Source organism: Nuphar pumila, chromosome 12 (genome assembly GCF_984573655.1).
Source record: "Nuphar pumila chromosome 12, dmNupPumi1.hap1.1, whole genome shotgun sequence".
NCBI lineage: Eukaryota > Viridiplantae > Streptophyta > Magnoliopsida > Nymphaeales > Nymphaeaceae > Nuphar > Nuphar pumila.
The window spans coordinates 28249074-28321162 of NC_143260.1; the positions used below are offsets into that span (position 1 = coordinate 28249074).

General features: G+C 36.2%; 1 protein-coding gene across 2 annotated transcripts; it reads right to left on the reverse strand.

Annotated features, from left to right (window-relative positions):
- Positions 1 to 1656: 1656 nt before the first annotated feature.
- Positions 1657 to 20120, reverse strand: LOC149820434 (transcriptional corepressor LEUNIG-like). Of its 2 annotated transcripts, none has more exons than XM_089983317.1 (18): positions 19662 to 20120; positions 19470 to 19567; positions 19261 to 19370; positions 18545 to 18904; positions 18353 to 18441; positions 17860 to 17947; positions 17711 to 17786; positions 17334 to 17383; positions 10478 to 10789; positions 4970 to 5155; positions 4539 to 4784; positions 4270 to 4414; positions 3763 to 3872; positions 3443 to 3592; positions 2819 to 2974; positions 2608 to 2724; positions 2257 to 2463; positions 1657 to 2179 (listed from the first exon to the last, which is right to left on the reverse strand). In XM_089983317.1, the coding sequence occupies exons 1-18, from the start codon at positions 19691 to 19693 to the stop codon at positions 2036 to 2038; spliced, it is 2676 nt and encodes an 891-aa protein (XP_089839443.1). In that variant the 5' UTR covers positions 19694 to 20120; the 3' UTR covers positions 1657 to 2035. The 2 variants fall into 2 exon arrangements, with proteins under 2 accessions (XP_089839443.1, XP_089839444.1); XM_089983318.1 differs by having other exon boundaries at positions 4270 to 4387; positions 19662 to 20119.
- Between the last annotated feature and the right edge of the window lie 51969 nt (positions 20121 to 72089).

Below are 72089 nucleotides of genomic sequence, written 5' to 3' on the forward strand. Positions count from 1 at the left end.
TTCATCCCAAAGTTCCATCACGATTTTCTCATTTTTTGTTATCCAGTTATATCATTTTTTAGGATTTTGTCTTCCCAAAGTCATTCAGGATAAGGTTTTAAGCCTAAGAATAATGATTTCAAAATAATTCTTCCACACTTAGTTCAAGAACTGTAGCATTTTCAAAATTTGGAGTGTTTTCTTTGCTACTAAACTCGGCTTTCAACTGGCTTATTAGCAAAGAGGGGCATATGTGAGCACCCTAAATTTTTCAAAAATTATAAAAAAATTCCTTTTTGCCCCTGACTCCCATTTTTTGAATAATTGAGTCAGTTTTTTATCAAAATTCTATTTATTTCTTGGATTCACAGGAATCCAAATCTATTTTCTATATCTGACCTAATTTCAAATATGGATCTCATATCAAAATCCAAATTTGAGCCTCGTTATCCAATTTTTAAATCGAATTTATAAAAATCCAAAAATAATTTCTGAATGGCTCAAACAATTCATCCAATATCCATTTGAATCCACTGCTCTGTATTCCTTGATTTGAGATTTAAAACTCAAATATTTTCTCAAAAACTCTAGATCCAGACCCGTTTTCTGAAAAAATTTCCAAACATTAACCCTGTATTTTCAAAAAACCCTTCTTTTTATAAATATTTTTTATAAAATATTTCAGAAACCCTATTTTTTCCATAGTTTTATAAAAAAGTTTTATTTCAAAAACACAAAAAAAGAACAAAAAAAAAATATGAAAAAATAGCCTAAAAAACCCTGTTTTAAAAATACTTTCGTGGTTAGAAGCTTCTTTTTGAGATTTTTTTGAAAAGGACCACTCTTTTGAAAACTTTCAAAAAACTTTTTGGACTCGATTGATAAAACCCCTAACGGCTTCTTGTTCTCCACTTGTCAGGTAGGAGCAGCTAGTCTACATCACCTTGTGTTAGAAGGTTGCAAAGTTCAAATCCCAAATCCCAATGGTATCGTTGTATAACTGGTAGCTAAACCCAGCTTGCCTTTCAACAAAAGAAAAGTGCACCCTGATTATTGAGCTACATCATTGAACTTCGATGCCTTGAGCCAAACCCACCTAACCAGGTATATTGAGCCTTTGTAGGCTTATAACTTCACTATAATAACTACCACAGTAAACAAATATCTCGGAACAACATTTTAGGTAGAATTACAGACCAAAAACTATAATTCAAAGTTGATTGTCTACACTTATCCGGTAAGGGTGACTTGTGAATGCCACCAAGTTGACCGGACATCACAAGTTTGAAACCCACAGGTGGCATCCCTTGCCGCAAGGTTGAAGCTTGGTGTATTCCTCGGTAGGCAAGTAGACCACAAGGGTTTTTTTCCTTTGATTATCCAAAAAAAAAATTGTCAACGTAAAGCAATCACTAGATATTATATTGGGAACCATGACTCAAACCAATATCCATTAAAATAAACAGAGCACAGGCAACTCATCTTTGGAAATGAGATGGATGGTTGTCACACTCGGGTTCGAATCTAGTGGAGGTTATCCCCCAGCTGGTCTTATCACAAAGAAAAGCTTAGCCCCTCAACATGCACAGAGTGGAGTGGCATTTTGAGGGGTAATGACCCTGTAACAACTCCTGCCACTCTGTTCAGCAATAGCCAATAGACATAACACGATACACATACAAGCACTACACCACATATGCATTACTGCAATGTTTAAGCTAACACTAGAAATCAGCAACACTTAATACTGCATAGGAGTTTGCCAGAGTTAAATAGGTTCTGCCTCTATCAGGAGAATTCCACCACACCAGCATATCAATGGCAGAAGTTGAATGATTACTGGAACCCGATACAATGATGCATGCTTGATGTTGAAACGAAAATACCATAATTATGACATACGAACTAAAATGAAACTAGCACTGACAAACAATTATGGACTGCTTCCATCTGTTAAAAGTCAAGCAACAAGCTCTTAGCAAACTTCCTGCTAGTAGCTATGCAATCAGAACAGCAACTAAGAGGTTAGGCACTGTACATATACATGTGAAAGTCATCACTTCCAGAGTCTCACAAACTTGTCATGACTTCCAGAAGCGACAACCCCTGTGACATTTGACACTGCCAAGGCCGAAATCAAGCCTTCATGAGCAGCAAGGGTCATGCGCCTGTTCTCAACCATGTTCCATAGCTCCAGGGACTGAAGAAAGAGAAGCACGTCAGCTGCAACCTTACAGACAATAAAAATGGAAGTAGGCTGGAGATAGCATGACTTGCCTGATAACATCCAATCACTAGCAATGACGGGTAGCTGGGATGGAAGACGCAAGATTGAAATTTATTACCAGTACAGTTCAGTTCATGAATGCATTCACCTTCGCTTCCAGAACTAAGACTCCAGACCCTAACAGAGTCCTCGCTCACAGATGCCAGTAAGTCACCTGTTGTGTCCCAACACACGGAATGGATGGTCTTTGTGTGTGCCTACCATCATGATCCCAGAAAAAAGAACCATTTGTTTAAGAAAATTACCATGGCAGCTGCTTTATAGAAATTAATCGTTGTAGCTGAACAAATATATAAAACCAAATCTAACCGCCAAGAAAAATACAAGTTTAGATAGTCAACCTGTAGAGTCTGGCGGCAGGCTTGTGTCTCAACATCAAGAATGGACACAACATTCTCAGAAGCCGCTGCAAGGTATTTCCCAACACGGGGTTGAAATCTTAATTGGTTTGAGCCACCCTGCAGGGAAACACAAGGATTAACACATACAAGTAAGCAATACAATATCATGAGAGAAGTAAACAAGGTCCTAACACTAGAATATAAATCAGACCTTGAATACTCTTGTACAGCTGCCATTGTTGATGCTCCAATACCGGATTTCACAGTCTCCATCACAGGAGCAGATTAGATCCTCTCTATTTGGATGGAAATCCAGCGACGAGACAGTCATAGAATGGCCCGTGAAAGTTCGGAGTGAGTAGGAAGGCTGCAGAAGGGGGGAAAATACAGTTAATTGAAGCATCAATAACCTGCAAAGGGTGATTACAGAAAACCATAAAATGGGTGTATCTTTGGTTAAAACAGACTGCATAAGCAAGTACATTTTCTTCATCTAGGTACCCAAAATAACCAATGAACAGAAAACCATAAAATGGGTGTATCTTTGGTTAAAACAGACTGCATAAGCAAGTACATTTTCTTCATCTAGGTACCCAAAATAACCAATGAACACACAGCCTTGCTACATGTGTGTGTGTGTGCGCGCGTGCATGAGACGTTGAACACCTATGTAGGACTTTGAAGTCTATAATCTACTACAACATTATTTCATGAAAATCATCTTGACATGATTTATCTCATTAGTAATAACCTGGTCAAATAGTGCTGATAGTTGAATAATCAACCAAAATAGATAAAAGATTAAAAAAAAAACAACAAAAGATAGCATAAACACCTTGTCAGCATCCCAGACCCTGACGGTTTTATCGAAAGATGAGGTAGCCAAACGTGGAATGCTTGGACTAAAACGAACATCAGTGATTAACAAGGAATGCTCCTCCAATGAACTCTTTTGCTTTAAAGTATCCGCGTACCACAGCACAGCCTGGATGTCAAGTTACCCAGATAACAAGTAAATTGGTAAATAGTGCCACTTTCTATATTCTAAAGTTAAAGATTTCCATTCTTGTTCATCTCAAAATTTTCCTAATCAATTAAAAAACTAACTTATTTTTAGTATTCTCGTTACAACTGAATACAAGTTTTACATCTCACCTTTTTCTCGTGGCCAGCACTGGCTAGCAGTTTTCCATCTGATGAAAAATGGCAACAAGTGATTTTGCTTGAACTTGCCCGAACATGATTAATCTCTCTAAATGTAAACCCTGACAGGATAAGTTTGTCCAAATTAAGAAAAGATTGTTACAAATAAACTCATCAATAACCAATAATGAACAGAGATGCTTAAGGGGTCATTTGTGTGCCAAGAAAGAGGGCTCTGTGGCACCTCTTCCACAGAGTCATCTTTTGCTGAAAAGGAATCAGACCCCCCCCCCCCCCCCGCAACGGGAAACGTTTCAGCTGAAAGTGGGGATCCAGCATTGATTTTGGGCTCCCTTTCCTCACAGAAAGGGAACCAGACGTATGTGTTGCTGCTGTGGGCCCTGAGAAAATACATCGACGGGCATGTGTTTCCGCGGAAAGCCCCAGCTTTCCACGGTACACAAATGGACCCTAAGTGAAACTAGGTAAAAATGAATAAAAATAGAAACATCGACTTACCTTTGGTGCCTTCCATACAATGCCCAACTGTGTCTCTCTGATCTGCATCATCGTGAGACAGGAATGACTCTACATTATCGTCCAATGAACCATCATCCACAAATCTTTCCATCTCAGCCTGCAATTCAATATCTTTGTCATCCCACTGCCAAAATGGAGTGCTAATGAGAATGTATACGAGCATCCATGCCATGATCATCATAGGAAAATGTTCCCTATCTATAACAAACAATACAAGCTAAAATTGTTTGGGCAAAGAAGTTACTTACAAGTTGATTTGATGGTGACGTGAGTGTTCCAGTTCCATCTGAACCAAACATCATTAAAGCTTTAGATGAGTTAGCAGTATGCTGCAATGGCATTGACATTATGTCGCCTGGTGTATGAGTTGATGGGGTAGAAGGTGCAGAGCTTGGCGATGGTCCTGTAGTGTTTGCCGTTCCTGAGCTATTAGCAGGACCTGAAGATGACACTGGCTGCTTCCTTTTTCTTCCACTCTGATTCTTGGAAGTCATCTTAATCCACAAAAAAGGTGAAAAGAAGACATTTGAATCACTCAGATCAAGGTTGACAGGAACTAACAGAACTAACATAGGGCCAGGAAAAAATCTAGGGACATAAAAATTTCAAATCATAACAGAATCCAATCTGCCAACATAAATGCAGAAGTATGTATCATAGTGAAAAGAAAGTACAAGACCTGATCAGCTCCCCTAAAGGAATTCGACATGCTGCCATCCATAGCAACACCACCACTGACTGCTTTATCTTGCTGATGAAGATGATGATTGCTGCTCTGAGACTGCTGACTTGAGAGCATGTGCTGCTGCTGCTGGAGCTGTTGCTGATTGTTGTTTTGTTGTTGTTGTAACTGTGCAAGCTTCAGCTACAAAAAATATGACAATTAGTATAAATGTTGAAAATAAAATTTAAATAACAGCCATCAGAAGCCATCCTTAACAGATTTCAGGAGAAATTTCATTTAATGAAGATGCTTCAATATGCAAGTAATGAACCATCTGAGTTGACTTGATTACTGAAATACAGACATCCACATTAATTTCTGAAACTAGGATTGCAACTAAGGTTGGTTCAAATTCAAAATCAACATAATGTGCATGACATCCAACTTTTCATATACTTGAGCCCTTAATTTAACCAAAGCAAAAGGACACTTTATAACAAATAGAACCAGTATTGTGATATGCAAAGAGACTCTAAGCAACAAATCCTACAAAATAATGAAGTAATGAGGCCATGAAAGGAAAGGAACTTCCAAAAGAATTGGAGGGAAGAATAAGATGGAACACCTCTAGACAGCTAACACGTAGCAAATACACGATCAGTAGATATAATGAAAGACTATTTTGAATACAAATGATCAATGGACAAATCAAGGATGATATTGAAATATCACTGTCACAAAAGTGAATATGGACGATCCTGAAAAGCGCATTAAAATTTTGCATTACAACCATGCTTGGAGACATGTTATCCTTATGGCCAACAAATTCCTCAAAAGTACCACAGAAACCTCTTAGAATTGAACTTCTAGGAATATTACTTAGAACTTGCACATTTCTTCTTTTCTGCCATGAATGGTACGACAAATATTTGACAGCCGATAAGCATATGATTCCACAGACCAACCCAAATATATGTAAAATTGAATAATATATCAAGCTGGAACAATGCACCGACACCTAAGTCACAGGGACTCGGCAAAGCAGGTGCCGCACCTGCGTTGATGCGACGCAACACGGGTGCGCGTGCGGGTTCAGTCAACACGACCCTGGGTGCAGTCAACGCACCCAAGGTCATTTTCATCCAATTTTTTAACGTAAAAAAAAATTCTGATGCCTGATCAAAAGGGGCTGCGAAAAAGGATTAGGGCAAAAAAAATTGCCCTAATCCTCTCCTCCTCTCCTCTCCTCTCCCGCGTAGCTCTGCTCTCTCGCTCGCCTCCTCTCCTCCGAACGTCTCGCAGGGGAGCCCGACGCCACCTCCTCCTCTCCCCCGTCGCAGGTACCATCTCGCTCCCTCTCGCTCTCTTGTTGGGTCGGCAGGGGAGGGGCCGAGCCCCCTCCCAACTCCCTCTGATTTCAGGGGAGAGGCCGAGCCCCTCCCTGTTTTCGCCAGGGAAGGGGCCGAGCCCCCCTCCCTGCTCCCTCTGATTTCAGGGGAGGGGTCGAGCCCCTCCCTGTTTTCGGCAGTGGAGGGGTCGAGCCCCTCCTTGTTTTCGGCAAGGGAGGGGTCAAGCCCCCCACCCTGCTCCCTCTGAATTCAGGGTAGGGGCCGAGCCCCTCCCAAGAAAAAATTTCTTTCGAGGGGCGCTGCCCCCCTACGACCCCCCGCCAGGGGCGGCCCCCCTGGATCCCCGCTCGCTGAACGCGCAGCGAGACCCGCGCGGGGGGGGGGGGGGGCAGGGGAGCCCCCGAACCCCCAGTAAGGGCAAAAACTTTTTTTACATATATGTATATATATATTACATTTTTGCCCTGCCGCACCCCCGCATCCAAGGTTTTTGAAAGTGTCGCACCCGCACCCATGTAACATAGACCGACACTAATAATAAAGATGAAGGTTCAGAAGAGAGGAAGTTGAAACAAGAAATTAGTATCCCCGCTTAAAGAAAATAATCATATTCCTAAAACCGAACCCTAACAGAAAGAAATGTTTGATAGGATACCACTAAAAGAACTACCTTAGGTAGAGTAATAAATGGAATACAACTACAGAAAGGAAAGACTACTTTCAAGCACAATCTACAAATGGTGCCGGTGGTACATACATCCACAGGCAGGAACTAAAAATCATATAGGCTTCACAAACCCAAGCGACAAAACCAATGCCACATACTTCTCATCTTACTCTCTAAAATCTGAAGTGAAAATCTATAGTTGAACATCATACAGTTCCAAGTCCCATACTCAACTGTGCATTTCTCATTTATTTCCACTTATTTCCATTCTTCATATTTCCCACTCTTGTGTCAAACAATCATGTGTTGTGTACCAATCAGTCCCTTCCTCTCCCATCCTTCAGTCCAACGAGCTTGGGTGAAATGAGCACTTTTATGCAGCTTCTATTCAGCAATAGTCATCTCTGCACCAAACCACTGGAAAGCCTACTTGTGACACTTGCTTTATAAGCAAAAGCTTCATACAGAATCCAGTGATTCATGGATAGCCTCAATGCATCATTACACACCCGACAAAATCCAGGGCAATCATTTTACTGGAATTCAGAAATGACTTTTACATGACATTCTTCTGGAAGATATATAAAAGTTCAAATTTCTCCTCACTCAATCTTTCTATCATGTTCAAACACATTTTTATATTCATTGAAACAGTAAGCTCCTTTCAGAGTTCTGGCAACCCTGTAATTCTATTAATCCTAAGATTGGGAACCCTCAAGCTTCATTTATATCTTGTTCAATCATTTCCATAATATTTTGTTAAACAAGCAGTAAGTTATAGAACAACAAAATCAGTACCAAACAAGTACAGTGAAGCAAACCTTTCCCAAGAAAGGGGATGGATCCTTTTTCCATTGAGACATGCTCCATGAACATCAAACTCTTGCACAAAACATGTATGAGTGATTGTAAGCCCTTGGTGACTCTTGTTCCAATACATCAGCATCTTAATGTAACTGATGGAGATTTATGTGAGGATCCCATAAAGTATCAAGGTATAGTGGGGATATTGCAGTACCTTACATTTACACGGCCAGATGTGACATGTTGTAAATCAAGTTTCTCAGTTTATGCATCAGCCAAGATTTGTGGAAGGTGTAAAAAGAATCTTATGCTATTTGAAAGGAACATTGGCAATGGATTGTTCTACAAGATATCACAGGGAGAGGACATTCTTACGATTAGGACGTTTTCATATGCTGATTGGGCAGAAGATCCGGATGAAAGGAGATTGATTTTATGCTATAGTGTTTTCGTTGGAAATAATAATCTTGTCTTTTGGTCTAGTCGCAAGCAAAGAGCGGTAGCCCGGCCGAGTACTGAGGCAGAATACCAAGCCATGGTAGCTACTGCCTTAGAATTGACGTGGATAAGAAATTTGTTGCATGATCTTAATGAGAAGGTTCCAAAATCAATTTTGTTTTGTGACAATCAGAGTGTCATAAAAATTTCACTGAATGCAATTCATCATGGTAAGACAAAACACAGAGATTGATCATCACTTTATAAGGAGCAAGATTGAAGATGGAGAGCTTGAAGCAAAATTTGTTGGCACTAAAAATCAAGTGGCAATTTTTTTCACAAAAGGGGTGACTAAGCAAAGATTTTGGTTTTTGAAGTCTAAGTTGTCCATGGTGAAAGACCATGTACAACTTGAGGGAGGCTATTGAGACGTGATTTGGATTTGGATTTGGATTGGGTTTCTTAGTTGGATATCCTATTGTATGTGTAACTGTTTATATCTGTATTTTTTGTTCCATTATTACCCCTATTTGTATTTGATTGTATGTTGTTTAATACAGGGGTAACTCTGTAATTATAACATGATGTAACAGTTTGGAAATATATAGAGCCATACCCTATGACTTCCCACATTTGGAATCATGTGCTTTCAACCCCTTCTCTGCGTATTCTCATCTTCTATTGCATAGGAGTTTTGGAACAAACAACTGTGTGTTCTTACATCTGCAACCAGCAAATGCTTAAAGATACACTTAGATGCTGCAAATCAACTGACAGGAGTTGTGGATTTATATTCTAAAATTGGTCCCTTGTTTAAGTAAAAGGAAAATAAAAAATGGAGATGTCAACACTCATGCTATAACCCGCACAGATAAAGCTTATGTTGACACATCTTGTGGTTTCTCAAGCCTTCCTAATACCTTTATATTCAAGAACCAGGCGTAATTGCATCTCCTTTTCATAGCTTATTCATAAATCTGCGGAAACATATGTTTCAGTTAAAATTCTATCCAGGAGCAATGCAAAACATGTAACCGTTGAAGGAGGTTTGGATCACTTCAGCATCAATTTTCGCTTCTTAGCCTGCATTTCTAATACCAGTTCACCAAATCATATTGTGACTGACCTAGTATCCTCCGCTACCAAATCATATTGTGACTGACCTAGTATCCTCCGCTTGGTTGCTGTGATAGGGAATTTATTAATAGTCTTTGCAGTCAAGGTCTTTTGCCAGTTATGCTTGTCCATGTCAAGTCCCAACTCATGGTTGAGCACAAATTGTTGAAGGCTACAAGTTACACGATGCCTTATATTAATTACAGTAAAAGAACCACTTTTTCTTTTGAACCCGTGCATCTTGATCTATGAAGCCCATTCCTAAAAAAACATATTTGTTCATGTTTATATGTTTATTGATGACTGCCATAGATAAACATGCTCTTTTAGTTATTCAACTAAGACAGATTGGTACAAGTAAACAAATATATGCAGCTACACATGTACCTGAATCTGAAGATCATCAAAATCTATGCTTCATGATGGTAAAAGAAATAAAGGGAGTACTCCTTCATTGTAATTGTTAAGAAGAGGATTTATCACATACTGGAAAAGAGATCATTAAATATAATCATCCGCGTTTATTGTTCGTTAAGGAATAGAACAAAAATCATTGAACTGAATGAACTCAAATTTTACTTCTGGTCCAGCTGGCTTTTTATTGTAGCCTAAATGAATAATTATCTAACACAAAAGACTTAAGAGAACCTTCAGCATGAATGGCTGGCACTCTTTAAGCAGTAAGAACAAAGGAACAAACTTTTGAAGATAAAAGTGAAAATTCATAAATAATAATGAATATCATCTTCACAAGCAGGTAAAGCCAAAATTATAAAGTTCTATAAGATGTGGAAAGTAAATGGGTTCAGAAGCATAGGATTCACCAGGTGATCTGACAAATGTGCAGAGAACTCAACTACACAATATGGCAATTTCATGACAAACTTAAAAGATGAAGTTATATAAGAAGATGATACTTAGGAAAGAAAAGATAATCATAGTGTTTTGAGTGTATATTATAGGTTACCTATCATCAAGATAGAAGAAATTCTAAAAAATACTTGATGTTGAATAAGCATTAGGGAAAGAAACAAAATCTACATAAAGAAAAGTACGAAGAGTATAAGATTGATAAAGGAAGATCCAAACTACAAAACAGATTGCATGTTAATTAATGAGGGGCAAGGAGAGAGAGAGAGAGAGGTGCACCTTAATCAAGATATCTGTATCTCCCCGTTGCAAGGGAGATGCAGCTTGCATTGGAGATCCAACACCCTGAACCACATCACCAACAGAATTTGACTGACCATCCTTTCCCATAGGTATATTCCTGTTGTTCAGAAGCATTCGTAGTCTTCTGCTATCAATATCAGCTGCCGAAGTTGAAGTTATATTCTGTTGTGCCTGAGCTTGCATCAGAAAGTGCTGCTGCTGAGTCAGCATCTGAAGCTGATGATATTGTTGAGATGACTGTATAAATGGCTTCTGTGGTTGAAGGCCTGGTCGAAGCTGATCAAGGCCCTGTTCATACAATAGAGCAAGCAATTTGGAATTAGAAGATATAAATCACCAAACTTAGAAAATTTGGAAGATAGAAAATTCTTAAACTTGCCATCATAAACAACATTGCAACAGACAAGCTTAAACTTCAACCAACATAAAAGTTCACATTAAGTCAAAGTCAAGTTCTTTCATCCCAAAAAAATGAAGTCAGGTTCTTCTATTTGACATTTTAAAGCATGATAGGAACCAATTTTGGTTCATCAAAAATTATAATGAGTAAAAAATTGGCATATCAGACCTGCATATGTGATCTACAAGGTTTGTTTAGTAGGAAACATGTTTTAGATCATGTGATTACAATGTGTAAGTGGGTTTTCAGACAAAGTAAAAAAACAACGGCCCCCAATGCTCGCAATTCATGACTAAAAAAAAACATGTTTCTATGTTGTAAAAAACACGATCCATTCACATAGCTCTGTCAGCCCTATCCTACCTTTGTTCAAGTTCCAGTTAGCTGGTAAGAATTGACTGGCTTTTAGAGCAGAAATAATAAAAGCAAATCTCAACTTGATACCACATTACCATGAAATCCTTATACCCCAGATTTCTAGGAACCCTAATTAAATGAGTTTCCATTCTTACCAACAATCCACCTCTTAACCAGACACAACACTAGAGCCAGCTAAGTGTTGCTGAGTGCTGTGTAGACAAATAGACACGTTAAAAGCACAACTGCCAAAAAGTGTTGCATAACTTAAAAGGTACCTTTCAGCACTTTTATACTGTCATAAACATCCCTGATATACATGTCACTATCTGAGTCTGTACATGTGAAATAAACAACTGCAACAGATCTGAGAGGAATTCTGAAAATTCCTCATTCAGTGGTCACTTTATGATTTAGTTACATAAAATAACTCCAATAAAATTCTTTGGACAATTAGGCATGCAATGCATCAAAATGGCAGCTATGAACAAAAGCAGGAATCCTCCAAATACTAACTTTAGTTTTTCATCACCTGCAATTGTTTATGCATTAAATATTTCTGTATGAGGCTTCTCTTGAAAAATGAATGATATGTGGCAGAAATAGTTCGTTCCCACACCATATGAATGGCAAGAGAAAATGAGTGATCCATTAACCTCTTCCACAATCCTTGAACCCAACTTATGTCAGGAAACGACAGACAAACAGATACTACCAACTAAATTTAGCAATTCCTTTCAATTATGTTACAATATTTCTCCTTAAGTTCAAAATTGATTTGACTCACCAGTTCAGCAAGATTTGTGAATGTACTTGGTAGTAAAGATAGGAGCAACCTTGCCAAGTATTTCATGAAGTACTCATCCCACATGAGATAGAACTCTTTGCCAAAGTGTATTCCTTGACTTTATTCTATAGCCTTGAAGCTAAAATTGCAATTGGAGGTACAGATGGCCAGACCAAGATTCACTGGAGTTGCAGCAGACTGTGAACTAATTTGTACAAAGTGGACCTCATGTTGTTAGCAACCCAGTTAGTTGAAATTAGTGAACCCACACACACGCCCATGTGCATGCAGACATGCATGCCATGCCCATGACCACGAATGCATACACACACATGCACATGCCAAAATCCTGCACACATGTATGCACACGCACGCACACAAGACATGCAAGCACATGCACGTGCACACACACACGCACATGCACGTGCACACATAGTCTGGTGAAATCAGAGGAAAGTATATACGGTTGGTCCAAGAAGCATCCCAAGATTCAAGCAATTGCAAATGATATAACTAGTAAATATATTGCTAATCTAACCAAACTCATTCATCAAAGAAGTTAAAACGATTCCTATTTTATCGTCTAGCCTGGACCTTCGGCTTTGAATAGATCCAAGCTATCTCACAAGGATATGCCATTTTTGGTCTTTTGTCTAGTGACATGACACAACATGAGGACACGGCACGTGACACACCCATGACACATGGAAATAATTTGTAATTTGTTAATATTTTCAATAATATTTTTAATAATATTTTTAATAATATTTTCAATAATAAATATATTTTCATGTATTAAAATATCAAAAAATATTTCTTAATCAATTAAATAATGAAAACCTTTTACGATTCATGTGCTATTGTTGAAAAAAATTACGAACTGACATCTCTAATTACTAGCTCATTCATACCGCCATTTGTTAGGGGTGGACATTGACCGGGCCCAATTCAAGGCTCGTAAGGGCCTGACAACCCAACCCAGGCCTGCCAAGAGCCCAACCTGACTTTTATTGGGCTCGGGCTCCAATAACGAGGCCCTGCAAGTACCCCTTTGTTAGGCTCGCATCAGGCTGGTTGGACGGGCTATGAAGATAAAGGCAATAGGGTTGCAAAGTTGAAAATCCGAACACGGTTTTGACCCAGATTTGAGAAATATAATATAATTTTCAAATACATTTCAGAAATCACGCAAGCTTTTATCAGAAAAAGCTGGATCCAGATGGTTTAAATCGGTGCTACATCATACAACATTAGGAAGGAAGGCTTCAGCTTTTGTAGAGAACCATTTCTCTGCATGAATGATATAGGACTAAGCACTCACCATGCCCATCCTTCTATGCATAAAACTCTCACCAACCTTCTATGCATTGAAGCACACCTTTTCTATGCATGGAGGCACACCTCATAACTTTCCAGCTACAACTTTTGGTAACAACATTTAATAAAGAAGACAAATAATGAAGTTAGGAAACTGACAAAGGTTTTGCATCAAATAGTGTGAAACTTTTAGTCCTATATCGAGTCCTAACTCACTCTCCTCTATAAAATATTTGCAACCATCCCTTGTGTAAGGCCACTTTTATAGCTGACTAGGCCTTAACCCCAGTCAGGTTCTGGGGTGGGTGTATATTCTTTAGACTTTAGCATATATTTAATGGGTATAAGGGCTCGACTCAGGCTCGCATTAATACCCAAGCCCAATCTGATGGCATATCAGTCAGGGCTTGGCTTGATTTGTTTTGAAGCTAGGTTTTCAAATGCCAGCCCAAGCCCAGCGTGTGGTGGGCTGGGGGTACCCAAAACCCAACAGATACCCAATCCGATGCCCATTCCTAATTATCTCCTAGTTTGAAGAGACTCACCCTCGAGCCAGCTTTAATCGCTTGCACCTTTCTTCAACTTTTCTTTGGAAATGTTGAAAATCACTCATACCCACTTGCTCTCATTTCCTTTCCTTTTAAGAAATGCTAAATTGTACATGTCCAATGACTTAACATGCTAAGATTGACTCGATCACACTGAGCTTGTACCTAGTTATCTTGGCCACCCATACTGAAGCTACTAACCAACTGAAATAAATGCCAGTTTTGCTATTGTCAACCTACACCTAGCTTGTCTAAAACTTGTTCCATTTGCTGTTCAAATCCCACTTCCATCCAACCAACCCAAGTAACTTTCATCAAACCGGATTGACATGAATATATACTATGCCACCACTTATGACAACATGATTTGAGCATAGTGATAAATATTGGCAACATTTAAAAAAATATGTATAAAATATGCACTATTTTGCCAGTGATTTAAAATGGTAAATATTAGCCAAAATTAATTTATTCTCATTTTGGTCTTACTCTGTCAGGTGTTTGTTTTTTCTATTTTTAATTCTTTTCTGTTGATATTTTGCCGATAAAACACAAGAAAAATAAAAAATAAAATTCTCATGAGAAAATAGTGGTTGTCATTTTCCTGTTTTCAACTTTTGCAACTACGAATTCAGTACAGAAGCCTCCATCAATTCCATGTCAATCACAACATACTATGCTAAATTTTCCCCTCCATGTCCATTAGTTGAATAAAGCTATTGCGCAGCCACTGATGTGGAGTTTTATAACCACCTGTCTCAAATCTCTTGGCCTCCACATGATCGACTAAAGACAAGAGCAGCCTATTGTTCACTATCCTACATGCACCAAGGCTTGTACTACGGCCCATGTTGTTTGACTAATTAACATGCACATTTAGGTGTGCATGAACGATGCACTGGTCTAAATGTCAGTCCAAAACCCTCTAGGACTGCAGGATGGAAGATTGTGTCAAACAGACACCCAACCAACTTTGACTAGGTTGCACGCAGAATATGCTACTGCCAATAACATCTACAGTCAAAAGCAAGGTTATCTTGACAATTTGAACCACTGACCTAACTATTTTTGGTTTGACATGATTGCCTTTTGCAATTTATTTAATCCAGATGTCATACTCTCATAGGGTGTAAAAACCCTGAGATGCATGTGTTATCAAAATTTGACCCCATCCACATGCACATGGGGCTCCAAGTTGAGTTAGCTACCATATAGGGAAAATCGGGCAAGTGATGCACACCATCCAAGCACCCAGTAAAGGTCGCAAGCACCTCATGTGCACTGTCTTTTACACTATTAAGATCCATTTAGAGTGGTAATAGTACTTAAAGCGTTTGCATTATGTTTAACCTAAACAATCTTGGAATTAGATCACCTCTCATGGTTATTGGGTGAAACAATTTGCTCCTACCCAATAACAGATGGTGCCTACTAGGGCGGCTCCAAGTGAAGAGAGAGAAACACCCAACCTAAGCTACACTTGCAAAAGCACCCAATTCTACCTTTCTAAAATTAGGCTAGGGTTTAGTTGTGAAGACCACCCAAATAGCACCCCCGCAAGATTGAATCATGGATTAAGCATCTTGAACATGATGTTAATAACTTTATAACCATGAGAAATCTTCATGGTATAGCCCAGTTAGACTTCACTTTCATGGTATGGCCCGTGAGAAATTTTTGTTAGGCTTGAAAATTTAGTTCTTATGATGCCACTTCTCCACAACTAACATTTCTGCTCCTAACTTAATATGAACTTATGGACTTACCCAAGCTCGTTGTTGATTTGCATTGCAACTAGGCTTGACCAGACTGCACTTGAGCCTATTTCACAACCTGGCCAATGTTGGCATTTTCACAGCGCTTGGAGTTTGTGGGTCAATTCTCATAAAATCCATGCCATGCAAATTCATCAGCCATAACTTGTACATCAGCTCAGTCGTCAATTTCTTCTTTTGATATAACATGTTCACATATATACTTTTGGTCATCAGGACTCATCATAAATCGGCCCTTGTTCGCATTTTCTATGAGAATCATTGGGTTGCATGTGCTTATCTCTTGAATTTTCATGAATCCATTTTTTTCCAAATATTTGAATGTTGACTTTCAATTTGGAATTTCTTACTTGATTGTCAATTTCCCTTTCATGTTGCTCATCACCGAAGCATGATGAAACAGAGAACTTTTAGGTATCTCTTGAGTGGCAATCACCCTAGAGGACCTAGACACATTTTTGGTAGCTAAATGCACAAAGTTTCCTTTATTCATCAGAGTTACTTTTTGAGACCATTAGAGGACCTAGACACATTTTTGGTAGCTAAATGCACAAAGTTTCCTTTATTCATCAGAGTTGCTTTTTGAGACCATTCATCATCTCGATTCTAATATGAAATACATGAATGCAGCTTCCTTGTTCTTTGATGTGCAACCATGGGGTTGACACAGGAAGAAGAATAAACTTGAAAGATAATAATGACAATACACCAAATGATGTAGATAACGCCCACAACAAGAAGATTAACCATCTTCTCATGCAGACCCTTGACACCTCAAGGTCAAAATATAAGAAAAGTTGAATAATAGCAAAAAATTAACTTGTTTTGGTAAGAAAGTCCATAGCATATTTGTATTTCAAAGTATTCAGCTTAAGAAAAAAGGAACTCTGAATACAAACTAATCTTCCTATGAAAATTTCCTAAAGAATTCGCCATAAAATATGTATCCTAATAAATATGAAATAACTAAAAAACTACTATTCCTATTTTAATCCATAACATATTTATCCTAATAAATACAACTAAAAGACTCAATCCTTAAAGACACTTGTCAAAGAAGAAAATAGGTTTCTTATTTTTTCTCTTTGGATCTAAAGTCTGAACCATTTAATTTGAATAAATCCAAAGTATAATTATTGGTTCCATCAATCCATCCACAAAAGTGCAACATATTAGATTATTGTTAATCAATAACAAATTAGATGTTTGTCAGAAGAAGCATATGCGACAAGAAGGCACGCATGGGAAAAGAAAGATCAACAGCTGGCAGACAAAGCATAAACCAACAAAACAATGATTCAATGCCCAGCCAGCAATCATCCTCATGAGGCCACATCAGCTCCATGCACTACCTGATTTCCTTTTGAATGTGAGAGAGGATAGTCGAAAGATTGGACAGTTTAACCACAAATTATCAAATAAATTCCCAACCAAATTATTTGACCAAAGAATTAGATCTCTTAGAACCACTGACTGTTTTCCTTTTTTAAAATATAACAGCCAATGTTACACGCATACTTCAAGAAAGAGGGTATAAACTAAAGAATATGGTGTTGATGTTACATGACACATAGCATATCACTAATTGCAACAGGGGCATGTACAAGAACAACTACTAATAAGTGATTCCACACTATGGAAGACTAACCGTGAGTGGCCACCCTTTCAAAGTCAGATTGTTACCGCCCTGGTTGGCTCCTGTCATAATAGGCCTTTGTTAGATACATATGTATAATTAAAATGGAATTAACCTCCAATGAGTTTGAAATTGCATAAAATTCCAAAGTACAAGCAAGTCTGTACAATGAGGAACTAAACAGGAAAATGTAAATATGGTACAGCAAAAGTAAAGCCGATTTGGTATAATATAAGAGCTAGATCTACAGAATGGTACTATGTGAGTGAAAGGGTCTCAGATTAAAATGCTATCAGGGTTATTTCACCAAATTGAATAACAAAAACTGTGAGAAAAAATTTAAATAAATAAAAGAAACCATAGAAAAATCTTATTTAAATAATCATTACCAGGAACTCCAATTAATGACCCATCAGGACCTGCGGCTCTTGAGTTCAGTACGGCATTTATTTCACCTTTTATGTCCTGTTTCACCATGTCATTTAGAAAAAGGTGAAAGTAAAAGAGAAAAAAAAATGTTTCACCATATCTTACACACCTGTGTGGGTACTGGAAGTTGCTGGTTCCGCGCTTGGACTTGCTGAAGAGAAGCTGACATGCCTCCAGCGGTGCCATGTAGAACTTGCCTAAAAATTATTGCAATTTTGCAACAGAAATTCAGTGACATCATTACGGTCAATGGCATTGCAATTATCACATTTATATCCAGAAACCCAAAAGAGACATAGAACAAAAGAAACATGGACCAAGAAAGAAACATCACAAGAAAAATTAACAAAGAACAGAAGGAAAATATGTAGTCAAATATTCTAAGGACATGCAGTTTATACCAAAGACGAGGCCAAAATGGCTTTAAAAATATGGAATGGTGAAGACAGCTTTTAGGCATGCATGCAATGTAACTGAATCCTTATTCACTGAAAACACGGGCATGCAAAACTGAATATATACTTCCATACTGGAACATTTTAACATTAATGAGAAGGTTAACAAGTCGACAATATAAGTGCCCGAAATGAGAAATGGCGTACCCTGTAGGTTGCGAAGGTGCCCCTGTTGGCTTCAACATTGAAGCATGATTTTGATCTGACAATTGACCCACATTATCGCCAAACCGTTGCTGTGGCACATAACAATGATATTATCAACTAAAACTGACACACAAAAGTTCAAAGCAAGCACCAAAGAATGGAAGAAAAAGAGGAAACAGTTCAGGCAAAAACCTTCATGGATGGATCATCAGGGGAGTCTCTTTGCATCGGCAACTTCAATCGTTCTTCATACATCTTCGTGGCCAGAGCATTTGCACCCTGAGCTTGCCTCAAGAGAGGTTCACCGCCAACAAGACCGTTTGGAGTACCATTGAGAAGATGGGCACCTTCTCTCCTCTGCTGCTGTTGCTGCTGCTGCTGTTGTTGATGCACTGCATGCCTCTGCATTATGAGTTGCTGCATTTGCAGCTGCTGTTGCTGTTGTTGCTGTTGTTGCTGCTGTTGCTGCTGTTGCTGCTGTTGCAGCTGAGGCTGAGGTTGCTGATGTGTCTGCTGTTGCTGCTGCTGCTCCCGCGCCTTTATTAGCTGAGTCTGCATTAACACCAAACCTTACACCACTACCCGCAAAAAGGGGTCCTTTTTGTTTATACACATACAGCTTATCACCAACATGATAAATGGAAAACGTTATCAAAGATGGTAATCTCAATTTCAGAAAGGGGGCATCTTTGGTAGCATAGGAGAATCAACTATACATTCAATCTTGTTAACAACCACGATACAATAACTTCCTATATTGAGTCCGAACTCGATGCTTCCATCTAACTCCTAATGACCGCCACTAAAATAAGCGACTGTAAATGCATTAAAACATAGTGAATAGATGATGATGATGATGAAGAAAAAGAAGAGGAAGACTAAGACAACGATGAAGAGGAAAGGATTACCTCTATGTACGAAGCCGCGACATCGGAATGCTTTTCGTTCGTCCGGGCAATGAAGATGTCCCAAAAAACCGACCACCATTCGAAAAGGAAGCCTCCAGGCGCATCAATGGCTGAAACAAGAAAACCCCAAAATTTTGCATCAGAGAAACACCAAAAAAAAAAAAACAATTTTTGCTCTGGATGCAATTGGGTATCCTGATTCTGCTTACCAACTGGGTCGGAGGAGACCTTGCCCTCAGCCTGGAAAGCCTTGGCTGATGCTTGCAAATTCCTCTTCACCAAATAGTCATAGATATACACATCCAACCTATTCAACAACCAACATCAGCAAAGAAGAAAAATGAACCGAAGAAACCCCAAACAAGAAAAACCCCTGATGAGAGAGAGAGAGAGAGAGAGACATTTTATCTGCTTCCCAGTTGGTCTGAGACATGGTGACAAATCAAAGAGGAACACAGAAAGAGGAAAGAGAGAAAAAAGAGACCAAAGAATGATCCTAGGAGGGAGAGTACAAAAGGGAAGCCATGGGTTTGAGTTTGGGTGCCCTCTTTTCAAGGTGTTGCATGGGAGAAGACATTTCCAGTGAAGGGGGAGCAGGAAAAGGCTTGTTTTTGGGCATTGGGTAGAGCTAAAAATTGGACCTTGCTCAGTGGGGATGTGGGTTTTCCCTCCCCCTCTTCTTTTTCTCTGTCTTTTCTTTGGCTTTAGGTAATAAAGAATACGATGCTGATGATTGAGGAATTTGGGCTTTGGTGGGTGTGGCTGATAGGATTTCTCACAACTTACAGAATACAGAGAGAGAGAGAGAGAGAGAGAGCTGCAGCGCCACAATCCCAAATTTTCTTTCAATTTCTCTTCCTTTCTTTTTTTTTTTCTTGTCTTTTTTGTTGTCTAATTGGGTTTGTCATCAGTGGGATGATATCTCCAATATCTACCTCTCTATTGAGTCAATGACCAAGGGATCCATTTAATAAAAAGACATTGTTAGTCCGTTATGATGAAAATGTACTTACCCTCCTGCTGCTACCCTCAATAGCTCAAGAAAGACTTGTGCCTTGCGGGATGACTTGGTCACTAGATTAGACCATAGTTACCAGAGGCGGCCCTAAGAATGATAAGTGTGTTTTTTTTAAGGCAAGCTGGGTTAGGCAGATCCCTACCAGTACAACTATACCATTGGGTTTTGAACCTGCAACCTCCCAACACAAGCTGACGTGGATTCGCTGTTCCAACTTGGTACGATAAGTGTGTTTTTTGAAATAGAAAGTATCATGCTTCCCCAAGATGAGAAAATAGTGATGAAACTCAATTCTCAATACTTTGAAAGTGTGTTTCCACCTTGTTTCTCAACTAGATTTTCTCTTGTTTCCTAGTTATTTCCTACTGGCTTCTCTCTCATTTTCCACTAATTTTCTCTTTACTTCTTGTTTTTTTAATAATATTTACTTTTGCATTTTAATAAACTTGTTTATTTTATAATGGTTTTAATTTATCCTCATGGTGTTTCCTATTAGCTTCCTGCATTTTTTCCTTACACGCTTCTACAATCACTTCACAAATATATCATACTTTGCACTTTGCATACCTGTAGTTGTAATTTAGACCATCAGACTAGTAAAAACATGTGGATGCATATGGTTTGCAGATGACCGTATAATTTAAACTATAATGAACATGATATACGATGGTAGGTAGCACTTAAGACCATCTCTCATATCAAAGGGATTACATTTGGCATGGAGGATGAGCTTCTCAGACAATGAGTTTAAGATCCCCACAATTCAAAGATCTGTTTTTTTTTTATAATGAGGAACCCTCATCAAGAACCAGATCACTTAATGGGCTTGCCCCCTACAAGGTGAACTCCAGAGGGGATCACCAACATCCAAGCTCTTATGGATCCCACCAGTTAAAGGCACATGCACATTCAATGGGAGTCAAACCTAGGACGAAAAGGTCAACACCTTCTCTTTAAGCCCCCGCTCAGGCGACCCCAATTCAAGGATCTTAAATCCATTTTCTAGACCAAATGCACGTATGTTTGGCCAATTCAGTCAGGCAGAGTGTTCAAGCCGGAGCTACATGAATTTGAAACCAAGTGAATTTTGGTTTGAAATGAAAACAAAATTGCAATCAGACTCGTTTCAGTGTGCATCCCTTAAGTTGCAGGAACTTAAATCCCTACCAAATGTGCCTTAGAATTCATGCATGGTACAACTGCACACAAGGGGCAAGTGATACCAACATGCCAAATTATCATTTGATATGTTTCACTTAAATTTGAAGCGTGGTCCTTTTCTTGGTTCAATATAATATGCCTCATATTTAGTGAAAAAAAGATTAGGCAATCATATTTAAAAAAAAACATCAAGAGAATATGAATATGGCAACATCTTGCGCAGCTCTTACATTCAATTTCTCTCTGTTGGGTAAATATTACCCTCTGATACATTTGCCGAGTACATAGACTATATTACTCTCAAACTCACATTTTCGCATGCATGGCCATTGGGGGGTAATTGGAATATGTAAATCGGTAAGCACCAAGATTTTCATAAGTTTTTTATTTCTTTTTAAATTTCACGATGCAATCTAGATGCTTGGTTTTATAGAAACACTCTTAGATCATTCGATTACAATGTATAAGAAGGATCTCTTAAGGCTTGAAAATCAATGGCTCTGAATTTTTGTTAATATTCAAGCATACAAAATCATATTTTTTGATCCGATTAAGATGATTTAATAATAAATTTCAAGCAAATGAATCACTCCGAATGCATCTGCAGGGTTAGATTTGAAATAAATACCAAAGAAAATCTCTGTCCATACTTAGTTTACATATTTTGCAGGTTTACATATTTCATTTCTCCGACCATTGAGTATGCTTGAGACTAGGCCTCTCCTTGACATGTGCTTTGAGCCTTCTGCAATAATAATAACGAAGAATCTCATGTCCATACTAGATGGTGATTAACGTTTTATGTTGATGGTATTTTTGTCATTTCGTTGGTCGTGCTTTATTACAGCGAATTTCATAAAAAAAAAAAACTCAATCTGGGGAGTACATTGGTCAACCATGGAAACGAGGAGAAACAAGGTCTTTCGTTCAGTCAAATTACTGTATTTTCCTTTGACTCTTCGAGATGATCCACGTCCTCCCTTTGGTATCCCGGGCTTAGCTGGCGATTACACAAGTGCAACTCCACGGGACGTTTGGGTGTCCGGACTCGGGACACACTCGTCCTGTTCTAAGCCAGTGTCAAAATCGGATCAATTGACATGAATTTGTCTATTCAAATTGGATCATCTTTTTTTATTGAATAGAGAGAGGTCGGTTCGACTCCTTGGAAAATCGGCTCATTTATCGATTTCATCCAATCTATGTCACAAAGATACGTGGACCCCAGGAGGATACGTGATGCAGGTTCGACTCACAAGTTGAAGTTGGTATGAGGCACCACTTTTTTTTAAGTTTTTAATCAATAGAATACTAATGTTTGATATTTTAATGTTACAACTATTTTTTATTAAAATAAAACCTTAAATTATTAAAAATTAATAATAAGATATTAAAATATTACCCCATATATCTTAGTGTCTATGCCCCCCACTCATGTCACGAAGATCACACCACCAAAATAGCGTATCCCTATGACATATCCCTCGATACCTCCTCTCTTTGCTAGTTAAGGCTTTCGTCCATGCCTTGTCTTCTTCTCGTCTACATCTATGCCAAAGTTTGAGCTGTAATATTTCCGGTAACTCTCTCTCTCTCTTTATATATATATATATATATATATATATATATATATATATATATATATATGAAAGTGGCGCGAAACGATGCTCATTTTCGTCATATTCGAGTTAACATTCAAAACCTGGTGCATAAAATCTTGGTAGATGTTTATGCGATCTTGCGTATGCATCTTAGTGATTTTCCACTCCCTCCTACTGATGCTACCTATCCTTTGTCGCAATCTGGGCAAGCGGTTCTGGCGTGAGCCCATTTTATCTGTCTAATGTTTTTTTCTCTTGTGCTTTCTTTATTTGTTTTGGCTTTTGTTCTTGTTCAGTTTATGGGTTCAACATTTTGTTGATTTTCATGAGTGGTAATGTTGAATTACTTTTGTCTCTCTCTCTCTCTATATATATATATATATATATATATATATATATATATATATATATATATATATATATATGCTTGCAAAATCGAGCAGCCAAAGCTGCATTTACTTCATTTTTTTAAATAATTTTTTATTTTTTAATTATTTAAAATTCAAATTGTTATTTTAATAAGGCGATTCAGATCAATTTGATGCAAAATCCATTGGGAGCATTGTCTTGAACACTTTCATCTCACCCCAAAGAGTGGAACAAAAGTGTCCCCCACACAATGGACTGCAAATGGTCTTTGTGTCCTGTTTTAGCAAGACATCATTGGCTTGCATTTCATGTGGAACATGACGACCCCAAGGGGATTGGCGGGTGGGGCCTTGGCTGCAAGACGGGCAGTCAAGGTTCTATTCTCCATGGGTATCACCCCCCTCTATGGAAGCCAACCCATAGCATAGGTTTCGGGGCAGGGGTCCAAGCCTTTGAGTTGACGGACTGAGACAGCGCAAACAGGTCTTCGTGCAGGTGCGGTCTCTTCGGGTTATAAATCCAATAAAAAATGTAAAACATGACGGGCCCACCTAGCAACAGCCCGGTCGTAACAGTCCTCCGTTTGAAACAGTATCTACTTTGACCAAGTTCCAAAAGGTCAAAATAAGAAAGTGGGGAGTTTGACTAGATTTGCCCATATTGTTTTTCACATGGGCATTTGTTGTATCATCGGGTCCTTGGAAACCCTTTTTAGGAATTATAAAATCACCGAGATACCCCTTTTGTGTGGTTTGACGAATTAGGGGCATTTCTGTCAAGTAAAATGTTAGTAGTTCACCAATGACTCTAGAGGCTTCCCATTCTCTCCCTGTTTTCTATTTTATTTACAAGCTGGTGTGTAGGAATGAAAATTAAAAAAATAAAATAAAAATAAAAAAGATGGTGGGAAATATTAGATTCATTAAATGAAAAGTGAAAGGTTGTTGTTGGCGCTGCTGCCATTGATGTTGTTGGCATTCTTATCGTTACTCATATTAAAAGTTATTATGAATGTAGTTGTTATCGCCTTTTTCATTTTTATCTTTTTGATTGGATATTGATTTTTGAGATATACCACAAGATGAGGTTTCCATGCTCTCTCTTTTTTTATAAAAAAAAAAAAAAAGATTGTGCTCTTACAACAAGTAGGTAGATTTATATTAAAAAGTTTTTTTTTTCTTTTTGGTTTTAATACACAAAAAAAAGGGAGAGCATGAAAAAATAAAGAGCTCCGGCCGTTAAACCCCCTCCTCGATGCACTTCTTTTACCTTGGATGTTGTGTATTAATTGGCTCTCATCATTTTATTTTGCTTCGTTTTTTTTTACACCAATCAATTGATCGAATCTATTATCGAAATGTGCTTCATGTTTTTTCTTGATAGTAAGATTCATTGTCAGATACAAAAGGGGCCGTCGCTTGTCTGGCAGGAGTAGTTAGTGCACGTCACGGGATGGGACGCTGCCAGTTCGAACCCCAAATGGTATGGTTGTATAATTGGTAATGGGTCAGCCTAACCTCAGCTTTCTCTGTCGAGAAAAAGAAAAAAGATTCATTCTTAGATTACCAACGGGGCTTTGCTTGTCTGGCAGGAGCAATTAGTGCACGTCACCTTGTGTTGGGATGTTGCAGGTTCAAATCTCAATGGGTATGGTTGTATAACTGGTAGGGGTCTGCCTAACCCCAGCTTTCTCTGTCAAAAAAAAAGAAAAAAAGATTCATTGTTAAAATTGGTAGCTATCACATTCAAATTGGACATTTGTTGGGTGGTCTAGGCAGCAACATTGCATGTTGCTCTTGTACTGAATGTTTTGTTTGATTTTAGGCAAGATCATCAAATGACAGGAAAGAATTCTTGCTAAAAATCCAAGAGACCCCAAACACTAGAATTGTCTAGTTATGGAATACTATTTCTTGTGAGTTCTTTGGATCAAGAATTCTCAATTACCTAGGATTTCTTGAGAAATTACCCAAACATGCCCTTAATTTCTTTTCTCCTTACTTCAACTTGACCACTTATAGCACTTGAGAAAAGATGTTGGAATTGTTGTAGTTGTTTCAAGAGGTTTGAGTCTGGTAACTTGTGCTCTCCTATTCAAATTATTAAGTTTTAAGTTGGGTGTCAATTCTATCTTCTCCAAATCATAGGTGATACGATGTGTTGTTGAAAGGGTCGTCGATCCGTTTGGGGTGGTAAACCAATAAATTTAATGGCACGTTTGCAGTATCCTGTAATTCTTGAATTTTCTTGAGATCCTATAATCGTAAATCACAATCACAACACTTTCTCAAGATTAGTGAAACATAAGTAAAAGTTGTGATTATTCCTGTCTTGAATCTTGTAAAATCTGGTTACAAGATTAACCTTGTGACCAATAATCACGGTTTAAACTTTCTCAACTATGACTGTTTATCTCATTAGCGACTTTGAAGATACGGGGAGGATAAATCTCTGATACACTATAGGAGTTTCCTTTTTCGGTGAAAAGTTAACGCTTACATGACAAATCTCTCAAAGCCTAAAATGTGAACTGTTCTCTAAGGGGGTGTTTGTGTGTCACGGAAAATCTGAGTTTTTCTTGAAAACGTATCGTGGAAACGCCTCGATGAGTATCATGGAAACAGTTTCCGTGGCAGAAGAATTCACGGAAGGGGTGCCGTGGCACCCTGTTCTGTGACAAGCAAACGCCCCCTGAAAGGTTTTTAAATGGTAGTATCGAAGGAAGTCAATGGGTTGCGGAGTCACAGGAAGAAGAGAGAAATTTATGGTAGCAGAGAGATAGCTACAGAGCTAGCATGCTACAATCTTATATTTTATTTTATTTTCACCTTGGGTATACATTCTTTCTTTTGATGCAAACAAGTATGCCACATATGTAACATAGAATTCTCATTAGGTTTTTACAACATCGATGGCCTGCTGGCTTTTATGACCATCAGTGTTTAGGTTACTTGGATCATGGTACTTCATATATAATTCACATATCAAAATTATCTTCTTAATGTGTAATAATATAATTAACTTTACTATTCCACCCAATCTTCATATTACATAAAGTATCATTTACGTTTTTTTTTAAAGATGATAAAATTAACTTTAATGAAAGTGTTACAATAAATACATCAATTACTAATTTGCCTAAACATCTAGAAATTGGTTGGTTAATAATGGTACAGTAAGGCCATTCGCTAAGGCATATCCGGAGTTATCACTTTGTTTTGTCTGATTAAAAGGGTAAGTTGCTATTAAATCTTAATCCTCTCAAGTGTGTCATTCCCAAAAGAAGAAATTGAAAGACAATGCAACGCCGTGTGGCTGGAAAATACTTTTTCACAAATATGGTAAGAAAGGACATGCATTTTCGAAAATTGTTGTCGGTATCCCTACCAGCCCTGAATAGTTTGGCCAAACGATGTAGGTGAAGGTGAATCGGCCGATACCGATTCTCAAGTGAATCGTTCTGAATCGGCTAAAAAATAATTAAAAAATATTTCATGTCTATGTAGTCTGACTAAAGTGTAGGGACAACGATGAGTTAGACTTCAACTAAAGAGGACATACTAGACAAGATACCTGGATCAGCCAACCTAGTAGAGATTCTTACCACACAAATGATCAAAATGGAGTGATGCGAACAGAGCTGGAAAATGAGAGGAGCTAATTTTTGTGCTTGGCTTGTAAAAAGTCATTTGAACTTGTAAAATAGGCTTGGCAAGCCAAATATGAATAACAGTTGTTCGGCTCAGTTCAGCTCGTTAGGGAATAATGAATATATTTTACATTACATAATGCAGTGTAGAATAAATAATCCTAGTGTTTGGCTGCAAGCAATAGATTTGGGGACCAAGTCTTATTGCTATTGCTACTGCTACTGAAAGAATGCGTTTTTTATATAAGGGCATGTTTGGAAGCAAGAAATATTCTCACAGAAAAAATTGTCTATGAGAAGTTTTGATATAATAACTTTTCTAAATTAATTTTTTTCAATTGTTTGTGTAGCATGAGAAAAACAAAACTGAAAATGTGAGAAAAATCAGAAAGATGAGGGGGCAGGGGGCGATCAGCCCCCTCTCGGAGAGAGAGAGAGAGAGAGAGAGAGAGAGAGAGAGAGAAAGAGAGGTGGTGGACCCAAGGTTGCCAGACTAGGAAGCGAAACTGGGAAGCGGAAGCGAGAAGCGATGTATTTTAAAATGTATAGGAAGCGGGAAGCGAGGAATATTAAATACATATATATATGAATTGAATGAGAATCAAAACGAAACACAAATAAAAACTAAAATAAAGTGACTAATATTAAATTTCATGATTTTTTTAGTGTAAGAATTAAAATTTTAACAAAATCTAAAAATGATGACTACCAATTTAAAGAAAACACATGAAAGTGAGTGAGAAGAGTGAGAAAAAACACAAAAAAACATGAAAAGTTGAGTAGGAGAACATATAAGAAGAATAGATGAAGCATGTGGAAAGCATAGGAGAAATGTGGGGGAATCGAGGTTTTCATCAAGTTTCGGAAGCGTGGAGTATCACGCTTCCGAAGCGAGTTTCCGGGAAGCGAGCTTCCCACCTATCTAAGAAGCTTCAGGTAACTTTGGGTTGACCACACCAAAGAGAGAGAGAGAGGTTCATCAGCCCTCTCTTAGAGAGAGAGAGAGGTAGAAATGGTGGTGGGTGGGAGGAAGAACATGGAGGAAGCTCTTCTTGTGGCAGCCCATGGGATGCAATGTGTTGTGAGTAAATAGTTTATCTAATAGAAAAGAATTTTTGATAGGAAAAATTCCTCTACACCCCAGGTGGAGGAATTTTTCTTATAAAAATTCACACTTTTCGTTTGAAATGGTTGAAGGGGTAATTTTTTCTTTCCTACTTGCATTTTTCTTACCATTTTCTCACTTCCAAACGTGTTCAAATTCCCTTGCTTTCATTTTTAAATAATGTAGTTTAGCCAGCTCGTACTTGGCCTTTTCAGCCTTTGCTCGTCCTGATCTCAAGTTTGGCTTGACTTGACAAAAAAAATGAGCCGAGCTTGAACACCTCATATTCAGTTCATTCAGCTTGTTTACCAGGCCTGCATGCGAATGAAGATGATATTTATCCAGTAGACATAGTTCAACTTTTTGACAATCTGATAAAGCGAATATAAGTTCTAAAGCTTTCTCTAATTCTGTGAAATTTCATTACATGCGAATGAAATTCTTAGGATAGAATGCGAAAGAATTACGTAGGGAAGGGGTCAGATGTGAAATTGTCCTTGAAATTATGAGTACAACAACAACAACAACAACTACGCCTTCATCCCAAAACAATTGGGGTCAGCGATATGAACCAAAAAAGAAATTCATTTTGGGTCTTCCACATGAATCCTTTTCCTCCAATCATTTCTATCCAACGCCATGTCCTCGGTGAGGTTCAAAGCATTCATATCCTTTCCTATCATCTCCATCCAAGTCTTCCTAGGCCTACCCCGACCTCTTTTAACTAATATATTTTCCCATTTCTCCAACCTTCTAACTGGAGCATCATTAGGCCTTCGCCGAATATGTCCAAACCACCGTAAACGATTCTCTCGCATCTTATTTTCAATGGGTGCAACACCTACCTTCTTACGTATCTCTTCGTTCCGAATCTTATCTTTTATTGTATTTCCACACATCCATCTAAGCATCCGCATCTCAGCTACACTCATTTTTTGAATATGATGTCTCTTGGCAGCCCAACATTCCGTACCATATAGTAAAGCGGGTCTAATAGTCGTCCTATAAAACTTTCCCTTCAACCGCAATGGCATTCTACGATCGCACAGCACTCCAGTAGCACTTTTCCATTTCATCCACCCAACCTTTATCCTATGATTTACATCTCCATCAATTTCTCCATACTTTTGAATGATGGATCCCAAATATTTGAAATAATCATTCACCGGTATATCTTGCTCACCAAGCTTCACTACACTCCCATCACTACTTCGTTGCTTACTAAACCGACATTCCATATATTCAGTCTTACTCTTACTCAACTTAAAACCTCTAGCTTCCAATGTCTGTCTCCATAATTCTAACTTAGCATTAACCTCAGCTCTAGACTCATCAATCAAAACAATATCATCAGCAAACAACATACACCACGGTACATTTTCTTGAATTGATCTCGTAAGCTCATCCATCACTATCGCAAATAGGAAAGGGCTTAAAGCAGATCCTTGATGTAACCCAACCGTTATCGGAAAATCGGTTGTCACCCCTCCACAAGTGCAGACATTGGTTACTACTCCTTCATACATATCTTTAATTATACTAATGTACTTGAGAGAAACACCTTTCTTCATCATTGTCCACCAGAGAACGTCCCTAGATACTCTATCGTATGCCTTCTCTAAATCAATAAAAACCATATGCAAATCTTTGTTCCTCTCTCTATATCTTTCAATAAGTTGTCTAAGAAGATGTATAGCTTCCATAGTTGATCTTCCAGGCATAAAACCAAATTGATTCTCCGATATCATGACAACCTTCCTCAACCTAGACTCAATCACCCTCTCCCAAAGTTTCATAGTATGACTCATGAGTTTTATACCACGATAGTTTGTGCAATCTTGTATATCACCCTTATTCTTATATAAAGGCACCAAAATACTCTTCCTCCACTCATTAGGCATCTTATTTGTTCGCCAAATCAAGTTAAAAAGATTTGTCAACCATTCTAAACCTTTCTCTCCCAAGCATTTCCAAGCCTCGATAGGTATACCATCTGGGCCAACTGCCCTTCTTGATTTCATTTTCTTCAAAGCCTCTGCAATTTCTTTCTTTTGAATCTTGCGCATGAAGTCACGATTTATCTCATGAAAAGGAATGGAGAAGTCTCCAAGATCTTGAGCATGACTATCATTAAATAGCTTATCAAAATAATCTTTCCATCTCTCCTTATTCTCCTCATCTTTGACTAAACCCTTTGCGTTTCATCTTTGATACATCTAACCATACCCAAATCCTTCGATTTCCTATCTCTCATCTTTGCAAGCCTATAAATATCCTTCTCGCCTTCTTTGGTATCCAACTTGTCATAAACCTCCTTATATACCTTAGCCCTCGCGTTTCGAACAACTTTTTTAGCTTCCTTCTTTGCTATCATATACTTCTCCAAATTCTCATTATCACGACTCTTAGATTTCTATAACACTCTCTTTTAACCTTAATAGCTAATTTGACATCCTCGTTCCACCATGATGTATCCTTACCTAGTGGTGCACCGCCTTTAGACTCACCCAATACCTCCTTAGCTACTTTTCTCATACCACCCGCTATCTTATTCCACATTGATTCTGAATCCTCCTCGAGACACCAATCAACTTCCTTAACTACCTGCTCTACAAACATTCCTTGTTTAGCTCCTTTCAGTGCCCACCACTTAATTCTAGGATCTATCCTATGTCTATCCCTTTTGCGGCATTGTCTAATTCTAAGATCTAAAATTAAGACTCTATGTTGTGTAGCTACACTTTCTCCTGGTATAACCTTACAATCGATGCAACAACCCCTATCTCTCTTTCTAAGTAGGAAAAAATCTATCTGACTCGTATTAACCCTACTTTTAAATGTTACTAGGTGAGACTCCCTCTTCCTAAACCAAGTGTTTGCTAAGATCATATCATAGGACAAACAAAAATCTAAAATCCTTTCTCCACTTTCATTTCTTTCTCCTATACCATAGCCTCCATGGATATTCTCAAATCCATCCCTACTAATGCCTACATGTCCATTAAGGTCACCACCGATGAAAAGCTTTTCTCCATAAGATGTCTCTTGTATTACTCCATCTAAATCTTCCCAAAATTGATGCTTAATGGAATCATCTAAACAAAAATTATGAGTGCAAAACAAATATTTTGGTTGGTGCACTACCCATTGCATGTAAAGCCTTCACCCAGTACTAGATTGTTGGAACTTCGAAGCTTCCCCTCTCAGTAGAATCTGTTGTCCATGGCAGAGGGAGTATCAGGTGCAATGTGATTACACATTTTTAGTGTGCTGCTGCACCTAGATGGTGGGTGATCAGGTGCAGCAACACACCAAAATAGTACAATCACATTACACCTGATCTGCCCTCATATCAGATGATATATTGAAAAATAAGGTCTTGTTAGCCACCCATCAATCCCTTATATTTATGGCTGTTACATGTAAGAAAATCTACTTATTGGTATCTGCAATTACATTTCTTATGTTAAAAGACAAAATTTGAAAGACCTTCTATAACAATGTGTAATGTGGAGGTTTCTATGCTCATTTTTAGTGATTGGAATGTTAACAATGAAGAATTGTGGGGTAATTCGATAGGAGGTTCGGTTCCTAAGAGTTTAATGTGATGTCGGATACCAGATTCATTAGCCCGATTTACTTGGCATAATAACGAAACTGGTTCTAATTTTTTGCCAAACAAAATTCGTCATGTCTTTATCAACTCATTATTTTGTCAAACTTTCTAAATCCAAGTTGGCCATTTTACTTTGGTTATTCTTAAATGACAATGCATTGATGGTTTGCAAATAATTTTGGTAATAGATCTCCAACATCATTTAAATTCTTCAAAATATGGAAAAAATATTGATTGTAGGAAACTTGGGAAGGATGTTTGGCATAATCAAGGTAAAAAATGGTCAACGTTTAAGGTTATTTATAGGCTTGAGGAATTAAAGAAAAAACTCACCAGCTTGAACAAGTACTCATTTTCAAATATCCAAAAGTAAATCAATGAGCCCAAAAGGCTGTTCAGGCTACCATAAATCTCTAGATGATGGAAATATTGCTACCAACATGAACTTCAGTTACTTCTTGAATTAAAATAAGAACAGATAATGACCGTAGATGACACTATTTTTAGCACAATACCATAACCAACTAAAAAATGTACCAAACATGGCACCTGATTTTTTCATGCGACAACTTAGACAAGTGGTTTGACCAAGGTGCCTGAATATTTTTTAGTCAACAAAAAGGGTAAAACCATCAAGAAAAAAATCAATTATTTAGATTTGTCATATTTTCATTTGTGAATTAACCATGTTTCTCATATTTGGTCTTGGCTAAAACACGGAATTGCCAAAAGTGAGTGCCACCTACGTATTACCAACGGGCTCCGCTTGTCTGGTAGGAGCAGCTATTGCACGTCCACCTTGTGTTGGGACGTTGCAGGTTCAAAACCCAATGGTATAGTTGTATAACTGGTAGGGGTCTGCCTAACCCCAGCTTGCCTTTCAAAAAAAGAAAAAAAAAAAAGAATCATATTGGTGACAAAAGTTCATCTTTAAATGGATCAAAAAAGAAGTGAAAGTTCATCCTGCAAACATGTGAAGGAGGTCTAGGAATGAAGAGTCTTAAAAATGTGAATCTAACCTCTTTATCCAAGCTAGGTTTATTGGCTGATATTTGAGTTCATCGAATTATCAAACCGAGCGCCTTTAATTAAGTTCTCTCTGGTTTGGGTGACGGACTAATTTGAGGAATTGGGATTGGAAAAGCCTCAAGTCCAGTATGAGTATCATTAGTTAAAGAAGGGGGTTAATGAAAGGTGGATAATGGTAGGTTTATTGAATTTTGGTTTGAGGCATGGGCTGGTTATTTCTCTTTATTTTGCTTGTCTGACTACTCCCATGACTAAATCTTTGTATATGAGTCTGAGGCACACTCTAGTGGCTGATGTGCATGGCATATCTAAGAGTGGTGGAGCTCCTTAAGTCATCATGGGATCCTTCCAAGACCCATTCCATTTCATAGTTTGCATCAAAGGATGCATACCCTTGGTATTGAACTCTTGACGTGCTTAACTTGAATGCCTGAAGCTGACCTACCTAGCCAGGCAGGGGCGGACCCACATAGTGGGTAGGGTGGGCACATGCCCACCCTGACCCAGAAAAATCCCCCAAGCGGTAATGGGTGCGGACAGTGCCCCGGGTCAAGGTAGGAACCAGTCGTGCCCGACCCAATCGGGCAATTGGTGAAATTTTATGTTTTTTTTTTTCGGTTTTCTACTTGATTAATGATGCATTTACTTGCTGATTCTCTCTTTTTCTGTGTTTCATTTTATGATGCGGTTAGTGAAATTTTATGTTTTCGGTTTTCTACTTGATTATGCTGCATTTACTGGTTGATTCTTTGTTTCTGTGGTTCATTTTGCAATGCGATGGGTGAAATTTTATGGATTTCTGGTTCACTACTCGATTATGCTGCATGTACTTGCTGATTCTATATTTTTGTGGTTCATTTTATGATGTGATTCGTAAAATTTTACATTTTTTCATTTTTTTAATTGATTACACTGCACTTGTTTCTCTGTTTCTGTAGATCATTTTACATGATTTGTATAATTTTATGTTGTTTTTGGTTTTTAGTTGATTACACTGCATTTATGCGCTTCTCTGTTTTTGTGGTTCATTCTATAATTCTATTTAAAAAAAATTATATTTTCTGGCTTTATACTTGATTATGTTGTTTTTCTGTTTCTGTGGTTGTTTTAAGATGCAATCAGTGAAATCGTTTGTGTTTCTAATTTTTTGTTTGTATACGTTGCATCTTCTTTTTGTATGACTTTGTTTTGGACCTATAAGTATATGTAAGTTGAGAGGGAGTTCTCTTTTTACCTTTTTCTTTGTTTGCTAATTTTTACGTAATCCTGTTTGAATTTTTGTTAAGATTTATGTCTTTTATTTTGGTTTTTTAGATGACATAAATATTTAATTAAGGTTTTTTTTCTTCAATTATCATATCTATAATGTGATGTTTGTTAGGTTTTAATATTTTTTATTTGGCTTTTTAGAATGATATAAATATTTATATTTATGGTTTCAATGTGTGTGTGTTTAATTTCCATTAGGCATAAATCCAAGAAATTTGTGTGATTTGATTTTGGTTAGAATATTAAAGTTTTTTTTATTAATTAATCACAAATGCATAATTTATAATGTTTATAGGGATTAGGTTTTTTTTTTAAATGACAAAAATGTTTAGTTATAGTTTAAGGGGTTTTCTGTGTTTTGTTTTTCAATAGTCATCATGCATGAATATATGAATATTTTGATATGTGATTTTGGTTAGAATACTAGTATTTTTTTAAATGATATAAATGTTTAGTTTATAGTTTTAGGGTTTTTGATATTTTTTTCTAATTATCATTAGGCATGAATCCATAAATATTATGTAATTTGATTTCGGTTAGAATATTTGTTTTTTTTTATCAACTAGCATAAACAAATAATTTATGATGTATTTTTTTGAAACATATTTTTAGTACTTTTCCTTTTACTTTATATTTGTGCCCACCCTAATTTACAATCCTAGCTCTGTCCCAGTAGCGAGGTGTGCAAAACCATTGTGAATGGGGTAAAACTCATTCAAAGATAAAACAATCAATCGATGTTGGTTTGGTTTCAAACTGCCACTAAAACCATATAGGACAAACCATATAGAACGTTAGAAATGAGATGATTTTTAAAGATAAAATTATGTCCACTGATCATATAATGATGGTATTTGAATGTGTATGCATATAGGACAAACATAAGCTACTCTTGCTCTTGCTCAGCTTGCTCACATGATCTATTGTAATATCTACGAATTTTGTTTATTTTAACTTTTAAACTCAAACGAAATTTAAGTTAAATTTTGGTTAAAATTAGGTTAAATTTGAGTGAAATTCAAGAGTTCTAATTAAACTAGGACTCTAGTTAGATTTGTTATGAGTCATAGATCTCGTATGAGATCCGATTTAACAATTTTAGATTTTGGTTGGTTTGAAAATGCATTTTTCAAAATGGACCAACCTCTATTTTGGTTTTTTTCACTTTGATCATATCTAGAAATAGATTTTTCAAAATTGATCAGATTGTATTTTAGATTAAACCCAGAGTCCTAATAGGATGCTATGGTGGCATATAGGGCCTAGAGGGTCACGCCTAGCCTAGTGGAGCGTCATGTGTCAACACGAGGTCCATAGGGGGCGTACAGGTGGTCAGGGGTATAATGGTTATTTTTACCCTCTCTATGCCAAGTGACAATTCCAGAATGCATAGAGATTCTCTAAGTAGATCCCATGTCATTTAGTATTTTTTTTTAAATAATAGGTTTAGATAGGTCATATATAGATCCAAATATAAGTATTTGGATCCAATACGGATTTAGATTAATTAATAGATTTCAGATATATTGGATATGGATCTAAACTATATTAACTGGATACAATATGGGTTTGGATTAGAATTTGGGTCTTAACTCTTAATTAAGGAGTTTGAATCGGACTTGATTTGGTCAATTGATCCAATCTTAAATAGATTGGACCTATAAGGTGAGATACTCCGAACAATATCATTATTGTTCTAGCCGATCAATGAATCACCTATTAGATTGAAGTTGACCTTGACGTTCCTCATCTCGAGGGAATAAAGATCAACTATCTATATGCTTGAATTGGTGGTGATTTAAGTGTTCTATAATTGATCAAATTTCATACCTAATTGTAAGTTGGAAATCATCATTTTCTGATGTCAACTAAATTTTTTTGGCCGATCTGTGCATGTATAATTAAATCTAAGAGTACCACGATGATCTATGTTTCAAGGTCTATCAAATTAACTATTTAAACATCGAATTCTATTGGGTCTTTGGGTTTGTAGACCTCTCATAAGGATACCCTATCATTGGAGCCCACGCCAGGGTGAGAAGTCCCCACATTTCTTCTCTAGCTTAATTAGTTTTGAAATCTAATGAGCTAGGACCCATAATCTATTTTCTTGCTTTATTAATAAAGAAGATTAATATATATATATATATATATATATATATATATATATATATATATTAACCATTTATATTATAGATGAGACTATTGCCTAAACCCATTTATAAATAGAGGTCCTCATGAAGATGATTAACAAGGTTAATTCTCGCTTCCTCTCTCATTCTCATTAGAATTCTCTAATCTCTTTTTGTCATATTCTTTTTTCTTCTTCTATCTTGGAGTTTTTTCAGCCGCCATTAAAGCTGCTCTAAGGTGCTAAGATGGGAGATGAAGGCATTAGCACATCCAAGAACTCGGTTAAGGTATGATTCATCTTACTCAGAGTTATAGATCGAATGCAAGTGCAAAGATCGTGCACCTTACCAATTCTATAGGCTGCTTTATGTTGGATCAAACCTGGAACAAGTTAAAAAAATATTTTAAAATTGTTTTTAAATCAATATCATGATTTGAAACAGATTTAAAAAAACATTTTTAGTAAAACTATGCGTGAACGGCTAAATCGGGAAATCGGGTAGTGTGAAACACATAGTTTGTATTCCTACGTGATCTAAGATGGTATGTTATTGTTTACAGCATGATCAAACAAATATTTATTTTCTTTCATGTATTTACAGTATGAATCATGTTTCTATAAATTTATTTTACATGTTTTATGACGATTTATCATGCTAGCATCTTCAACTAGATATTATGTGCATAAATTATGAGTTATATAGAGAGTTTAAAATTTGATGCATATTGTATGATCATGTGATGTTTTTTATGAGTCTACATGATGTATACATATTGTGTACAAGGTTGATGCATAATTAAAATTTAATATTACATGTTGATGCTTGTGCTTTTTTTATATTTAGCATGTTTTATATCATGATACACATGATGTCATGATTTTCTTAACCAATTTGTTGTGGTATAATAATTATAGCTCTTAAACTGAATCACTTTTGACCAAATCTTTTTATACAGACTTTCTAGATATTTGAGAGGTGTCTCAAAAAAATTTGGGCCCCAGTGGTGGTATGGAATAGAGGGTTATGGCTGCTGCAACATAAGACAAAAATTTTGTCTAGTGTATAGAGAAAATTTTGATAGTCGATATTGCGAAAAATTCAATATATCAATGGTTTGGTGTTTATAGTAATTTTTTTGATATTTTATGGTTATTATGTGGATGAATCTGAGAAAAATAATAGAAAAATCAGATTCATTATTGGATAATCCCAGAGTCTCATACAATTCATGTGAAATTCAAGATTCTGCAAAAGAATTGATCTAAAACTCACTTAAATAGGGTCTGGTCCAAAAAATTAAGAAAATTCATATGATGAAGTATTTCTGTAAAATCAAATGATTTTGAAAACTAACAAGTACATATATCATAAAAAAATTGATAGTTGAGATTCCTCCCAGATTGGGTTTGGTGATTGTTTCTTTGTGAAGAAAATTTATGTCATATTATGAAGAAACTGAAAAGCAATTTCTTGTTCATGAATTTCAATGGGCAAACAAAATTACTTTTTGTGAACTATCACTTGGATATGAAAGCTAACGCCCTCTGGTATGACTGAATTTTTTGGGGTTCGGATATGCTAGGTATGATGATCTAACAAATCTGTAAACAACACAAAAATTCTGATATATAACCTCTGGTGTGGGACATGTTAAGTCTTGTGAACTTTCCTTGTTATAGATCTTATACTTGCATGTGATATGGGATGTTAATCATGTATTTTCTAATATGTAATGTTTCATGTTTATGTTGTATACAAACATGTTGATGATTTATGCATGACGATATATGAGATTTTATGTTAACATATGAGTTTTGAGAATGATAGATGGGTCATGTAGTGTGCATTGTCATACATGCGATATTTTATATAATTCATGGTTCAAGCTATATCAAAATGAATTTCATGCATCATGTAGTGTAGTAGATGGCATGTGATGTGTTGTAAGTCATGTAAGACATGTATTCACTGGGCTCATGGGTGAGCCAGGTTCAATGGAACCAGGGGTTCTAGTGAGCACAAAATTCAATATATAATTGATTTGTTCATACACACTTAAGCCTTAAGAAAACATTGTTGGTTCCAGGGTTTGGATGGCTATAAATGACCTTTGTTGTGTTTCTGACTTTAAGGGGGATTGGGCTAAGAGAGCCTTAGTGCTTAGAGCACTTAAACCACCTTAATAAAGAACACCTAGTAGCCTATTCAGATCGTGACAACTTTGGAGAGGGTGGTTGGTATACATGGTCGGAGAAAGTGTTGTTAATGCTTTTAGAGAGTAAATGTAACGACCCAAAATTTAACCTGAATTTTGAGATTTTTTTATCACAGCGGAAGTATTAAGTGCATTCTAGGTTAAGCATCTTGGGCACGTCACAGGGTAACAAAAGCGAAACAATCCATTCCATTTTCAATGAAATTCAATAGTAAACTAATTGTATTGAATATTACAATAGCATAAATGAAATTAACTAATTTATTTCTAAATGACCCAAGAACATCAAAAATTCATGTATCATGGCCCGTACATCATCTCACAATCGCTTTGATTCCTCTATTCTTCACCTGAATGTAGTAAAGTAATTAAATCAGACTACAACCAGTCTGAGTTGTAGGATACTATGATTATGTAGATGTACTTTGTATCAAGAATATGCAAGGTAATTGAATATTCAATGAAAAGTAAAGTTGAGACATAACATGACATAATTAAAAGAGTAACAGGGAATCATTCAACTGCTTATCACATTTTTTATTCATGATTAACATAAATAAATAATAGCAGGTTCAAGCAGAGAATTCCATAAATTTTCATCTGACTGAAGAACATAAATGTTTAATTTTAAGTTTCTCTTTAATTATCTCATGGGTACTCGTAGACCATGGCAATTATAATAGAAGAAAATATTTTGAGGTTTATTATGCTTGGTGTTTTATTTACCTGAATGTCTAACTGAAATTGAAATCCCAAGGCAACAGTAAAATAACCAGAGAACCTCCCGAAGACCAAACAAACATGATGTATCCCTAACTTCTGTAGAAGAACTTGGAGCTACTGCCTACGATAAATTGGTAGTTCGGGTCCCCTAACTCTGAGGACTGGGGATCAATGAGTCACTACCGTTTGAAGCTAAAAGCACTAATCCCCGGAGTTGTGTACCACCTAGCCTCTCCAAGGTAAGTGCGAGTCTGAGTGGTTTGCTTATCTAAATAATTTTGTTACCTAACTTTTCAGTGGTTTCCTAATCAAAACCTAGTAGCTTAAAGCCACAGGTGTTCAAAAAAATTATGAATCATACTATAATAGTAGTATATTCTCAATTATTCCTACCTTAGATAGGTATGTTACCAAATTTATCCATTTAATTGTGCAAATCCCACCCAAAATGCCCTGATACCTTTAAACCGAACGAGCACAAATACCCCAATACCTTTAAACTAGTCTGGCAAAAGTTATTATTTAAATTTACTTGTGTATTAGCTTTATAACCTCGAGGGGCCCCTGTGGAACCCTCATGTACCAGGCTTAGCAATTCATGTGTCAACATTAAACCATGACCACTATTTACATATAAGGGCATAACTTATGTTCACAAGTCACAACTATGGTTCACCGAATCACATGATCAATTATGAACTTGCAATGCCACAACTCTACTATCGCTAAGTCATCAATACTATATTACAATTCTCATATGCACTATTTACACAAAAATGTTAGAGGCAAGGCATGCAGATCATGGATTTATCATCAAAGAACAGTTTCAAGGATTATCTAAAGTAAAGCATTCATACTACAAGACCTGTGTCTTTGAGCATGAAAAAAATATCTAATGTAACCATGCAGTCCCTGATTCTTTTCATGGTACTCAACATTGAAAATAATCAATGTAAATAATATAATCGTGTTTTCTATCTTAGAACTTAACATTACCATTTAACTTGCTTATTCATATATAAAGAGAAGTACATTTCTCATATCGATTCAAAACAAGGCTAACACAGAAATTCAGTTTAGAACACCGGAATCAAAAGCAAATTTTTTACCAAAACCCAACTAAACATTTTTATTTGATAATATTCTTGTTGTTTTAACTGTCACAAAATAAAAAATTTCTTTTAACTAAAGTATCCTATGTATGCTGCAATTGTAACCGTTACATCTATAGGTGCAAAAAATTTAGCACAAACATGCATATATGTGCAAACATTTTAACACACAGGTGAATGCAAAATATTTAGATATGTGTGTAGACTCTTTTTCAATAACCAAGAATGCCCTGTTTGATCAATACTCACGTATGTGTGAAAAAATTATTATATGCATGCACGGAAATGTGTATGCAACATTTTAAAACACAGGTATGTGTGCATAAGCATCGACCTCCACAGAGAAACAACTGCATACACTTAGTCTAAATCTCCTGTTTACCATGTCCATATATGGTGTTGTGTATGACAAAGTTTGGTATGTAATTAAAATCATTTTATTTTCCCCAGATATACCTTGAAAATCCAGCATACATTCTGTTGTACATAGCCCATTTAGTTGTGTATTGAAATACAGAAACATAGACATGTTTTGGTCGTGCAGAGGTGCAAATGCCATTCAAAAGTGAGAAAAAAATATTCAGCAAATACCGACTCATTCCCATGGGCATTAAAATGCAAAACACAATTACATTAAATGAAAAATGCAAACACCTTATAATGTAGATTAAAATGCATAAATGCAGACTTACTATTGCCCAAAAAGAACGCAGACTAATTAAGATCTAGATCAAAATAGAAAAAAAATAAATATTTAGATGCAGGCTTTTCAGGCATAGATTGTGATACAAAAACACAGATGCAACCTTCTGATAAGGGAAGAAAAAAAAATCACACGTAACTCAGGTATCTTAATGCAAACATTTCAAACCTAGGTTGTAATACCAAATATGCAGATTTTTTTTTGTACCACCAAATAAAACTTCCAAAAACAGATTATGCATATAAGTAATAACTCCAATTGAAATCGCACAGATCAGATGTTCTCCAACAACCTACGCATATTCAAGAATTTTTGAACTCAAAATCATCTAGCACGTGTTAAAATAAATAAAAAAAGAAACATAGAACATATGTTCGAGGTCTGACTTGACGCGTATATCATTCAAAATACATTTGATTTTTATATTTCACAAAGTCCACCGACACAAAATATGATAAATAGAGGATTGCATATGGATTTCTTAAAATCAGAACACGCAAACTACGTTATTTAGTGTATAGCACACACACAAAATCAAGATTCTACGTTTGCACAATTTTAAACCCACGCAAATAGGCTATGTTGCAATAGCTTACATACTAGAAATAGGTACACTACAAAATCATAGCAAATCCTACCCCTTTTCGTTGTGATGGATCGAGCACTCCCCTTTTTCTGTGGTGCCTTCAAGAAGCCTCCTCTTTCTTGGCTGTGCAACACACACACACACACACACACACACACAGAGAGAGAGAGAGAGAGAGAGAGAGAGAGAGAGAGAGAGAGAGAGAGAGAGATCTTAAAGTTGGGTGTGAGAGAGGAGTGAGAAAGAAAAATGGGAAAGAGGTGAGGGATCATGGGAGAGAGGTGCGACGGTTTTTTCCCCTCTTTCTCTCCCAGCTGCGTGAATAGGGGGGTTTCACGCAACCCCTTTTTACCCTGTCTTTAAAAGGTAAACCCTTTTTAGGGTTAACATGTCTTGCCCATTTTTTTAACTAGACCATGCCATAATGTGTGATATGGATCCACGATCCAAAACCGTTCATGGATCCATATTAGCTATCCGGATCCAAATCATGAATTACTATGATTTGAAACTTTTGACATGGGTCCAAATAAATTATTATGGATCCAATATAAAATTTAAATTAGACCCTATGATTTCGATGTGAAATTCACATTAAAACATCAAACTTTTCGATGTCCAATGATCCAAATAAGTTAATATGGATCCAAACATCCGATAGACTATTACGGATCCAAATAAAATGCTATGGACTCTATATAAGATTTTTCCCATTCAAGATCCAATTTTAAAAAAAATGTGGATCCTCATAATCCACTTTGGATCTAATATCAAATCTAACCATGATATCGAGGATCCAATATTAAGGATCCAGACCATTAACTGAAATCTACTATTAGATATCCAATTAAGATGTTCGTGATCCAATATCGAAGATTCAAGTAGGATATTAGGGATCCGATGTCAAATATCCGAACAGGATATCCAGGATCCAAATAAAAATAAAATAAAAGGAATAAGAATATCCTCGTACCAAATTTTGACTTTGAAATTCAAGTCTATTTAGCCGACAAAATTTACAAGTTTTAGAGTAAAGGCATCTTCATGGATTCTCCATCCTTGGATATAAGGGACTCGAGCTACCAAAAAGGCTTAGGTAGGTAGTCAAGTGCTTTGTAGAGTAGGAATCAGGATTGCTCACAGTTCACTATGGGTTCTCATAGTGGCAAGCAACCCCAATGGAAGTTCATATACTCTTCGGATCTTTGGGGTAATTAAAATGCATAGAATAATAAACCCCCTATATGATTGTTGAGTGGGAGTTAAGTACCAGGAGTGTACCCCTAAGAACAAAAAGAGAAGCAATACACTAAAATGTTCATAAGTACATCGGTGTCATATATACTAGGAGTGTACCCTAGAGAACGGAAAGAGAATTAATGCATTAAAATGTTCACAAGTACATCAATGTCATATATTGTATATATGTTTATGCATTTCATGCATATTTTATGATTACATGCATAGATTCGAATATTGTCATTTTTGTTTCTGTATTTGCCTAGTATCTTGATTTCTAACAGATGTGGTTGGAGGTGCTCTTACTGGTGGGTAAGATTTATTAATTTTAAATATTTGTGTGCCTATTACTTATTGTGAAATCTTGATCTCTATTGTGAATGTTTATATGCCATAAAATTATCATGTTATAAATGTTTTTGGATTATGAGAAGACGTATGAGATATGTGTTATATTCTTTCTATGCCTATGTTGTGTTATGTTTCCTACTAGGGTTGTAGTTAATGCCCCTACTTTTCACATTTTTAGGTAACGAGTAAGTTGGCTGATGATGGTAAAAGGCTCAAAGTGGTGCCAAGAGAGTCACATTTCTTTTAGGTTTTTTGTAGGACTTGATTTATTATTGTGATTTAATTATTTCATTGAATTTGTAAACTCTTATTTAGTGAGACTAGTATTTTAAGTTATTTTAATTGAACTGATAGTTTGATTCAGTTAATTCTAGCCTTACATGTATGAGTTGAGAATTGTAACCCGAACCAATGCTTGAATCGTGTTTAAAAGAGTTCTTGTTGTATTTCATGAAAATCATATAAAGGAGATTTTTTAAAAAAACTCTAAATTTTTGTTTTAAAAAATTGGGGCATTACATCCATGTTGATCGTTGGTTAGGGGTGTAAACGGTTCAAATTCGGGTCAGATGTGATTGATAGCAGATTCAACTAGGATGTTGGATAAACATGTTCAATGTTGGATTAATATTTGGATGATGAAAAGCTCACTTCAAAGTTGAATATTTGTTAGATTCGACAAAGAAAATCAAAACCTTATATACATCCAATTATAATAAGATATCATGAACCCAACTAAAAAGAGTGGGATCCAGTTGGATATCAAATAAATTATACTCCAATGGCATCCCTACATTTGGCTGCCCCACATAGAGTGGATAAAGGTTAATGTATGTGTTATCTCCACTTCTTTATAGCAGGTTGAATCAAGCAAGTTAGTGCACTCAATTTGGATGACTGATGGGTTATATGGAATGGGCTGAAAAAGAATGGTATTGGTGACAAAGCATATTACAAGGGTTAACTTCATAGCATTACCATTGAGTCCTCAATGAGAGTTCTAGTATATCTGATAGATAATCATCTAGAGGGTCATGGTCGGTCAGGTCTGGTTAACCAAAAATTTCTACAACTTTTATATCAATTTTTGAGGCTTTGATTTCCTTTATATCCAACACATGCAACCAAATAGCTATATATGAAAGCCTCCAAACTGGTTTTTAATGGCAAATGATATGAAACTCGTACATCAATTCTTATTAATGCACTAAAAAACAATAAATCCACTTGATGATATATTTATGATAAATAAGTATTAAAAAAAAAGGGAAAAGTGAATCTTTCCTTTGGAACTAGGGCCATTTTGATAAAGATGGATCCAGTAGTGACAACTAGTTATTGGCCCTAGAGAGCACAAGGTCCAAGGTATAGATCCAATGTCAAGGCCATTCTCGATCCATGATTTCTTTGCAAGGTTTTTCTTGAGTGTTTTTTTTAAATTAAAAAAAATCTTAAGGAATATGTAAAGTTTAAATATTTGAAATATATAAAAATAGTATAAAAGATAATAAATAGTAGGTTTATCTTGAAAAAATGAAAATAAACAAGTAGAAAAGTTTATAAAAGAAAAAAATAGAAAACAAATGCCTAAAATATATAAAAAGTATTTTTAAAATACCAATAACATTGTGATATTTTCAATATGTTAGCGATGTTAGTGACTATGGTCAGGACCTAGGCTAGTCTAGAAGAGGTTTAGGCTAAGGAATTTAAAATATTGAATCATGAATTGATAGCCAGTCTGGATAATATGGAGTAGAGAGAACCAGGTCTCTTCTATGTATACAGTTTTTCAATTGTGTTAATGTAAAATCAGATCCAGATTTGACATCGGATCCAGACCCAAATCAAGAACCGACAACTACCAAGACTCTAAGGGCAACCCACACAAGGAGTCCTATATCCTCAAGGACTCCCACAACCTCCTCCACTATGGACGTTCCAAATGAAGTCCAAATACATCAAATGGATATTGAACAGTTAGTTGAGATTCCTAATAAAGTTGAGAAAACTATCAATGACTCTTGTACTATAAGACTCCTATAAGGAGATGACACCAAATGGAGCATGGAAACTTCTAGAGAACTTAATTGTAATCCTTATCTTAAGGAGACCGTCTCCTAATGAAATGTAATCTCTAGCTTATTAAAAGAACATCACATCTTTAAAAAATATTAAAGAGAGATAGAGAGAGAAAAACAGTTCCTTTATGGACGCAGATCAACACCTGGTCGAACAACGTTAACTCTGCCTCACATGTGTGTGTGAGAGCATGTTTCTACTTTAACATGGTATCAGAGCCCTGGTGATCTTGTGATAAACTAAAGCTTCTTTCTTGGTTCACATGTGTACCTCACTTGTGTAGGTGTGCTCTTCTTAGAAAACGACATACATGTCTATAAAAAACAACAATATTGCAACAGGTGCGAGTGACCTATATGTGAGTACCATGGTTAAAATCTCTTATAATTTGGGATTCAACCTTAGTTCTAGATATGAGTTTGGACTTAGATAAGATATTTTTAGGATGTTGAGCACTCGTTCGCTCATGAGTTGTTTTGAGGAGTTCTTTTGAACGTGTGTAATCATATAACAAGGGTTTTGCAAAAAAATTATGAGAAATCTACAAAAAAGGGTTCAGATCTAGGATTGAATCATGTGAATCAAGATCTTAATTCAACTTCATGGTTTAAAACCATGGATTGAGTCTTTGAGTGGGTTTTATATTGGTTTCTATGAAACTATACAAGACGACACCGTTACACTATGCAATTTGAAAATTTGAATTTATCCAACATCAAATCTTGTATTTTTCATGTGTAGCATGTTATATAATGAATTTATGATACTTAAATATGTATCGGCATGCATATCAACCTGGATTTACCTAGGAACTAATATGAGTTTGATTATAGAGGTTTTTATAATCCTTTTTAAAAATCAATTTTTAAAAAAATGTGGTCTCTTAGGTAAAATTTTTAAATCTTGTGTTTGATTTCTATATGCAGAATATCTCTATATTTCTAGCATGCTTAGATGTGTATATGCATAAATATGTTGTGTTTTTATAGAATCAAAATCATTAAATGCATATTTTTGGTGTTTTTGATGAAAAACATAAAGTTCTTGATGAGTTTTCTTGAAAATTGCATGTTATTCTGTATTTTTATTTCAACTAGCCTTAAAGAAAAATCTGGTTCTCCAAATCGGCGAACCTATAAATCTTAAAAATTTAGAGAGATGTTTTAGACATATGAAAGTAATTTAAAAAAAAGGCTCAAATAAGTTCCTGGTTGGGAGATACGACCTCTACAAGTCGACACATAATTTATGTCCTCATAGAAAATCTATGTAGGCAACATATTTTTGTAAAATTCATAACTCTTAATATATTTTGGATTTATAACTGATATTTTTATGTGTGTTAGTTTATATATTGAAGACCATATGATAAAAGTCTTGTAAGCTAATTTTTTACGGTTTAAAAACTAAAAATATCGGAAGTTCGGTCTTGAACATGCAATTTTTGAAAAATAGTCTAAAAAATAACAAAAATAACATGCATCACATGAATTTTAATTTTTTGTAAAAAATAAGTTTTAACTTAAGGTTTTTGAGCACTTGTGTCAGACATAATAGGTCACCCTTAGTAAAAATATCATAATTTATTTCATTTTATGTAGTGCATAACTGATGCTTCTTTGAAATGGCTGAACCAAACAAGACTCTTTTGTGAATAGAAAATAGTAGGTGGTTCCAAATTTTTTATTCTTTGATCTACAATGAGTTTAGGTCTAGTTTTTTTTTTGTAGAGAACTAATATGTATATGAATCTACAGTAAAACTCTTAGAGTTAAATCATTTTATACTGTTTATGACAAGATTTCTTCTAATTTAGAAAATTCTGTTGATATAGTCCCTAATCAAAAGTTCGAGATTGCATTCATGTCATGGTTCTGAAAGTGAACCAGATGGACATAACTTGGTTTCCGAGATAAACCAGATGGGTACACGACCTGTTATGTACTGCATGTAGATCTATTGAGGTTGTATGGTATTGCCATCACATGTAAACATAATTTGATTGCTATGCTGTAATTTTATATTGTAATGCTAAAATGGGCTGCATAATGTTTTGTGATATGCTTGTATAATGTTATGCAATGCAACATAATGTTATGCTATGCTTATGTGCATCATAACATAGAGTATATCAAAGCTTCAAAATTTAACCTAGTTTTTTAATATATTTAAAAGGAGTATGGAAAACTGCGAAAGAAAAACTTGGTTTATAAAACTGATTTCAAGAGAAAGCTTTTGCAACTCTGAATTGAACTCAAGATTCAAAACCAACTAATCATTTTATTTTTATTCAAAATAAAGTTCATCCATATATAGTTTATTTTCAAAATTTGATGAACTACAAATATTCATGTACAAAATATTAAATTTTAAAACACGTGGAAGTCCTTAATTTAAAAGAGAATACAACAAAAGAACTATTTCTAGAAAGGTTTCTTTAGATCCTGATTAAAAAGAACTTTATTCACATTTAAGAATTCATTGCATAGCAGAATTTAAAATATTTTATTAAAGTATTTTAAAAGTTCACATAAAAAAACTTAGGTGAACTACAAGTATATCATTTTACAAAATCGTTCACATCAAAGAATAACATGAACAGTCTCAAACACACAAAAATGACAAGTCCCATAACACATAACAATGTCCTAAAAAACAAACATTGTCCTAAGAATAAAAGAGTCCCTGAGTCAACTTCAGAGATATTTGAGGTTTTGTGCATCCATCACCACCAATGTCACCTACCCGACAATACCTGAAAAAGGGAACATAAGCAGGGTTAAGACAAACAAGATGTCTCAACAAGAACAAGACCTCTCATCCCATAATAGCGGTCATGGATAGGTCACTAGCCTAAATAGACTCAAACAAAGTCTGTGGCTCACACGAGTCTAACTCCCAACACTTTGTGGGTTCTAACTCGACTCTACCTCTAACTAAGAGGAAGAACAACACACACTCATATCCTAAATGCATGAATATATTTTATTATCTTTCATTAATCTTTCTCTTTTACTCTCGATATGATGTAATTATTTACTTGTTCCTAATTAATTGTGTTCAAGGGGCACCACTGCCCGGAATGCTATGAGCTCACTAGTCTACATGGGGGTGTATTTTCAAACATAGGTATTTTAAGTATTTTATTAACTCCAAGAAAATATGGTTACATTGGCACCAAGAGTCTAGAACCCTCCATCAAGAATTCATTTACTTGAAAAAGTCGTAGTGCACTACAACTAGCGTACGTAGCTGAACCTCCTCCATAAGGAGTCCTCATCCCTTAACCCACCGTGGTTGAGGATTGGTCCACCCACAGTGACCAAAAGATGAGACCTTACCCACAATATGTCAACTGTTAGCCCACAGAGTTGGTGCTAACTCGCTCAATGAGCAGAGTCTATTATAGGTCACCCCATATTTCAGGACATAACCTTCAATCTCTGTGTAACTTGTTCTAACTTAATTTAACATTCATTATTAATTTAGTTTCCATTGTGCCCCTTGGGTATGCAGGGCCTTGCCCAACAAATTACAATAAGTTTTTTAACTTATAAGATTATCAATTTAGTGTGCAAACTCGTAGTTACACACTTGGGGTGGTCACCTTGGTGCCTCAATCAACATCACATTCAACTACAACTTCTTCTGCCATTCACAGTAGGCTCACACTTGGGCGATTTAACTCTCAAGATTTAAATCAAGCTACTAAGGGTAATTTCATAAAATAATATTTTATGAAACTCACAACCCAATGCATAGTCTATTCAAACCTACACATTTATAACCATCTATCATGTGAACATGTCACTCAACTTAGTGCTATAATCAAAATCAGTGCATGCACATAATATGCATTCCATGCCCCTATGTTTTAATAATTACATGTATGCATGATGTTTAACCTTAATCACACACACACACACACACACACACACACACACACACACACACACACACACATATATATATATATATACAAACCACTTTGTATCATGCTCAATCATATGAAAATTTTACAGCATGTCAATTAAAAAAAAAAGATCATAATCTCATTCACACGTATCATGCCATGTATCTCAATATAATTTTGGCCCCTCTTCAGGCTACCAAATATGAACTAATGAAATCAACCCATAAATATAGCCAATAAAGGTCTACCAACCTGTACCAGGGTTGATCCATTAAAAAACTAAGCTAAATAGTCATTATCCGAGCTCAAACTACCATAAACATGCTTACAAGTTGCAAAAGAGTCACTCATGAGTCGACTTTCCCTAGCCAAGGGTCGACTCACAAATCTCAAGGGTCAACTCTTTTTTAACAGAGGTCTATTTTGTTCAGAAAGTGTCGACTTAGCAACCTTGAAGGTCGACTATTTCTAAACAAAGGTCTATTATGTCCAGAAAGAGACAACTCAAATATCTCAACGGTAGACTTTGGATTCTTATGGGTCAACTCTCAGAAAGTAGGTGTCGACCTTCTATAATCAGGGTCAACACTAGGGATCCTGAGTGTCAAATCCTAGGAAGCAGTTGTCGATCCACGGGTTGAACCAACCATCTATGAAACAAACAGGGGTCAATCGTCCAGTGCAGGAGTCGAATCCTATCTTGCATAGTGTTGGGTACTTCCTACCCAAAAATTCAACTAAAACCAATTCTTGAACAACATTCAAGTCAATCATGTAGATACATTCAAACATCAGGCTATATTGAAACTTTTCAACATAAAAATCTCAACATGACACCAAGAAATACAGAAACTTCTTTAACCATAAAGATTTCAATAAAATCATCAAAAAATATAAAAATCTATTTAAAGAACACCCAATTCGATAAATATTGCAGATTTTAGAAATCATTTATAAGAATGCATAATCTACAACTATTCAGTTTTCTGTAAAAGTTTACAAAGAATATATCAAATTTGCAAACATTTCAAATTTCCAAAACATTTCTAAATCATATACAATATTCAAATATGGATTCCACAGACTTTTATAAAGCATACAAAGTTTGCAAATACAAATTTCAGACACTTTGATAAAGCATACTTAAATCTGCAAATATAGATTTCAACAACTTTGATAAAGCATTCTTAAATATGCAAATTTAGATTTCAAAAACTTTGATAAAGCGTACATAGTTTGTAAATGCTCAAAGCTTCATAAGCCTTTCTAAATAATAAACTAGATCTGAAACTTTGTAGATTACAAAAAACTTTTATTTTCAAAGTATATGTAAGTCTACAACCTTCAAAAAACACGAAAAAAGTTTCCAATAATTTAAGTTTAGCAAAACTTAAATTGAAATTGAGGGTTTTCAATCACACCATTTCATCAAACTGTCAAGCTAAAAACAAAAGTTTTTTTATTTAAGAAAATTCAGCCAAAACATTAAATAAAATTATACATTCAGTACCCATGAGTCGGCCCTTCTGGAACTAGGAGTTGACTCATGGAAGAAAGAATCAACAAACATAACTCAAGTGTCGACTCCGAGGAACATGGGTTGGCTCTCAGGTCTTTCTCATGCAAAACACAATATGGCAAGGGTCGACCCTCACAAGAATAGGGTCCACCCATTATCACCATGAGAGTCGACTCTTCAAGAAGAGAGGTCAACCCTCGGGCTTGCCCACCATATGCAAACTAGCAGTGGTCGACTCTTGTTTAGCAGGGGTCGACTCCTATCATTTTGCAGAATCGGGTAGCTCCATAAAACACCCATATGAGCTACAAAACTCTACCTAATGGTGGTTTCACCTTAACAACACCATTCCAATATGCGAGGTGTTAAAAATGAACAATCACAACATACATAGTTCATAAAATCTCAAGCATAAAACAATACTTTAAGCAATCATAACATGGATACAAACTTGGTCTACTCAAACTAACATAAATGCATACTCTAACCCAAGATTCATATTTAACAAGTTTTTAAACACAAAATTCATTCTCAAAACAAATACAAATTATTTCAATTATATCTTTTTCTCAAAAGCAAAAACATCAACACAACTAGAAGTATGTAAAACCAAGAAACATGTTCAACATCCATTCTCACATGAAAATCTGTTGCACATTAAGTTTATGAAAATTTTATCTTTAAAAATGAGTTTTCCTTAAGAACACAGTCTTGATTTAAAATAAAACACTCTTGAAAACAACTATCTAATTAAAACAGAATTTCAATATATGTATTGGTCACAAACCAGATTTTCAAACATACTTTGAAATATGAACTAGCTATAAAAATTCTATTTATCTAACATGTATAAAATCATATTATTAAACACTTTGAAAACAAGAGAGTGCTACCGAAATTTCAGTTCATTCATTTTTCATATAGAAAATTAGTTTGTGAATACTTTATGCAATACCGATTTGCACATACATTTTTCTCAATAACTGCAAAAACATATTTCTTTGTTCTTAAAACATAATTTGAGAAAAGATTTAATAAAACACTATTAAATTTAAAATCCATGAAAAACAAGAGTGTAAATCAAAACGTCCAACAATATTGGTCCAACCAACTAATGCATAGTTGCCTTGAGTTGGTTCTACCAAAACCCAAACAAAACCGTCCAAAAATCACACATAATCCATCATACTCATCACATAGTCCACTTAAGAATCGACTCTGCCAAGTATAGAAGTCAACTTTGAGTCCAACATAACATAATAAAGGCCCAGAAGTTGACTCTCAGGCTAACTGCACTATAAACAACATAAAGTTGTCAACTCTCTTGTTCCAGGAGTCAACTCGTCACTCCAGGAGTCGACTCACTATATAAAGGAGTTAGCTTTTTTACAAAAGGAGTTAACTCTTATACAAATAAGTCAACTTTTTTTTAGGAGTCAACCTTTTTTGCAAAAAGAGTCATCTTTCATAAAGGAGACAACACTTTTGTCTTACAACACTAAATAGAACAAGTATGGAAGAGTCGACCATCGGGCTAACAAGAATATAAAAATGCACATGAGTTGACCCCAGAAAAGCAGAAGTTGACTCCTAAGGCATTTTTGTTCGGTCCCACACTTCTGAAACTCTAAAAACTCAGAGTTCAATGCACCCAAATCTAACAAAACTCAACCCCAACACATCTAGGGGTGTTTCAAGAAAATAACAGACATCTTTCAACTAAAATATCACCCAAAGATGATCTTTCCAACACATTTAAAACATTCTAAATATGATCCTAAGCATGTTATTTCACACACATTACACATTCAAAACATGTTTTTTCACATAAAGCCCCATAAAACTACTTGGAGTCCTAGCATGCTCACTACTTACGAAAAGAGAAATCGAACACCAACATGACACACATTCATACTTCTCAAATCATTATACCCATATTAGAAACATACTTCTAAATACACAATCGTGCTTATGCATGCCATTACTACGGGTGAGAGATCAAGCTCATACCTTGAAATGTGAAACCAACTGGTATATATCTACAATGAAACTACTTTGTACATCACTGGTCCCCCTGCAGCAACCGCAATGTTGCAACTCATCCTCCACCTTGAGGATGATAAAAAATAGAGAACATGACAAAATGAGAAGGAAAATGGAAAAGATCAAAAATAAGAAAAACTTAGGAAGGAAAAGGAGAGAGCCAACCTATTTTGGTTGGTCCTTCCTTGAAGCTCCTCCACGCAGCAACAAACTACCACCAACTGCCGAATGACAAAGGGAGATGGTGCATCTTGACTAGGATGATGATGGAGAAGGTGGGTTGTCCACCAAGAGGAAGAAGAAGGTGAAAGTGTAGGGAGAAGGTGAGAGAGAGTGTGCGGTAGAGGGAGAGAGAAAATAAACAATACATAACTCAAACAGGTACTTATAGGGTGCCACATATCATAGGCATGGATCTACAAGGTCTAGACCTAGTTGAGTTCCAACCATATCTCAACAGGATAGAATCGTGGGCTCCTAGTTAGCCCATTAGTTGGGTTAACTAAGCCCCAACCTAGTTGCTCTAACCACAAGGAAATGACAACAAAAAAGGAACCCTGCCACATGACAAGGTTCTGCTGACCCTGGCGGGTCTGACCTACTGAGGTTGGCTAAGCTAGGCAGCAGCTACAACTCCTACCGCAACCAAAATAACCAAATTATCCTACAAAAGCAATCATAGCTAAAAGATGACAATTTTATCCTTTTGCTAAAATAAAATCACCATAGTGCCATCCAAACAAATCTAATAATACCAAGTATATTCTCTCATAAAGTTGACTGACCCAGACAACTCTAGGTTGGATGACTATGTCCTCTAGAACGAAAATAGCCTCAAAACAACCTAGAATTAGCGAAAATACCCTTGAAACTTGTCGAGCCTGCTAAGAACTCAATACAACTCCATTTTTGGCGAAATGAAAACTGTTCTTATCAAAATTTTGATACAAACGCAATCCCAAACTCAAAACTCATAAAATATGCCTAAAAAATCCTATCATCCAGATATTTCATAAATTAAAAAAATACAAAAAATGTCATATATTACAGAATATGTGAAGCATGGTAATATGCTTTTGTGCATTGAATGCATGATCGAATGATCGTTGTAATGCATACATGAGGTGACTTATGTATTGATGCTAAGTTTGAATTACTGCATGTGTAAAAAATGTTATTTGTCTCATATGAGAATGAAAATAGATGTGTGAATTACATTTATGAAAATCTTGTTGGACTTTATTAACTGTTGAATGAGGCCTAATTGAACTTATGCATGCTTGTGCTTGAAAGGTAGTTATGCTTGTGCTTGGAAGGTGGTTATACCTATGCCCGAATGATGACTATTAATCTTGTGAGTGGTTAACTGTGATTATGCATGATTTGTAGGATAATTAACTAAATAAAAATAAAATGTATATTAATTTTTTGGGGCTTACAAAGAGAGTGTAAACAATACTCTAGGCTCCATGAGAGTTGTTTATAACACGAAAGGTTGCTTGTTCTCTTTCACGAGAGATGAGATTAGGCTACTGTTGTAGTTGCGAAGTGATATGTATGGACTTCAATTGAAAAAAAAACTGATATATCAGGTTGGTCGGTTGGGGACTCTCTCAACAATGGATCACCCCATACCTCGAGACCGGTGAAAATGTGCAAAATTAGGTTAATAAGTCAAGAATTGGTTAAAAATATACCCTGAGCCATTGCCTCTGATCATGTGTAGTATTCACAAAATGTGTTTGTGATAGAGAAACAATTGTGTGTTGTGCAGGTAGTTAAAACATTGCATACATCATCTAAGTAAAAAAAAAAGATAATAATAAAGATAAGAAGTTACTCATGCATTAAAAATATGTTTAATTATTCTGGCAAGTTCATGAATTGATTAATTGTTCATGTATTGATTAATTGTTCATGCATTGATTAAATGTTCGTGTATTGATTAATTGTTCATGCATAAATATGTGAATAGTTAAATGTTATGTAAATGATAGTATTTAGTTGTGCATGTATTAATTGTTAAATAATATCTAGTTCTGATTTATGCATGTTGTAGTCAAGTTATTAAGTATCTGGAATTACTTGATGATATTTCTATCTGTACATTGTTTGTGTGGATTTTTTCATACTTGGGGATGTTGTTCTCACTCCCAAATAATTTTAACATTTTAGGTGAATAGGCTTGATTGGATGATTTATGTTCAAACTTGAATGACTAAACTATGGTTGGGTCTTGTTTTGGGATTCCATGGGGTTTGATGATAGACTCTTGGAGTGGCTCATTGGTTTTGAATTTCATCATGATAAGTGTTGTGTTAAGGATCACAAAACAGAAAAAGCAATTCTGCAGGGTATGAGTGATCGTGGCTTAGGTTTGTTGTCCCTGAGGAGAAGAGGTTCAGAGCATCTGCATATGTTGGAGAGCATACATCCATTGAGCAATGGCACAAGCAGATGGGTCATCTGTCTTTTCTTATATTTCATCAAGTTTTGAATAAGCATAGTCGACCTTTTCTTCATAATATGTCAAATGGGTAAAAGTCACACATTACCCTTTAAAACCTTTTGATTTACTTTATTTAGATGTGTGTGGAGACCTGCCTCTATTCCTATCACTAGAGGGCATTTATATTATGTTACTTTTTTGGATGGTTTCTTTCGATTTACACAGTTGTTTCTTATTAAAAGAGAATCTTCAGTCTTTTTCATATTTGAAAATTTTCAAAAGCAAGTTTAAACCAGTTTTGGGACTCAGATGAAGCACTTCGAAGTGATTGGGGTGGAGAGCATAGAACGATTTCTACATACTTGAAATCGTGTGGTAATGAACACCATATTACTTGCTCACACACGCATGAACAAAATGGTCATGTTAAATGTAAGCATCAACATATTGTCGAGGCTGGTCTTACCTTCTTGGCCCAGGCCGGGCTACCGCAGAAATATTAGGACTATGCATTTTTGGCTGTTGTGTATTTGATTAATAGACTTCTCTCTTATGTGACTCATAAGAAATCCCCCTTCCAAATGTTGTTCCACATAAGTCCTGATTATTAATTTCTTAAAGTTTTTGGGCGTGTTATCCTTGTCTAAGGCCGTTTAATAATCACAAACTTCAGTTTAAAAGTAAAAAGTGTGTTTTTCTAAGATATAGCAGCCAACAAAAGGGATATTATTACCTAGATCCTACAACCGAGAAAATCACCATAAGTAGAATATATTATAAGCAGCCCTTGCCGCTGCTAATTTTCCACTTAAAACTAATTATGTCGATTATATGATATTTTTTTCAGCAATATTCACTGCTAGAATGCTAATTAAAAAGAACAAAATGAAAATATATTGACACTATCTAAGAACAGTTACCATTTATTATTTATATAAGTTTGATACAATGCCATACAGTTTTACGGGACATCAACATCATTCAGATCATGAATCCCTTATCAACAAATTCGTTATTCATACTCGCTTTAATACATTAATCCCTCTGGTTTGATTGGTTGCTTGTTCAGGTAAGCCAGCTGTGGCAGTAGGGAATACTGCTTTCCTTAGCTGATCTTGGCTACATTGGTCTGAGCTGAGTTGCCAAGTAGAGGCCTTGGCTGTGGTGATCCTGTTAAAACTTAGATCCAATGGTGACTCGAATCCAATCCCGGATTAAATAAAAGATCTACGCTACCGAACAGTGATCTATTCAACCTAATCCATGATATATAGAAAAATAGCAGCCCCCCCACACCCAAAACTGTACCTGAAGTCCGATTTGTGCGTGTGTGTGGAGGGGGACAGGGGTGGGGTCGGAGCAGAGATCTTAAGATCTCTATTTAAAAAACCTCGAATCTTAGATGCGAGGTAATCAAAAGCACTCTAAGAGGCACACAAAACTATACATTTGATCAAATTCTTAGAAGTCGATAAAACAAACGCACACATATGATGCCAAAGGTAGAAAAGAGAAAGGAATACTGACTCTGAATCCAAGAGAAAGGTAGAACAAGGTGAGGGTGATAACATATGAGGATGTGAAAAAAATAACCAATTGAAGTGTAAGTCGGTTTGCTAGATTCACGTGGACAGCATTAGCAATCAAAGTTAAAACAAATTGGTACTGGGAATCACTCCTATCACTCAGAAAGGTTTTCTCAATTATGAGTTTTTAGGGAGTTGGTATACTTCAGCAGGCTTGGAACGTATTGCAGATTAAGTGTTTTCATGTAATTTGTCACTTGGGAACAAATCAAATTAAATATAAACCATGATATCTTTCTCTAGTGTCTTCCCAAGGGATAAAGTTCCAAGCAGCTTGTTCTTGCTATTATGTTTCTCCTACCGGTGCCCCCTTTATTGTAATTTCTAATATGATCGAAAGGATGCCCTTAACAAAATCTTAAACAAGTGCCAAGATCTTAACAAGTGGTACAGGCTGAACGTACTGTTGAAAAATAGGTGTCTACGTTACACATAGACTTTGATCTCGAAACATCATATTATCAACACGTACATAGGATAAATTTTGCCCATGACCTCTAGTGCAGATATAACCTTCACAGCTTCTCTTCAATGTGTCCTACTACATGCACTATTGCATAGAACTCTGGCTTGCACAACCGAGCTCGTTCCTAACTACATAAAAATCTTGATTTGCCTTTTTTCAAGGCAACAATAATAGAAAATGAGAAACTTTCGAGTAATTATTTCAAATGAAATTTCAAAATTTTATATTGGTTCAATCTATTCCTTTACAATTTTTAAACGCATCTTCAAAATAAGTGTCCCATAAGAATAACCTTGTTAATTTGTAATTTGGACATTTATGGATACTGTTGATCATCAACCCAGTAGCCAAAACAATTGTTATTAATGAAATATTTAAGATCTCCAATGGCCATATGTTTGGGCAATCATGGTTAGGGCTGGTAAACGAGCCGAAGGAGCTGAGCTTGGGTTGATAAGGCTAAGCCTTTTCTCGGGCTCAGCTCATGAGCTCATCACACGCTGAGTCCAATCACGAGCTGGCTCAGCTGGCCCTTTTTTTTTTTAAAGTTGGTATTTTTAAGTGTTTTAAAATGTGATAATCTATTTAATATATAGCACGGCCAAGGGGAGCGGAACAGTGAGCTACTCGTCTTGTTTCCAAGCCTTACTCATGGCTCTCTATGGTCATGCTAACTATACTTGTCCTGGATTAGTCATTTATACCAAATCTAAGATGTTTAGGATAAAAATTGATGGTTGATCATCCTCTTTTCTACCGTAAGAACAGCACTTTCCTGAAAACATATGAGGTTCTAATAAAATATTCAAGTGTCACTACATCAAAAATATCTTTATGTCATGTCTAAATTAGTTATAAACCAAATTAAATTTCTATTACTATTATCTACTATAAAATCAGAAGGTTGTGATTGGAAGTAGAGTTCAAGTGGCTTGACTGTGAGCGACAAGTCTAACACCATTTTCACCAAGGGCCTCGTGAAGGCCAAACCGCTGGCTGCCTACCAACAGGGATGGCAGTGGACCCCGGGCGGGTGCTGGGTACAAGGTCTCCACCCCCGCTCTGTCTCAAAATTTTGCCCTCCATCCTTGGTTCGTCCCCGTCTCAAAATAACTGTCCCCGTCTCCATTCCCATCTTCATTCCTGTCCCCATCTTAAAATAATTTTATTTCTATTTTAAGAAAATAAGGAGATAAACCCTTTAGGGTTAGTAATATATGTATATATATAAAGATTTTATAATACATCTGAGTATATTAATAATTTTATTAACGTGGATGGAGACGGGGTGAGGCGGGGCAAGAGTAAGCTATCCTTGCCTTCATCCCCATGCGGGTTTTGATTTTCACCTTCATTCTGGGTTCATTCCCCATTTTATGTCCTCCATCCCCAGTCCAAACCAGTGAGAGGAGGGTTAGGATGAATAGCCTTTTTTTCCCAGTCCACTGCCATCCCTACCAACAGAAGATCTAGCTAATATATTTATGCTACATATGATGGTTCTCCAAGCATTTTTCCTCTGGAAACATCCAGATATTTCTAGTAAATCAGTCTATTCTTATTACTTAGAAAATGAACCATTTTATTATACATGTAAATGAAAGCAGTTGTCTGCGGAAATTCTTAAAAAAAGATGCCAAGTTTTTGTGGCTCAGCTGGTCACTTTTTGAACTCAAGCTCATGATGGTGTTGCGGCTCAATTACTTTTCCAATCATGTATACTTTAATTGGCAACAGCCGTCCAAAGATTTTTTGTTTTCTCTTTTTGTTTGGGAGAAATGCGTGAACAGAATGAAAATATTGCACCCGGCAATGGTGGGAAAAAGCTAACTGCTTTAGCACATCAACCATGGTCATATTCCTACCAAACCAAGTAAGAACAAAATGCAATAACTAAAGAAGCAACAAGATTGCCATTGATTAGATATGTCATTCGTACCATTTGTACAAACCATTGCAGGCTCTTTGGTGGCCATATCTCTAATGTTGGTTATTGTGAACCAAATTTTTTATGGCTTTGCACTGCTCTGCATTGCAAAAACAGTCACTAGTCTTGCCAGCCAAGTAGTACAAACCTCGGTTGCACCCATTTTGACAAAGATATGTTAAACCTGGCAATGTGTGTGTGTGTGATTGGTAGCTGCTCAAACGTTAGGTGCTAAATGGGGTTGGAGTCTTTTTTCATTTTATTTATAAACTCTGACCTTATAGATGTGATCTATGTATTTGATTTTATAGGGGTCACACATGAGTGGGTTTTATAAGGTTCAAAAAATCAACAGTCCAAAATCTTCCAAAGATCAATTTTTTATCTAAAACACAATCCATGTGTGGATTCCTCTCGTAAATTGACCGTGCCAAACACATTTATGGGGTCATGCGCTGATAGTGCATGCGATCAGCAGCGTGCACATGTTAATGTAAAAAAGAAGACAACCACTGCTAAAAGTCTTTTCCACCCAAATAGTTTGGGCTGTAAGAAACCGCTGCTAGTTGTTTTTTCCGCCAGATGATGAACATGCAGTGCATGTTAGATGCCTGTTGGATGGAAGGGCGTCGGTGTGTGTGCCTCTCTCTCTCTCTCTTTATATATATATATATATATATATATATATATATATATATATATATTGCCTCTTGATCCTTGGATGAGACTATGATATTGGGCATATGAGCTTTGCGGTTTTCCTTTACTAATCCCCTTTTAGGACAAGGGCTTTCTAACCTGAGAGGGCTTTCTAACCTGATCAAGCAAATCGTTTTTTCTCATGTGAGAAAGTTCTTTAGAGTTTTGCGAACATCTGATTCATTTTGTCAAAACAAAATGACCATGCACGTTTGCTTTGGTCATAGACTCGTAGGTGAGATCAACAACCACGGCTTGGAATCCAAAATCTGGGATTGCTGGTTACAAGGCCGATCTGTGCCCAACTTTCACAGGATTCAAGGGAGAAGCACTCTCAAGTGTGAATCACAATCACAACTTGCACTTTCTCATGTTTCATTAAACTTGAGAAAGTGCTGCAATTGTAATTTGCAATCACAAGAAGTTAAGAAAAATCCAAGAATCATGGAACATTGTAAACGTGCTCTCATAGGTGAGAAAATATACCTACGAAATTACACGTTTGTTTTGGTCAGTTGTGATTCCTCGGCCTACGAAAACTGACCGCAGGTTCAAACTTGTGACCAACTTTCACAGGTTAAAAGATGTATAGAACCACCAATGGGGCTCGGCTTGTCTGGTAGGAGCAGTTAACTTCACGTCACCTTCTGTTGATATGTTGCAAGTTCAAAATCCAATGATACGGTTATGTAACTGGTGGGGGTCTGCCTAACCCCAGCTTGCCTACCAAAAACAAATGATATATAGAACCATAAGTGACAATCACAATCACAATCACAATCGCAACCTCAACTTCACATGTGTTAACCTATGAAAGCTTTGTGATTATAATTTGTAATAGCAAGAACTTGAGAAAATTCCACTTTCACATGGCGATGCAAATGTAAGTTTTTCTCAACTCTTGGTCAGAAGAAGCAAATCTCGACCGCTTTCCTACTTGCAAAGGTACCTAGTGCATGCTCGGCAAGAATAGTTGGTCCCACCAAACTTTTCAACTGCCAGATTTTAAATCTCAAGTTACATGTTCACCATGCTAAACTAATCATACTCATATTGCCCCTCTCTCTCTCTCTCTCTCTCTCTCTCTCTCTCTCTCTCTCTCTCTCTCTCTCCTGACCTAGCTTCTACCTTTTGGTAGAAAATCAGCATGGGCAGAAGATTCTGGTTGTGGACAAGATTCGTTGGGATCTCACATGATCTGGACTGGATATCTCTTTCTGTGGGCTGGGCCCAACAGTCCCAACTAAGGACACAAAAGGCAAAGCCACATGAACTTTTGGTCTAAGTGGGTGAGTTCTAGGTATTAATAGTATGATTTGATGTCACCATGGGCATAGCCCCTTGACCAATGGATCCTATGTCATCAATTGCCACCTAGGAATTTATTTGTACGGGGTTGATCGGCTACCTAGAGAGGATCACTCTTTTGGAAGTAGACCACAATTTTTTTTTAAAAGGCAAGCTGTGGTTAGGCAGACCCCTACCAGTTATACAAAGAAACCATTGGGATTCGAACTTGCAACGATTTTCCATCTTGAGTTGATGAGAAACTAGGTGTTGGATCTGGAACAAATGACTCCTTAACAGCCTCTCACAAGTTCGGTAGATACCCAATGTTAAGCTTGGTCATGAAGTAATTAAACAATGTGATTGATAGTGGCTTCGTAAGAATATCTGCAATCCAATCCTTCAATGAGATATGTTGAACTTGAAGAGGTTTTTGAGCAATTTTTTTTCGCACAAAATGCACATTAATTTCGATGTGCTTGCTTCTCTCATGAAAAGAAGAATTGGTTGCAAGAAAGCTATCACTAACACAACCACACTCGTGAAACACAATCGAACCTAAGTTATCATAGAACATATTCAACCCACAATAACTTCAGCAGCAGTGTTTGTATTTGGCCTCTACATTGGATCGAGACACCACATGTTTTTTTTAATCCTACAAAACTAAATTTGATCCAATAAAGACAACATATTCAGAAGTCGACATGTGGTCATCTGGGCACCCTGCCCAATCGTCATTAAATTAACAAAAATAGACATGGATTTTTATGGTCTCAACAACATCCCATATTAAATTGTATGCTTTAAATAGCGCAAAATATGCTTCACAACAACCCAATGCCCTGTGGTAGGATGATAAATGAACTGACAAACTCAATTAACTGAAAATGTCAAAGGGAGGTTATGGTGACATACTGAAGAGCACCACAATACCCTATAGATAGTGGGGTTTTCAAATTCATTGCCACTAGTCTTGGATAGTTTAGCTAAAGTGGCCATGGGTAGAAATGAGCTTGGCATCCAACATGTTAGCTCTTATAAGTATTACAAAGCTTTACTGAGCTTGCACAAAGAATTATGGAATTTTGTGCTTTCAAAGCTAGGCGATTGAACCATATAGACATCTTCCATGGTGTCATTCAAGAAAGTATTGTTAGCATCCAACTGTCTCACATGTTATCTTTCACCTATAGCAATAAACAAAACAATACAAATTGTTCTCGACTTGAAAATGGCCAAGAGTATTTTAAAAAGTATCAACAAAAACTATGTAATATATTGTGCCATCAAATCCCATCCGGTCCCCAGACATAAGAAAAAATTATCTCAAGAGGATCAAGCATGCTATAAGAGACACGAGAAAAGGGTTGTTTATGTTGTTTTCCAACTTAACAAGCAGGACACACATACAAATAATCATCATAATAAGGTAATTTAAAATGTTGAATAATGTTTTGCACAACTTTCAAACCACCATAACCAAATCTATAGTGCCAAGTATCAAAATTAACTCTTTAGCCAATAAAAGTAGTCTTATCACTATGACCATTAAAAAAAACAAATAGAATAAAGACCATCCTTTGTTGTCCCTTACAAAGCTTCCTTTTTTAAGTCTTCTTGTCCTTCACACTACAATAAGTCAAATGAAACTTGATGTTTACTTTGTTGTCGTAGGTGAAACTTTGCACAAAAAGCAATCTTTTAGGCATAGCAGAAACATGCAAGATATTGTTTAACACAAACTTATCATTTTCATAATAAAAAACTAAACTGCCAACATGAGCCATTACCAATCTATATTGTGTTGATGCCTTGGTAATCTGAATGAAAAGAAAGGGCATTCAAGTCAGAAAATATATGATGGAAAGCACCAAAGTTAGGATACCTAGAATCATCACCACTGTCTGTTGGGAGAAGCATGATAGGAATAAGGAGGAGTTAATTGATTATCACCGGTTTGAACCATTCATGAATTGGCGATGTGACCAGATTTATCACATAGCTAGCATATGACCGAACTTGAGCCAACCGAGTGTTGGAAGATAATGACATGCCGAGGTCATCCTGAACCGCCATGAACATGGCCTCTACCAACCACCAAAACCACCTTTGAAGTTGCCTCGATAAAAAATTTTGGTTATAAGCATCTTGGTTATTTCTTTGAGCCGTATTGGCTTGATGAATGGAATCATCTCTATTCTCATCATTCTCGACTAGCCCAGCTTCAAGGAACAACAATAAGTTATGAACTTCTATTAAATACTGAGGATCAGCCCGACTGGAGAGGGACTCCCCTAAAGAATCGTATTCAGGTGGAAGTCCGCTCAGGATATAACTAATTAGTTCCTCTTTTTTAACAGGTATGAGTTTAGCTTTTTGAATCATAGTTGCAATGAAACAACCTAACCTTGAGTCTCCCGTTTCAATCGTACTAAGTACTAGTAAGAAACTAGTTTAAAAAATGGCCATTTCTCATCCCATGACCAGAAGAAACGAGTTTCCATTGTATAAGAAACTCATTTCTAAGTATGCAAGAAACATGTCTCTTATACAGGTGAAAACTTGTACCAAACGCAGTTTCCTTGTGTGGTGTGGCAGCCACTGTAATATTTCTGATATGGATTGCCCCTCTCAACTTAACAAAAATATTGAAATTCTCAATATAGTAATACTTATCTTATAGAAGTATACTAAACAAAAAGAGTGGCTTCCTTTCTTCCTCATCTGAGATTCTAATATCTAAAACTTGTAAACACAACATGAGGTGTTGAAGCTGGGTTCATTCTTATGGTGAGTCAAATTGAGCTTCATGAATTTGAGCATACTTGATTACAAAAACATATATATATATATATATATATATATATATATAGTTTTTTGAAAGGCAAGCTGGGGTTAGGCAAACCCCTACCAAATATCTCTTAAGCCCCGTGTGGCAGAGGGATTTGAACCTCGGTCTTCAGCTTGGCAGAGGACATCGCTTGCCACATGGGATACCACCTCGGTGGTCTCAACCCTAATTCCAGTTCAAGAACTTGGTGAAACCTCAAGTGACTTAGGCCCAAAAATTAGCTTTTATGAAATCAACAAATATGACCAACTAAGAGGGGAAAATGCAGGCTGGCCGATGCATGGTAAATGATCCATAGTTTCGCTTTGATTAAGTCATGATAAAACTTTAAATATTTTATCATTAAATTTTAGAGCAACAAGTCCTAGTAGTGATCTAGCGAACCCACAAGGGCTCTGCTAATCTGGTCATTCCTACCTATGAACGTTACCAAGTTGATAGTATGTCACAAGTTCGAAACTCGTGAGTGTGTGCATCCTTTGCTGCAAGGTCGAAACTGGATGTACTCCCTCACAAACAAGTGGACGTATTTTATGCCAATGAACTTGGTTAGATAGGCAGTTTTCCCCGGTTATATGAAGAAAAAAAATGACCTACCGGAAAAGAGGAGAGGATGATCCTACCTCCCTATGTACACATCTATAAAGTGAGCTATCCAGATTGTTCAAGGTCCATACCCGAAGACCCGCACCCAAGTCCATCTGGTTTCCATTTTCAGCACAGTTCAATGAATCCACCGTAAGATTTTCTTTCCATTTTCAGCCTTTGACCAATCCAATAACGATTCAGAAACATCTCATGCAGGCAAGTGTTCACTGACACGTGTCCGTATGGTGACGCTACCCAACGTCATGATACGCCCCTTGGAAGTATGACGTCAACATCTATCAGACGGTACAGAGAGAGAGAGAGAGAGAGAGAGAGATGGTGGTGATAATGATGATGATAATCATATCGTCGTATCATCATGAGTCATTTTCACAATTTCCACTTTCCAGCCTTCAATGTCCAGCTATTAAATACTATATGGACCCTCCTGTTGGCTTCCAGACCCGCCTATCAAAGCATTGAACCTGTACTTGGTCCGGACCCTGATGGGTCACTTCTGAATGGATCCCTACCCATGTTTTCTTTCTAATTGCCTTGCTAGTATTAGTGTACATTCTCCCCTCGTCCATGGATGCACGTGCACAACTCTTATCATGGGGTACCCTTGGATCTAACCAAGGAGATCCAAGCCCTCATGTATTTGGGTTGGATACCAACATGATCTGATTCACTGACAGCCCTCTCACATTATCATTAATACCAATCTGTCAAAAACGTTTACTCCAGCTTCTCTTTTTTAATTCTTTTTTAAATATCTCGTTTTATTTTCATTTATTGGTTAATAATTTTCTATTTTTTGTTGAATATCGTGATGGGATAGCTTGTTGGTTTGCCCTCCGGGCGTGAATTTGAGCTCGCTTCCCTATGATATATCTTTTTCCCTCTCCAAGAGGATCTCTCATACGCAATCAATCGCTGCTATTTGTTTATACTATATACCCTTCTTTTCTTGAAAAATTTAAACTTTTGCACTCAACCTAGAAAACAGGGCTTTACTTTTTTAAAACAAAAAATTCATATAGGGGCAACGTTTTATCCTTATTTTTAAATATAGGCTACATGTTTCTGAAATTCTAAATACGGGTCAAACATATCCTGCAAACTGTCCCATAAGGACCTGAGGTCAACACCCATGGTACTGAAAAGCGTGAGTCCTTTGTTTCTTGAAAACTGAAAAAGTACTTACTCTTATAAAAAAAATAAAAACGTTTAATGATACAATTACTGTTGTAATTTGACTTATGATTTAACATGAATCAAAGGACAATAATAAATGTAGGCCCATGTTTGACAGTTTTCGAGGATAAGTTTGGTTGATGTTGAAAATTTAAAAAAGGTGTAGCTCATATTTAAAATTATAGGCAAAAGGTTGGCTCATAAATAAATAAAATTCTTTTTAAAATGAGGCATAGTTTTCCTCCTGTCCACTTAGATAACTTCGGTTGCCATTTATCTTTTTCAATGCTAGAACGAAAAATATATTTTTTCTTGATTCTTTTATTGTCATTTTTTCTGGAAAAATATTTAAATACACACAACCTTTCGGCCTAATTATTGCTTACATCAAACTTTTCAGAGTTTGCAAATATCCCACCAAGTTTTTACTTAGATTAATCAAGTAATCACAAACTAACTTAGCATTGATCTTGGGTTAAACTCAATCATATTCTTAAGTTACTGTTTTACCCCTATAACTGGTAAAATAAAATTACTAGTTTACCCTTTATTAAAACTATAAACAACATAAATTTGATCGTTTGTAGGACTATCAACCGAATGTTTTGAGTAAAAAACAAAAACAATGCACTAACCACTACACCATAAAACTTATTGTTGATTATTTAATATATATATATATATATATATATATATATATATATATATATATAAAATTCAATCCGACTATAGTTGACAAAAGTTTTACTATTTCAAAAATCAAAATCAATTAGTTATTGACGTGATTGTGACTATGCTCTTAGCACAACTAAGTTTGTTTGATTCCTCAATAGCTGACTCGATAAATATCCAAACCCAAACTAAATACATTTTCATTTGACCCAAAAGAATATCCGGTTATAGTTGACAAAAGTTTTACTATTTCAAGATCAATTAGCTATTATTGTGATGATGACTATGTAAGCTCTAAACTCTAAGCGTAACTGGATCTATTTGATTTAGAGAGAGAGTGTCAACATTTTTAGGTGAGAGAGAGAGACTCACAACTTGTGATAAGTGAAAAAAAGAAAGTTTCTTAAAAAAACTAAGCTTTCTCATGTGGCAAGATGTAAGGGTAGTATGGTCATTTAAAAAAATACAACCAAATTAATTAGAGGTAATTAAATTTGGGGTCATTTGATTAACCTAGGCTAAAACTTTAGTAGGCATTTGCAAACTCTGAAAAGTTTGGTGTGCACATGAATTAGGCCCAAACATTGGGGGATATTTGAAAGTTTTCCTTTTTTGTTTACTAAATAAAAAAATCTCTAATCATCGACTATACATTTGCAAACACTAGTTTCTAAATAGGTGTATTTGATTACCTTGGATCTAAGATTCGATGTTTGGGGGTCAACTCCAATATTATTGGGATCATGTCCATAGCCAAAAAATCAAGCTAAAAATTAGGATCAAGTTAGGTTGGGAACCTAATATAACCTGACTCGTTGCCAACCCTACCGTATACATTTGTAGTGTCTGTCCCTGTCTCCCACCTGCAAGTTTCCCCTGTTAGCAAGCATGGCATACTGGCTAATGGCATTGCTTTAAGGTTACCATTACTCTCTCTCTCTCTCTCTCTCTCTCTCTCTCTCTCTCTCTCTCTCTATATATATATATATATATATATATATATATATATAGAGAGAGAGAGAGAGAGAGTAATGGGTCCGCGCTTAACCCATTTGGTGTTAAACAACGTGTGAAATAGATTTTTCAACTTCTTTGTTGCTTTTTATGCAGTTTCGGCCCTATACATGTGTTAGGCATAGCCGATTTGTTGGATTATAAATTCATCGAAAACTAAAACAGGATCGACAACATGCTCTCATTGAATCACTGAAATCATAAACAGAACAAAACCAAAAGCGAAAGTTATAACTGAATCCATAGTCCTTCGGTTGATCATTGACAAGTATGATCTTTCAGAACCTGTATATTTGGCCCTTTCTTTTCTCTGAACCTAATGAGAGAGAATGAATCTCATTCTGACAATGGGGAGTCTAAAGTGGGAGGGCTTTAATATAAGGTTTGGGGACCACAACCTAATGTATTTAGGACTTTGTCTCAACTCAACCCATTATAGCGTTTTAGACAAGGCAGGTCACTCCGCATAGTATTTCATATCATTTGAGATACCACAGGGCTCATCCGAATTAGACCACATGAATCGGATCTGAACCTAAGACAGACTTAAAATGTGGGACTCAGCGTATGTAAGTCCACACGATTTTTCTAGTAATCTCTCACTTGGGCTACATACGCAACCTTATAATCACACATTGTAACCTTATGAACTCAAAATTATTGTCTTATCAATTGATATCTCTACCAATCTGGTTCATTGATCATGTCAACACAGAACCAAAGTGGTCTTCATTACAAATAACGTAATTAGACTCATCAATGATCACGTATATTGACATAACCAAATGACATGGATCAAGTATAGATGTGAAGTATAAAAATTACATGCAATGTGATCAAACATGCTTATTTCTAAATGGTCATACTGAAAACTTTAGTGAGATCACAATATAATTAGTACAGAATGCAACTGAAACTTTAACTTTATACTAAAGTGGTAAAAGCAACTTTATTATATCATAGAACGACCAAATACAAACTCCCACTAAACTAGCATATCATAAAATGATAAAACACCCATGTAAGCAGTATGCTCGTGAAAGACCTTGGATGGCAAACCATTAGTAAGCGGATCCGCAATCATGGAGTTTGTGCCAATATGTTCTATCGATATCTAACCATTCTACACTCTTTCTTTAACAACAAGGAACTTAATGTCAATATACTTTGACTTGGATGAGCTCCTATTGTTATTGAAATATAGCATTGTTGTATTATTATCACAAAATAACTTTAGCAGTCTTTCAACATTATCCAAAATCTGCAGCCCAGTGACAAAATTATGTAGCCATATCCTATGATTGGATGCCTCATAACAAGCCATGAATTTTGCTACTATAGTGGAAGAAACAATGAGTGTCTGCTTGGCACACTTCCAGGAAATAGCTCCTCTGGCCAACAAAAAAATATAGTCTGATGTGAATTTGCGACTGTCTTGGCATCTTACAAAATCAGAATCAGAGTACTCACTGATATGTAGTTGATCTAACTTCCTGTATGTGAGCATGTAACATTTTGTTCTTTGCAAATACCACATAACCCGTTTGGCTGCTTTACAATGATCTATACCTGGGTTACTATGATATCTGTCTAACATCCCAACAATGTACGCTAAATCTAGACGCATACACACCTAAGCATACATGAGACTCCCCATAGTGGATGCATAGAGAATCTGTTTCATAGCCTTAATTTTAGACTGGTGTTTGGGGCACTGATCGAGACTAAACTTGTCTCCTTTAGCAACAGGAGTATGCCCTAGTTTGCAATCCTTCATTCCATACCTTTCCAGAATCCTTTCAATATAGCTATTTTGTGATAATCCAATAATACCCCGAGAACGGTCTCGATGTATCTGGATCTCTAATACAAAAGAGTCGTCTCTAAGATCTTCCATTTCAAATTTCTTTGTCAGAAATCTCTTGGTTTCGTACAGTATGCCAATATCATTACTGTCAAGCAATATTCATCCACATACAAAACCAGAAAAATAAATTTACTCCAATTGAACTTGTGGTATATGCATTCATCAATCATATTCATCTCAAAACCAAACGATAAGACAACTTGATAAAATTTATGATATCACTGACGGAAGGCTTGCTTAAGTCCATAGATGGATTTCTTTAGTTTACAAACCATCTTCTTGGCAACACCTGAGATAAAATATTTTGATTGGACCATGTATATTGTTTCATCGATGTCCTCATTAAGGAATGTGGTTTTAACATACATCTGATGTAGCTCTAAGTCATAATGAATCACAAGTGTCCTCATAATCCTAAAAGAGTCTTTCGTAGAAACCGAAGAGAAAATCTATGTATAGTAAATGTCTTCCCTTGAGTAAACCCTTTTGCAATAAGACGGACCTTATATTTTTCCACATTACCCTTTGAATCTCTTTTGGTCTTAAATATCCATTTGCAACCAATGGGTTTCACACCTTTAGGGAATGAGACAAGATACCACACGTCATTGTCATTCATGAATTTAATCTCTTCATGCATTGCTTCAATCCACTTTTGAGAGTTAGAACTTTGTGTGGCTTGATGGAGGTTGATTAGATCATCTTCCATTAGGCCAATATCACCCTCATGTTCTTGTAAGAAGACAATATAATCATCTAAAATTGTTCTTCTTCTCTTTCTAGTAGATTTTCTTAATGGCACTAGTTCTTAAGGTATTTCTTGAGGTTGTTGAGTTTGAACTTAAGAAGTAAAAGCTTGATTTTGGGTAGGGAGATCTGAAACATTACCTTGATCCGAATTTGTGGGAACAATGTCAAAAATGAGAATTTGATCATTGTCATCCACAACTATAGAAATAGAAAGAGAATCTTTTTCAAAGGCAATGTCTTTTACATTATCACTATTCCCAAACTCAGTACCCTCAAATAAACAAGTGTTTCCCATTTCAAAAAAGGACTTATTCGCAGGGTCATAAAACTTATAGCCTCTGAACCTTTCAGAATACCCAACAAAATAACAGCTAACCGTTCTAGAATCCCGTTTCTTTTCATATGGCATGTACGGCCTATCCTCAGCTAGACATCTCCAAATATATAAATGTTTTAAACTAGGCTTTCGGCATGTCCACAATTCATATGGGGTCTTGGTTACTGCTTTAGAGGGTACTCTGTTCAAAACATAGGTTGCAGTCTTTAATGCTTCTCCCCAGAGGGACTCTGGTAAGGTAGAATGAGAAATCATACTCCTTACCATATTTTTAAGAGTCATATTTCGTCTCTCAGCAACACCATTCATGCTAGGGGTGCCTGACATGGTATATTGAGGGATGATCCTACATTCCTTTAATAATTTAGCAAAAGGCCTTGGACGTTGTTCACCTAATCCATCATATCTGCCATAATACTCACCACCACGGTCATATTTGACAGCCTTAATTGTTTTGCCAAGTTAGTTTTCAACTTCGGCCATATATGATTTGAACGCATCCAGGGACTGAGACTTTTCATGAATTAAATATAGGTACCCGTAACGAGAACATTCGTCTATGAACGTAATAAAATATTATTGACCATTCCAAAAAGGCATAGGAAAAGGTCTACAAATATCGGTATGAATTGGTTCTAAGATGTATGTTCTCCTTTTGATACCTAATTTTCTTATGTTTGTTCGTTTTCCTTTTATACACTCAACACAAACCTGAAAGTCAATGAAATCAAGGAAACCAAGAATCTCATGTGATACAAGCCTTTCAATTCTTTGTTTAAAAATATGACCTAAACGCTTATGCCATAACAAAGCAGAATTCTCATTTGTTAATTTTCATTTTGTATCATGAGAACTTATTTGCACGGTTTCGTTAAATGAGGCAATAGTATCACGCATATAGAGGTTATCAACTATAAATAAAGAATTGGTCCCAATAAGATTTGAATCAAGAAACAATTTAACTTCATTATTTCTAAATAAGCAAGAATAACTGTATTTGTCAAAATTGAAAATAGAAACCAAATTTTGCCTAAAAAATGGCATAATAAATGTTTCTTTTAAATCTAAAAAATTTACAGTCTTTAATGACAACCTAAATGTCCCTATTGTCTCGACTTCAACTGCCTTGCCATCGCCCATATAGATGAATCTTTCAGCATCAATTGACGGCCAACAACTTAGACAACCCTGCAAAGACACACTTATGTGAGTGGTAGCACCAGAATTCATCCACCAAGTGTGTTCGGGCATAGAAGTCAAATTAACTTCAGAACAAACCAAAGTGAAGAGCGTACCTTTCTTCTCACGCCAAGCATGATATTTTGTATAGTCCTTCTTTATATGACCCTCCCATTTCCAAAAGAAACAACTAGACTTTAGGCTCTGATATCTTTTCTGTTTCTTTTGCGATTGAGGGTCAACTTCAGCTTCCTTAGTCTTTTTTTTTCTTAAAATTGTCCTTAGAGGTTACTGCTAGATGAGCACTTTCAGTCTTTTTTTGTTTTATTCTATCTTGTTCTTGCACACAGTGTGAAATGAGCTCATTAAGAGTTCATTTTTTTTTGCAGTTACAACTGACCTTAAACTGTTTGTACTGTGCAGGAAGGGATATCAAGTGCACGAGTAAGTCCTCAGACAACTCTAACTTTAGTGCCATGAGTTTTGAAGCAAAATGAGACATTTTCATGATGTACTATT

Bases quoted from the DNA above. Each gene is read 5' to 3' on its own strand.
- LOC149820434 (XM_089983317.1), bottom strand. From the start codon at position 19,693: ATGTCTCAGACCAACTGGGAAGCAGATAAAAT. The intron at 18,905-19,260 runs GTAATCCTTTCC...GTGTTAATGCAG, and splicing joins TCGCGGCTTCGTACATAGAG to ACTCAGCTAATAAAGGCGCG. The intron at 18,442-18,544 runs GTTTTTGCCTGA...TATGTGCCACAG, and splicing joins CTGATGATCCATCCATGAAG to CAACGGTTTGGCGATAATGT.